This window comes from Lepidochelys kempii, chromosome 2 (genome assembly GCF_965140265.1).
Source record: "Lepidochelys kempii isolate rLepKem1 chromosome 2, rLepKem1.hap2, whole genome shotgun sequence".
Taxonomy (NCBI): domain Eukaryota; kingdom Metazoa; phylum Chordata; order Testudines; family Cheloniidae; genus Lepidochelys; species Lepidochelys kempii.
Genome location: NC_133257.1, coordinates 89,592,803 through 89,650,043, shown reverse-complemented (window position 1 = coordinate 89,650,043; position 57,241 = coordinate 89,592,803). Strand labels below are relative to the sequence as shown.

The window sequence follows — 57,241 nt, the reverse complement described above, 5'->3', positions numbered from 1 at the left end:
AGGCCCGACTGTGACCCCCTTACCTTCCCCAACATTCCTCCACGCTACACAGAGAAACACCAGAGCTCATTGTTATTCTCTTCGTATTAAGCAAACATTTATCCTTAAAAATAATTAAATAGGTGCTAAATATCTAGCTACAGATTTAAAGATGATCCATTAATTATGTGAAAAGTTTGCATATCCTTAATTTGGAGCCTTTGTGTGCGTGCATGATGATACAGTCTTTAATTATGCAATCATAGAATCAGGGTTGGTAGGGACCTCAGGAGGTCATCTAGTCCAACCCCCTGCTCCAAGCAGGACCAATCCCCATTTTTGCCCCAGGTCCCTAAATGACCCCCTCAAGGATTAAATTTACAACCCTGCGTTTAGCAGGCCAATGCTCAAATCACCGAGCTACCCCTCCCCGCTAAAGAAAGGAGTAACATGAAGCAGGACATGCCTTCTGAAGATCTTGGAGGATGCCACATGGGGACAAGTTCTGCATGCCTGACCAGGGACTTGAACCCTGGACCCTCAGATTAAAAGTCTGCTGTTCTACCAACTGAGCTAGCCAGGCTCATCACGTACTATTTTTTCGCCACAGGACCCCTGTATCATTCAGTGCACATGATGGCGCATGCTCTGGGAATGAATCAGGATTTTAGAGTGAAGACGACAGTCTCTAGGACCCCGATTCATTTCTTGCAGAAACTGAAAGATGTGTATGAGGCAGGGAACTTTAAGAAGGGAAAGGATGGTCTCATGGTTAAGGCAGTTGAATTCTACCCTGGAGAACTGAATTCTAACCCTGCCTCTACCACGGAGTTCCTATGTGAAGCTAGGCAAGTCACTTAAATTGAATGTATATAAAATACCTACAAGGAATCCCTTCTCCAACTCCCTCTCCAAAGTACTGAAAAACTTGGCTTGTCTGCATAGACTGTAAGCTTATCTGCCATTTCTATGGGGTTTTAAAAGCCGTGAAATGGATCACTTTGTTGTTACCTTGTCAAATGCTGCACATATACTATACATCAATATTTCATTAAAAAAGGTATATGTACATACACCACACACACGCCATGGCATAGTATAAAGGCTTTATCAGCATATATTAGGCATGATAACGTTACTCGTGAATGCTGAAGCCACAAGTTATGCGAGTGATCCCAAATGAGGACCAATTAATACCGTAATACACCAAGCCAATGCCAGTATTTTTACATCAGACCATCATATAGTCTGCATGCACCACAGGTTACAGGAAAACTATTTTACAATTACTTAAGAAAAAAATTATTAGGACCATTTTGTTGAATCATTCTGCCTATAAAACCAGGTGCCTTAATTGCCACGAATCCAAACATATGGCTCAGAGCGAGCTATGAATAACATCTGATTAGATTTTCTGTACCTAAACTACCTTGGCTTTAAGGTCTGATCTCTCAGGTAAAAGCAGATGCCGTGTCACACATTGGAATGCTATGGATGTTCTTTTTCTAGAGCCCTAAGGCTCCTATTCCTATCTCTGCAGGGTCAAGCTATTGGACCTGAAACCTTTCCACAACTGAATAGGCTCTTAGGGAAGTGACATTTCAGGAAAGGTAATTCCACTTTTGGTGAGAAAGAAGGAAACATTTCTCTGGCAGGTTGCTCCAGAAACATGAGTGACCCTGAATCAGCTCAGAAGTTTGAAATGTCAGCAGTTCTGGCAGAAGATGAACAGAGGAAAACTGAAGAAATCAGATGTGTGTGATAAAATTCAGAACAGTGAGATACTCACAGCTCCTCTATTTATCACATGGCTCCACAGTTATATAGATACGTAAAAATACATATATGCACAGACATACAAAGAGTACATAAGACATCTTTATAGCTATAAAATCATTTAAAGAAGAAAATGCCTTGACCATAGGATCAACCTGTCTGGGACCCAGACACACTGTTCTGTTCCTGGCTCTGCCACAAATTATTGTGGGACCTAGCAGAAGTCAGTCTCTCTGTGCCTTTGTTTCCCTATCTTTGTCATAAGGATAACAAGTATAAATTTGCTAATATTTGTGACGCACTGCAGTGGAGCAGTCAAGGGGGGAGGGGAGCAAGTAGGACTGTACCTAGGTTGATATTTCCTGGAGTTGCAACATTTCTTCCCTATGACTTAACTGGTTCCAGCTTAACTGCATGGAAACGGCTATGTTCCAAGTTGTGAAAAGGCATTTGAGAACAGGCCAGCCTTTCATTCTGGTGCCTTTGATATGAAACAATTAGGGATATTTTAACAAGTACATTGACACTCTTTTCCAATGTAATTCCAAATTAAATGAATCTGGTTTCCTTGGAGGGGAAAAATCATTTTAATCAGGAAAATAATCTTTAAGTGAAGCTGGAGCACCGGGAGAAGGGCATAAGGGCCATAGTTTATGGTCCAGCAGAAAGGGCTGAGAATTTGGAGGCAGTGCCAAGGGGTTGAATGTCAGACCAAAAGCCTGAGGTTAGGCTGCGATAGTCATGCGAGTTGGGTGACCGTACATCCTAGTTTTCTGGGATTCTTTTTGTTTACAGGCCTGTCCGTGACTGGATTTGCTAACCCCAGTTCTTCCCGCTTTTCGTTTAGTCCCCTCCCCCACAGGATGTACAGACTGTTGCTGAACTGAACCACAGGAGTACAGCAGATCAACACCTCAGCCAAGTATATAAGTCCGCTCTAATGGAGAGGGACAGGAGAGAAATATGGGGATTTCTGGCACCTATCCATATATTGAGGGATGAGGCAACCAAACTTTATTGGCTGCTTCAACCCTCAGTAAGTATATTGGCTGAACTTTCCCAAGGAGGTAAGTGGAGCAAAGGAGGAAAAGGCTACTTACTGGGACTGGTTCCATGACGAACTCGCAGCTGGCTATCCTCAACTGGAGGCCTCCTTCAGCATAGATTTTCCTGCCAAAGAGGTCCATGTGTTTGGCCTCCTTAGCCTTGGGGGCCAGTGCCTGTTGCCCCGGCACTCCTTTTCATTCACTGCTGAGACCACCAGGGAGCAACGGTGTGGGTGAGAGAATAACTACTTGGTTCCCTTAGACGGGACAAAGTACTTCCTCTCTATGTCCCTGGCAGTGGGCGGAATGGAGGCTGGAATCTGCCACAGGCTTTTATTATTATTTTGTATGGTCTTTATTAATGATACCACCACCCAGGACGGACCTTCTGGCGCAAGGATGTTTACCACTGGGTCCTCTGTTTCAGTCACTTCCTCTGCCTGCAGGCCCATGTTGAGGGCAATGCGGTGGAGCAGGTCTTGGTACGCCCTGTGGTCAATGGCCGGGGGTCCTGAAACTGATGCTCCTGCCACCATCTCATTGGGCAAGGTTGATTATGTGGCAAGTGGAGGTACAAGGTCCTCATGGCCCTTTACGTGCCTGGGTTGCTCCTGTGCTGAGCTAGGCTCCTCTACTGGCTCAGCAGGGGCGGATGTCTCCTGGGCGATCGGTAGGTCCCAGGCTGGTTCTGTCAATACCTCTGTAGTCTGGGGGGGCGGTCTGGAGAGAGCAGCTTCTGCTCCCCAAGGGGCAGATCTATCTTTAGGTGACTGGGAAAGGTGGCGTCCTGAGATCACAGACCTAGAAGCCCTAGAAGGGGTACCCTGGGCCAGATAGTAAGCTCGGGGGTTCCAAAAGGGCCATTGTGCAGGAGATGGCCACTGTGGCTGCCAGGCCGCCTTCACATCCCTTCAGCCCTACCAGGACTTATGCCAACTGTGCCTCGAATAGTATGAGTCTGCATCAGACTCTGAGGATCCTGAGGGTGATGACCACGGTGGTGCTGAAGACCCCTGTGCCGGTGCTCGGTGCCGTGTAGTGGAGGTAGGGGACCAGTGCCATGACGACCTCACCGAGAATCGGTGCCGGCTGTCTCGTGACAGAGACCGGTGCCATAGGTCCGGCGCTGGTGAATGGCTCCTGTGCTCTGGTCCCACATGCCGGTGCTGGTCCTGTGATGGCGTCATGGAATGGTGTTGACCCACAGTGCCGGGGAGATAGATCACCATGTCCCCGGCGCCATGCGTGTTCCCACTGAAGCCGGTGCCGGGGAATTGTGGTGCGGTGATGGGGACCTGGAGCAGTGCCAGGTGCGGTGCCGGTCCGTCAACTGGGAGCGCTGCATCATGGCAGACTTGCCTCTGGACGGTACCAGTCTCAACAGTGCCAGAGGCTTGTCTCTAATGGCTCAGGGCTGAGCTGCCATCATCTCAAATGTGCCCGCGGTGGAGGGTGGCTCCAACACCTCCACCTGGCAATACCCTTCCGGAGAGTCAGTGAGAGCCAGACTCGATGGTGCCTTCTGGGGCGCCGGAATTGACAGCACAGACACTTGCTGCCTAGGAGCCAGGTCCTTCCTCTGGTGTAGTGAAGCATCCCCTGGCAGTCCCACAGCGCTCTGAGGAGAGTGCCCTCCGTCAGCCTTTTTGCACTTGTGGGGCACCGGAGAAGTAGAGCAGTGCTGGGCCGCTGGGCCTTGTTGTGGTGCCGGGGATTGCCGGTGCTGAGGGTCTCTCATGCTAGAGTCCTTCCTCGGCACTGATTTGTGGACCAATGCAGGAGCGCTCCGCACTGAAGCGCTCGGACCCGAGCCTTGGCAGGTAGGTGCTGCTGGACAGAGTCCGGCCTCCATGAGCAGCTGTTTTAAATGGAAGTCACGCTCCTTTTTAGTCCTGGGCTTCAAAACCCTACAGATCTTGCAGCACTTGGACTGATGTGCCTCCCCCAGACACCTCAGGCAACAGTTGTGGGGGTGGCTATTTGGCATGGGCTTGTGGCATACACTGCACGACTTAAAGCCTTGGGCTCGCAGCATCCCCTGGAGCCCAAGAAGGGGTGAAGGGATAGGGACTATCCCGCTCACCAACCTCGATGCTAACTATACTAACAACAACTATTGTACAAGAAACAAGAGAGAGAACTAGATAACTAAGCTAAGGGAGCACTTGTGAGGCAAGCGAGACGCAGTTCCAACTGCCGCCATGGACAGTTAAGAAGGAACTGAAGGGGGGTTGGGTCAGCAGTGTCATAGATTGAGCGCCACGAAGGCGCCACTCCAGGAGACTCCCCAGCTGACCCAACAGGAGCTGCTAAGGGGGAAAGTTTCCCACAGCCGTCCACGCAGCGTGAGCACACCTGGTTAGAACTGACAAGAACAAGCATTCAAAGAAGAACTGGATTGCGTAGGCCAATCTGACAGTGTCTAGGACTCAGCTGTGGGAGGTAATAGTGTCCCATGCATTGTAAAAGCCAGCTAGCCTGTCCCCAAAGGGACAGGGGGATGGAATAATGACTGGACTAGTTCTCACATCAAAGGAGTCAAAATGGGCATTTGGCCTGAGCCAAGGGAGGGTGCGTGGACTGCCCGAAGCCCAAGCCCAACTATTTCCTCTTATGGGATTTATCCCTCTTTCTAAGCCAGTCCCATTGTGGGGGGGGTGGGGAAGGTTGCACAAAGGAATGCTGTAGGTGATATTGTTGCTTCTGTTGTGCCCCATAGCAGCGTCTTTGCATGGATAGCACCGGAATCCTTGAAAGAGTGCAAAATGTCATCAGTCTTGTCTGACAGAAAGACTCAGCCATCCAAAGGCAAGTCTTGGATGGCCTTCTGGATATCCAGAGAGATACCAGAGTTTTGCAACCAGGAAGACCTCCTCGTAGTTACTGCAGAGGCCATAATCCTAGCCAAGGTGTCCGCCAAGGATGGACTGCAGGGACATTTTGGTCACCAAGAAGCCTTCTGCAAACGAACACCCGGAATGCCTCACTTGAGGCCTTGGGGAATTGGTCCTCAAATTTAGCCAGGGTTGACCAATTGAGGAAATCTTACTTGGCCAGCAAAGCCTGTTGATTTGCAATCCTCATCTGTAAAGATGATGAGGTATAGATCCTCCTGCCCAGACAATCCAACCACTTGGAGTCTCCATCTCTTGGGGTACTTGAATCTACCCTGTCAGGCCCTGTCATTTACCACTGTTACAACCAGGGAATTCAGGGCCAGGTGGGAATAGAACCCGTCAAATCCCTGCATAGGAACAAAGTAGCACTTTTCCAATTGTTTTGCCACTGGAGATACCAAAGCCACAGGGCACTCACCAGCTCAAGGAGCGTATCACTGATTGGGAGGGCTGCTCTTCTTGGGACAATGGACTATAAATGTCCACCAGTTTGTACATTTTGTCTTGGAGGAACGACACCTGGATGCCCAGCTATGCAACTTATGTGGCATAAAAGGTCCTGGTATGCCCTAAAGTCTTCCAGAATAGAAGGGGAGAACAAACCAGGCCGCAGAGCATTGTTCAGCAATGAAGACAAAGTTCTCAGATGAGCCAAAACCAGCTCTTGCTCCCAGAAAGTCATACCCGGAAGGGAGGACTCCATTGGCTCCCCAGAGAGGAAAACCATCTATGCCTGGGCTCATGGTTGAGCCAAAACAACCACCAATCTGGCGGGTGACTTCGGCATCAAGCGGAATGAAGAGTAAGATCTCTGCAAACGAGGAGTGTCCCACTGACTCCAAGGCCATTGATAGGGGTTGGTCATTGGTGGCCCACATGAGGCCAGGCCAGGGTCCTCCATCCTGGCTACAGGGCACACACCAACCCTGGGAGCCATACTGGTCCATTGGCAGCCTCCAGAGTTCATCAGGTGATGTAGAGTTGGAGGATGACTATTACAACTCTGAATGAGAGCCCCGGGTTCTTGGTGACATGGGAAGAGCAATGTCCAATTCATCCATCACCCAGCATGAGGCAGGAATTGGCACCCCCAATGAAGGCGGTACTATCGGTACTGAGCATGCCAGTGCCACAGGCAGAATTGGTCCCAGTGGAAACTGCAGTACTGGAGCACCCAAATGCACTGATGTAAAAGGTGTGAGAGCCACAATCAAAACACTTGCGGCATCAAATGCGGTGGTGCTGAAGAGGGTCCCCCAGTGCAGAGGTCCCCATGCACTAATTCTGGTACCAGCTCCATCCCCACCATGGCAAGGGAGCTAGATGCAGTGCTGACAGACATGGAGATCCAGTGGCTCACTCCATTGACGGGGCCATAGGTGGCACAGCCCTAGGAAAGTCCTAGACCAAGCCTGAGATCAGGACCAAAAGGCAGAGGAGGTCTGTGGCTGCCTGATATGGCAATGACACAGATGCAGTCAGTACCAGCATCTCCCTTGGTGGTACCAGACTCATGTCTGGAGGCTAGAACCGGAGTCAATGGTACGGAGTTTCTGCCCTTCCTATTCAGTATTCAGAAGTGCTCACGCCTTCCCATATGCTGGTCCTGGATGAGGCAGACAAGTCGCCCTATTACCTGGAGTGGTCACGATCGATCCGATGACACCTCTTCCTCGGTGCCGACGGAGAACAGTTCCTCCATCTCTTCAGCAAGGCACCTGCCTCAGAACGAGAGGCAGCAGTGCCCTCCCAGCCAGAGGGTGATCTTCAGCCCAAGAAGGGCCTCAGTACCAAATCAGGCTATATTGCCTGTTCAAGCAGGTGCTGCTTGAGGTAAAGATCCTGTGCCACCTGAGTGCGCTTCTTAAATGGCTCACAAATAAAATAGAACTCTTTAAGGTGGGCCTCACTGAGACAAAGCAAGGACCGTGTGTTAAGGTTGCTGTTGGGGATTGACCCTCCACACAAAGGAGAGCGTTTCAACTCCAGTGAGGGCATCACTGGGGAATACTCACTGTCAACACTAACTATATCCAATAAATTAGGCTAAAACAAAATGCAAGGTTGTGAGACAACCGCACAGAGCTCCAACTCCAGCCACAGGCGCTGAGAAGGAACTGAGGGGGTTCTGGGTGGTGTCACCTCATATAGCCAGGGGAGGGGCCCCAACTATGAGTGCCTCCCCTCTACATGTACTGCTAGGCAAAAGTCTCTGTCTGGGCACGCACACACCTAATTGGAATTCACATCTGCATCTACTAGATGAAGCAGCAGCCAATCTGAACAGGTTTCTTCCATGGTGTCACTTACCCAGCCTCCCTTACTGCAACCTGCCCACACAGTCCTTCCCAAACCCCTAACCCCACATTTCTATTCCTATCAATCATCTGCCTTGCCCTCCCCCCACCTTTCCAAAACTCCTCTGAAATCTCAGGTTAGGTGTCACCTCCGCCTCCTACCCCCTCCCTGGGCCATGTGACAGATGCCTTGATTTTAAATAATGACTATCTGCTCACCTATACATTAGTTTTGTTCATCCTCAGCATTATGTGCTATTATCTGATCTGCTACTCCCGGCGAAGGCTCCCTTTCTCTTCATTAGCCCAGTCACCTTCTGGTAGGTATTTCAGGTTACGTGTTGGGCATATTTTGATGTTTGGCTGAGTTTTGATGTTTGATGACGGGTTTTGTTTTTTTAAAAAGGAGACTACCATTAGTCTCACACTTTGGCTCCCTAAACTCCCCCAGTAAATACAGTGCATTAAGGTACTGTAAAGGAATTATTCCAGCCAGTGCTCCCCAGACACTGAGCCCTAGCACACCCCCCATCTTATTGTACTCAATGTGGTAACAGATTCTTCCTCTGATATATATTAAACCAGTTGAAATGCCAGCCACTTCCAGCTCCCACCACCACTTGGGAACCATTGATAAAAGCAATGGGTTTATGAATTTTTAAAGTTGCCCATTTATTACAAATTAAAAAATGGGTTGTATTAACCTTCCTAAGAGCCTTATGTTCCTCAAGTACTTTAACTGCAGAATTCAACATCCTTTCAGTCATTGTCATGAACTGCCCTGGAAATCTATATATTCAATCTCTTCCAGACCTTACAGGAAGTGCTTGATGCAGGACTGCCCTCATGGCTTCAGAAAATATGTCTGTAATGCATACAGCTTTATTTTATATTAACTTTACTCGAACTACAAAAATGACAATTGAAAAAAATATTCCCCACTTCCCAATACTACTAGTACAGTAGCTATGCTGTTTGCCCACATGACTTTGAACAGAACCTACTTCTCTTTCCTGTCCTTACTTTGTAGAGCAGATAGATGCAACACACCATCAGCACCACCAAAAGCTTTCCCCCACACGGGATCAGCATTATGCCCCAATACTACCACCATCACCAGGGTACTGGGACCTTTAGCAACTACTTTTGGTGGTATCACCGCTGTACAGTATGCCTATCTACTGATGTGATGAGCCACTCTACAATAAAAGCAACTCCCCAGCCCCAGACTTCCTCAAATCTCCATTCCACCCACTCACCTCATGACTTCAGGAACAAGAAGGTATCAGCCCACTCCTCTTCAAGAAGGTTCGCATGGCGCCCACCAGATAGGTTTCCCCAATTACATACAGCAGCATCTTGGAGACCCAATAGAGCAGTGTCTTCAAGAACCCAAAGAGGTCTGAAGAGGAGGCCATGTGGCACAGTGGACTGAGCACTCAGGAGACCTGGGTTCATTTCTGGCTTTGCCCCTGGTCTGCTGGGTAACTTTAGGCAAACCACTTCACCTAGGTGTCTCAGTTTCCCCATCTGTAAAACGGGGATAATTACACTGAACGTATTTGTAGAGCACTTTTGAGATTTACCACTAAGATGTGCTATATGAGAGCTAGATGTTATCTACCCGGAAAGCAGACTGGGCTTGGAGATCAGCAGCAGCAACCAGCCTGAACATGTTTCACATACATAGATGACACTGGCTATAGTTTGGAGATATTTTAAAAATACATTGGAAGCACTGATCCCCATTTAAAGTTATGATGCCAGGAAAAGGAGATATGGGAGAGGAGCTAATCAGGTTGACAGTATCCCATTCACATGTTTGAACGACCTTGCTGCCTAATTTATATATAGACGTTTTTGTGGTAAGAATGCTCACCCTTGCTAACATCCGTGGAGCTGGGGTGTGAAAATGATCAGAAAACATGGTAACAACAGGGAGAGGGTGGGGGAGGGAGAACAGAACTCACTTTAACAATTGCCCAGACCTCTGTTCTATAATTCATTAGCGAGCATTGAATTGTACTGATGCAGCATTACCAACCCCCAGATTTCAAAAATCATGAGTCAGGCCCTAAAAATTCATGATTTAAAAAAAAAAACCCACTCAATTTGTATGTCAAAACATGTGGAGGGATGGTTATTTGCCATCTGTTTTTTGAGCCCTTGGGGGTAACATACATGTTTTTCTTGGCAACTACGAAGGCTAGAAACTTTTTTAAAATGCAAACGGAAATTCTCATACTCAAATGACTAGCATCTGAAGATTTTTCTTAAAACTCAAGACTTTCCAAAAAATCACAAGAGGGGGTAGTGCTGTTATTAGTCTAAGAATATGTAGCGATCACTGCAAAAATCAGAAGTAATTCGGTGTCTGAGGCAAACAAGAGAAAATCAGTATAGTGCTGAAAGTACGATTTGTGAGAACCACATTACTTCAGAACTCGTGCACCTCACTCAGACTCAAAACCTGAAATTTATGACCAGTGCAGGGATGCATCCTGTCATACAGCAAGTGGTCTCATTTCCTAGATTACCATGGAAGTACCTCTCATTCAGCAATGACCATTAACCACAAGTGTCATTCTATTCTGAAAAAGTGACTAAACATAGCTTTGGTGGCTCCCCAAGTTGGTCATTGATTTCCAAATTAATGTGCTAAGAATGGAAATAACTTTTTTTTCTTAATTTGTCATTTTCTGCAAATACAGCCTAGAATCGAAGATCCAAGAGTGATTCTTTCTCGTGCATGACCATCAGCTGAAACAAAAAAAGACCTATACTACTGAGGGGAAAAGTAGTACTTACGTGCAAATCAACTGTTTTTAGTAGGTTTGCAACAAGGATAGCTGATTGTAACAAAATTCTGTTAATGCACGCTAAGCAACAGAATCCAGCTCACATTTAGCTGTACAGAAGAAAAATAGGCTATGTGTAACACTACCCTGAAATTCAGACTATAGGAACATGAATAGCCATATGGACTACAATGCTGGGGTGTAATGCCTCCGTGTGGATCAACCCTTTAGTTGATGCCCGCAGTTTCCACACAGGGGAGTTAAAAGCTCAGCACTTTGGTGTGTTCTGCCATTCACAGCCCCATAGTCTGAACCACAGGGCAGCATAGACAAGCCCTATGTTGCCAAAGGTAGCACATAAGAATCAATAGACTAAGAACTGTACCTTGTGCAAGATGCCATTTTCACAGTCACTTTTCTGATGAAATCTACATTTGAGACATGTTTACAAAGACAACCCATCCACTATCTCTACCTATATACTTCTTATATAGACCTCAAAACATGAACAACTTTCAAGTATTTAAAAATAGAAAATTTTATTTCCTCACCTCATGTAAGAAATAGCTTGATTATAGTGTGGTTACATTAGTTGGTTGTGTGTATGTGCAAAGAACTCATTTGAAGGAAAACAGTAAAAAAAAAGAAAAGGAGTACTTGTGGCACCTTAGAGACTAACCAATTTATTTGAGCATGAGCTCAAAGAAAAGTACTCCTTTTCTTTTTGCGAATACAGACTAACACGGCTGTTACTCTGAAACCAGTGAAAAAAAAGTTTTGCATTTACTTGTGTGGTTAATTTTGTGGTCATACTTTCATGTCATACTTATTTCTTTCAGGACTCCAGAACTGTGGAAGTTTGGTCACCTGCACTCAGCCTTTCTGTATTGGTCAATAGCTTAATTATACCTATACTAGTAGAACATAGCTGTCATGGCAAGTCAGTCAAAGAGGGAGAGGTGGTTTCTCTCAAGAAGCTGGGACCAACCCCATGAAGAGAGATGAACACTGGAACAGACCTTGCACTCTGTTCAATGGGAACCAGTTCACAAAGCAAAGTATGGAGTGATTTGTTCAGTGTCCCTGCTAAATGGGCTGCTGTGTTCTGTACTAGGTGTAGTTGTAGCTATGAGAGCACGTGGCTTCCTTCCTAGATATGAATTGCAACAAATAAGCCAGGAGGACATGAATGCAGAACACAATGGCTAGGTCTGTCTCAGACAGAATGAGATAAAACCTTTTGCCATAGATAGAAGTGGCTATTTAGACATCCAGCAGCACCATGGACCACAGGTCTTCCAATATAAGGGCAAATGCCCTTGGTCATGGACAACATTATGAGAGAAATACCATTGGCAGCACCTCAGTCTTGCATGGGTTCACCTTTAGCCAGCTGCTTTTCATCCAGGTGATAAGAATTCAGCAAAGCATTTAAGAAGCTGAGAAATGGTGCTGTTTATGTTTAACTGAAAAGTGGTGTAGAGCAGGATGTCACCTGTGTACTATCGACATATCAGCCTGTGTTGTCTCACCATCTCTCCCAGTGCCTTCACACAGATGTTGAATAAGATGAGGAGAGAACTGCTTTGTAGGACTCAATAGGCAAGCACTTTGGAGATGGAGGACCAGTAGTTCACAATGATTCACTAGATTCCATTTGAAAGGAGGGACTCGAGCAATTTCAGGATGTTTCCATTCAACCATACAGCTTCTTGAAGACAGGACACTTATATTTGGTGACCTATGGAACCAAATGCCACAAAGGTCCAGCAGGTTAAGTATGGATGTTAATTCCATTGTCTATCGATAGGTCATCCAAAGTAACAAGTGCTGTCTCAGTACCATGCCCGAGCCTGAAGTGTAACTGAAGGATCTTAAAAAGAAAAGGAGGACTTGTGGCACCTTAGAGACTAACAAATTTATTTGAGCATAAGCTTTCGTGAGCTACAGCTCACTTTATAGGATGCATGCAGTGGAAAATACCCTTTTCTTTTTGCAGATACAGACTAACATGGCTGCTACTCTGAAGGATCTTAGAGACTGACAGCTGACCTGTGACAGCAGAGATTATTTGCTATCTTTTTGATCTGCTTGCTTAGAAAATGGAGGTTCTATTTTTTAATATCCAAGAAAGGCAGGGGTCAATTAGTAAAGATTATATGCCAACTGCCATCAATACTCCATGATTTCTGGGAATTTGTGGAAATTGATTGAATTCTTGAAAAGAGTGTTTTGTGTTTCTGTTCATGGATTCTGCTTGTTGGTCTTGGTTGTCTATATGGGGTTTTAGTCTGGCTGCAGATGATCTTTTCTGTGAAATAAGAGGATAATATCTCACAGTGAGAGGTGGTATATTCTGGAGTAAATCAGATGCAGTCTGGATTTATGAAGCAATTTAGACTCCTAGAAAGTGCAACAGGGGGACTTTGCTACTTACTAAAGCAGTACACTCCATCGGTCAGAAGGCTGTTGGATGAGTATAAAAGGAAACTGATAAGCCCAGAGGGCTCCAATATAAATACAAAAGAAGGTATGTTATATTATACTTTTACTACAACACTCAGAATATTTTTAGTTTGCTTACTGTATCTGGCTATCCAACATGTGAAAAATGATCACTAACAGTTTACTGCTAACTTTAAGCTTAAATTATTTATCAACACTAACTATAACAAACAAGGCAGTATGGTAAGCTGTACAGCAAACTAGGTACACCTATTTGGCATGGAAACACAGATCTACTGTATCAACTCGAATCAGTGAGTCTCAAAACAAAAAAAGACACTGTCACATTTTTAATAGTTTATTAACACTTTATGCTTTGTAATATCCTTAAAACCTTTATAAGAAGTTTTGCTTACTGATGTTATCCTTTCCCATTTGGCAAAGGCCATTTGCCCCCTGAGAGACACTAACAGAGCTCAAGCTAATGTTTTGTTAGTTTATTTCCTGTATGCACATCCGCTTCAATCATAGCAGGAACATGCAAGGCTCTGACGGACAGTGCTTGTCCACTACTTTTAGAGAAGCAGTAGGAAGCACAAAAAGATTGCACATTGGTGCAAGTTGCAGAGTATTTTTTAAAATGTGCTCGATAAGGTGGGAGGCTAATTTACTAGCGTAATTCTGAAGTAGCTTAAATTTGGGATCTAAATTACTACAGAAATGCATTAAAAGACAATGAAGTATTTTCTATTTAGCTGAATTTCTTAAGTGTTATACATTTTTTAAAGTGCTATATCCATAAAAAATTTAACATACTGTACTACGTATTTGGGATCAAGAGGTTTTTGTTAACATCTTGCCCGAGTGGGCAAGCAAAAATGCAATCTGTGTTCTCCAACAAACAAAAAAAGAAGTTGGGAAACTTGTACATTTAACTTCATACATGACTTTATGGCCTTTATCATTTAACCGTACTCTATTAGCAGTGGGGATTATATTTCCCCATGCTGACATACACAAGTAAGCAGGCACACAAAGTAAGAAGTTCTAACCATTTCAGGAACAGACAAACAATTTAATCCATATTACATAATTCACTGAATACAGTTGATCTCATCCAAAGTCACTCCTGAGAGCAAAATAGTTTTAGCATTACATTTTATATACAGCTATGAAGGATTACTGGAAACCAAAAAAGAGTCTCCTTATATCAGGAGCACCTCATGTTACGTATATTGTTACGATGCCTGTTTGCACTTTTAGTCTGCACATATTACTTCAACCATCACAATTTCCACCTGCTTTGTATTTATAAAAATTCGTATTAATTGGCTGATTTTATAATCATTTTTATCTCAATATAGGTGCCCTTTTCCATTCTAAAGTACTGATGCCAGACATCCAACATAAATGGGCTGCACTGAGAAATGACTCTCTCTGCTCTGTAGCCCTGAAAATGCTGGCCATTATTACAAATCTTTGCATACACTCGTTTATGACTGCTTTGTCCGAAGCAAACTACATCCTGCACACTATACCTTTTCGGTTACTTTACATGTTATCAGCTTTCCTTTAAGGAACAGGCTTATACAGTCAGATGTATCACCATTTTGACAGAGCATAAGTTGGAGAATTGTATTGGTTTCTGAACCAATGGAATCAAAATAATCAAGACTTTAGAATACTTTTCCAGTCATTAAGGTGAGAGGAGACTTGAATGCAGATACTGGAACATACAAATGGAAACATCTGTACTTGCATGCTTTTAAGTGAAAAGATAAGCACTATTTGTATTTTCTTTGTTGTCTTCCTTGTACATATGCAAGATGTTTTTTATAAAAGTTTACCACAGATAGCAATGACAGAACATGATGTAATTATATTTTTCATTAAAAAAGCACGAGAAATCAAAGGCAACCAAGATAATGAATGTTTCCCTAGAACATTTTTCTCAGCTACACAATGTGTGTATACACCAAGGTCTAACACACTTAGCTGCACCACATCAAGTCAAGCTGTCCAAGTACATACACAATTTTTCTTACAGGAGTATATCCCTTCCAGAATTTGTCAGTTTACAAGTAATTCCCTGTGTTGGATTATGCTTAGTCAGAAGTATGGATATATTTTTTTCCAATGCTACCACCTACTTGGTTTTATGACCTGTATATCAGAAATGAGGCAAGACATAAGATTAAGTGCAGGGAAGCATTTCAGACCCAAAAAATGCATTCTCTAAAACTTAGATATACATGGTTAACAACAGGCAGATTTACCAAGAGTTGCATGAAAGTTTTTGTTTGTTTGTTTTTCTGGGAAGTTAAATAATTGAGGCTTGCTCAGCAATCAACTCCTCTGCATCATGGAAATTCATTAGGGGCATTTGAATAGAAAAAAATTTATTTAAGAAAATCAGTTAAAATGGAGTTACAAAGAGAACTGATAGATTAGTAAACTTGAATGATGTACCCTTTATGAAACCAAAGGAGAATCAGCCCCTGGAAGACACTCAACAGACCCAAAGATGCAACAGAAGGTTGACTGTTATACACCCACACAATCCAAGTATAAATATTTAAATACCAGATACTGAAAACATTTGTCTCCCAATATTTATACCTGCTGGATACCCACATTATCTCCATGTCTCAAAATAAGTTAGATAATTATCTTTTCTATAGCTGAAAGCAGCCAAAAAACCATTCAGAACTTCATAAATAGAATGGGAACCCTTAATGTTTTTTTCGAGCTTCAAATACAACAGTCTTAGCCAAAGATTGAAAGTAAATTGAAAAATATCCATTTGTTACAAGTAGCAAATTACCATGAACAATGAATTTGTTAGGAATCCCTCTAAAAGTATGACACACAAACAGGCTACCCAGCAGAAAATTTGTTAATTTTATTTCTGTTTTAATGTTAAATATCATGGGACAGGATTGTAAGGATGAAAAACTGCCAATAACTGCCTCACAAGGGATAAGAAAGAAATTCTGCCATGATATTAGCAAAGTAAGGTAAAGGAGAAAATTTACACAGTAAGAGGCACCATTTCCCCCCAGAAAACCTCTCGTCATATTCCTGAACAAGTGGGATTAGCAATCTAATAAATCATTTTTCCAAGAGGTAACAGCAACAGATAAAATTTTAAAGGATTATTAAAATAACATTTACAAGACTCTGAACAATTTTTAAACTCTTATTAAAACCACAGAAAGAAAGAACAATTCTTTATTTATGAATTTTCATAAAGGACTGAATGTGCAACTGACACCTGCTATTGATGATTTAATGTACAATTTTGTCCAGCAGCCGAACAGTTTGTCTTTTTTTTTAAATTGTGTTTTCTAACCGTGCGAGATCGTTAAAGGCAAAGCCTGTATGACGCTGTACACAAAAATGGTCACCTGGGCCATACTACCAATGAAGTGGTAGGTAAACAAATCTTTTTCTGGCCAAGAAAAAAAAAAAGGAAGCTGCACTCTGCATGCTTCTCTCTCTCTCTCTCTCTCTCCCCCTCTACAAGATGAATTTCCCTAGAAAGAATCCAATGAAAATGGCTGCAATTACAACGAGAAGTGAAGGAAGAGGATTGGAGCCATTCTCTCTGAGGGCCAAGGCTGTGGGTGATCCAGATTTATCGGAGTGTGTTACCTTTCTGAGCCTCAAGCCTTCCTCCTGAAAAGGACACATGGAAGAAATTCATGAATATGCAATCATAGTAGTCTGAATGGTGAAAATTTAACCAGGAGACTGAATCTCTTCGGTAAGTATTTAAACAAGGTCATACAAAATTATTTTAGAAGATGAGCTGTACTATTACTTTTTAAATTGAAAAGAACCAAGATACTGCAAGATTCCAAATAAGTGTACATTTATCAAGTTACAAATTCTCTTTTCCAATACCTAATCCACATGTATTCCACCCTGTTTTTGTGTATAACTATTAGTAAAAGTAATAAAACTCTTACCTTGCACACTGAAAAATCCATCTTTAATTTATACAAAAATTTTTAGTAACGGAAACACCCCAATAGCTAATATTTATATTTTGTGGTTTCCCTGTGTGCTCGGATATCACAACTACTGTTTAGGAATTAGCTTTATTTCAGATTTCTTTATACATTAAAATATTATTGACAATATAGGAACTGTCATATACCCAACAGCTACAATGACAACATATAATTGTGTACTGATAAGTTATAATTCTGGAAGTAATACTACTACACAAAGCCAGCAGAAAGCAACACCACACTGAACACAACTAGTAAGTGAACAATCAAGTGATTCTGTAAGCTAAACTTCTGTGATCTGCAATGCTGTTGCATTGGTTCTCAGCTATATGCACTTGAGTATCTAATGAATAGACCCAAAATATTGTGAACACAGATAATAGTGAGTTTTTATGAAAAGCTGTAATGCAGTAGAAACTATAAAGACACTCAGGATGTTTGAGTGCCACCTCAGAAAATGGTACTTCTTATTCCACTACATTTTAAAATATATATATATATATAACTGGCATAGTTTCAAATTCTCATCAGTGGAAAGAAAAAGATACTGACCATAAACAACTGATGAGCATTTACATTTAACATTAACTTGTGCTGCACACATTCTTGCATCATGGAATAATAATTCCTAGATAATTTATAAACAGGTTTAAAAGTAAGCTCAGTTACTTCTGAAATTGACACAGAAGTGGAGTTTTTAGATGAGGAGAGAAGTGATAGCTTAGCTAACAGTGCTACTGAAGGAATAGCTACGTGTGATCAATCCCTATTTCTTAGAAGAACAAGAAAATTATATAGCAGATGATCCTTGTTACGCAGATAATTGTACCTACCTTCCAGAACAGACTTTGTTCATTCTAAGTAGTATTCCCCAAAGTATTTCCCCTTTTTACGTTTTATGCAGATAAAACTTCAAAAGTTAAGTTTTATCTGCATGCATTTATACAAATCTATGTCTTTTAATCACCTGTTTAAGAGAAACTAATTTTAATCTGAAACTCATTAGAACAGAACTTACTCTCAGGTGCCGATTTTCATCTGACAGTTTCATCACATCAGCCTGAAGTCTTTTGCACTCTTCCACTAGTTTCCTTGTTTCAGTATCATTAAGAGAGACACTATGTGGTTTTGGCATCGGTCCATCCTGTTTAGATGTATTCAGGACTGGGGCAGATTTGCTTGCTTCTACATCATTCTGCAAATATTAAGAAAAACCTGAGAATTTTAATTTTCTAGATCCAAAGAAATATTTACAGCTTAATATAAAAATTGAAAAAAATTAAACTACTGCTACAACGTATTTCAAATGAAGTTCATATCTGAGGTCATCCAAAACACAGCAAGGCTTGTGCTTTCAAGTTTTCAGTTCTCATTAGTAAGAGCATTAAAAAGCACAAGAACATAGCATTGTTTGCATTTAGCGCTAGTGCCTCTGAGAAAAAAGCCAATCCTTATACTTCTTGAGTTAACACTGACCCAACAGGCATCAAAACAACAACATAAGATGTGAACTTCCATTTTTATATCAAAGGAAAAGAAAAAAAATTAAGTAATAGGAAGCAATAAAAAAATGGCTAAAATTAGAAAGATGAAATTCAGGACACAGAAGTTCGGTTAAAGACTGAGGTATGATAAAGAAATAAAAATATTTTGCACTTTGAGTGCTTCTCATGCAAGAAGCTCAAAGCACTTTACAAATATTGATTAAATCTCTCAGCATCTCTGAGAGGAAGGATTCCACTCATTTTGAATACGGGTGAAGAGAAGCGAAGAGGTTAAGTGATTGCCCAAGGTCACACAACAAGACTGTGACAAAGCTGGAAATAGAATCCAGGAGTCTAATGTCTAGAGCAGGGATGTGGGAATCTAAACAATCTCCAGTGGACATTAAAAATCCTAATCCATACAGTGGTGACCTGGATTAACTATACAGTTAAATGGATTTATAAAACAAAGCAACCACATGCTAACACTACTGGAGATAATAGTAATTAATATCATAGTAAATTATGTTAACACTACTGTATTTTTTCCTGATTAACTATGCAGGCACTTTTACTTAGGTCACCACTCTATATTGCACCTCTTCAAATAGCAAGTAAGCAGTCTGAAAGTTAAATACCAAATCAAAGATTATAACTATTTAAACTTAATATGGCAATTATGTAAAAACAGAAGATATCTTGATTTCAATATGCAGAAAAAACAAAGTTCTTTATAATTAACTGAACTTCATTAGTAACAACTCAAAACTGCTACTGGTTATCTCATTACACCTGCTTACATTTTACAATATATTCTACTGAATGGTCATAAAGAGCCTAAGAGCCAAATCCTGCGGTCTTCCATAGGTTGTATCCATTGGATTCAACAGAATTACTTGTGTGAGGAGAGCATGATATGGCACTTAGTGTGTTTTAAAGTAATTCTAGTTAGCTCACAAACCAGCAATAAACAGACTCCTCTAGAACCCTATAGCTTTTAGCTCCTTGGAACAAACCTGCTTCTTCTGCTGTCTGACCTCACTGACTGGTTCCTTCATGTCAATCTTCTGGCTATAACTGATAGGTGTCTGAAGAAAGTTGCTGCTCACTGGAGTGAAATACTTGTATCTTGGTGTAGGTAAATCCTGAGGTGGCAGGTGAGCCATACCCTCAGTACTTGGCAGATTTCTCATTGCAAGATTTAAGGGAGTGACTAAACCAACGGCTAAAGGATTAGGTTCTGCAACCCCACGCTGCTACTCAGAAAAACATAAACATTATGTACAAGCAGTAATATAAAGGTACCAAGTTACAGAAAGTACAAAAAGTTTGCTTCTGCTGTTAGTTTTATACAATTAATTGCAACTTTAATTTGTGCGTATCCATTATAATACAGACTTTAATTATATGACCACATACTATTTTTTCCAATGAACTTTTGCCTCACTCCGTGGACAAGATGGATGACTCTTAGGGCTCTGAAGTGAATGAGGCTGTTGTCTGCAAAACCCCTGCCTAGGCTTATGAATGCAGAGACAGTTCCCAAATCAGATGTGACAATACACAGGCCTGGGAGTTCTACTCTTCAAAGTCCTTCTCCCTTGTAATTTCTGAGGAACTGACAGCAAATTAATGTTATTTTGAATGTCCGATAGCGCAAACAGGACATGGCCTCTTCAATTTAAAGAGCTTGAAATGACCATGTGCCACACAATTTGAGTGGATTTTGGTGCAGACGGGTAAAAGGTTGCATCTCTCCCCCTTCCTTACCACTAACCTGAAAGATGGGCACAGGGCCCAAGAGTAACTGTACTAAGCCCAAGCACAGCACCTTCTTTTTGAGGAAAAATGAATTCAAAATTACAGGTCTGAAATGACTGATTAAAGTTAATTTTTAAATGTACATCAATACTTTCATTAATATTCAAATATTAAAATTAAGTTTGAGTGTATGAAAAAAGTCTTACACAATACTGAAAAGTCTCATTTGTTTTATCCAATCTATTGAAACAGCCAAGAATGTTAAAGCATCAAAATCAGGGCTGAAAATTAATGCAATGTTTATCTATTAATATTCTGAAAACTCACAAGTTCTAAATGTTGTACCATCTGTTGTACCATCTGTAAGGGTCACACCACAATTTGTATTAACTGTATCCACAGAATGTTATTCCACCAAGGCAAAGGCTTATTTAGCACAGCTCACCAACTGTACACCAGTATGTTCACTTAATATGGTATAACAATTTCCATTCAGGTTTGCAGTGGTGTTGTTGTAGCCATGTTGGTCCCAGGAATACTGGACACACAAGGTAGGTGTTTTTTTATTGGACCAGCTTCTGCTAGTGAAATACAAGCTTTTGAGCTACACCAACCTCTACTTCAGGTCAAACTCAGTTTGTCCAACAGAAGATATTACCTCACCCACCTTGTCTCTCTAATTGTATACTAAGTCATTCAGTTCATCACCAGAATGGTAAAGTTAATTAAAGTAAAAGGGGAATATGTGGGAATACGAAATAAAAGCTATAGGATAAAAGAGGGACACTTGTCAAATAAATATTAAATTTCCATTCCTTCCCCTATTTCCAGGTCTATTCAAGTTAGATGACAAATACACTCCTGCATTAGACAACATAGCCTGTATTATACGGAGGTGTAAAAATACAAGGAACCCCAATGGAGAATAGTATGGGGGTAAGCTCAATTGCTTTTAAAAAATATGGCTCCAATATTGCAGAGCTAACCATTTATCTCAAGAGCATGTTCAGGTTTTGTAAAACCATATCACATAGTGAAAGACTGCAAAAAGCAAGCTAGCAATGTGTTTAGGGGTTAAGAAAACACTTTTTTTAAAATTAAGGTTACCTGTTTGCTAATTTTCTTACTTTTGGTATCTGGGACATTCAGCACAATATTTATTTACATAGCATCTTTAAAAACACTCAGATCCAAGATAAACTGAAATTGCTGCAAGAACTTAAAAGGCTAATATAACGTCACTTAGTTTCTGACTTACCAGTTTATCATTTTCGTTGGGCATTTCAAACACACATCTCAATTTGGAGTCCATTAGGTCATCCGGTTTTGCCTCTTTCCACTAAAATGACAATTTTTATGGTTATTTAATGTACAAGGTTCATGCACACCAAATGCAAGTATTTCTTAAGTGATTTGCTTTTATACCTTCTCAATACTCAAGCTGAATATTACTTTTATTTCAGCTACAATTTTCAGATTCTAGCTTTTAAACAATTCTCATCACCATTATTCTACAAATTATAATGAATAATGGAAGATAGAGATGTGCAAAAACTAAGGTCTAGAAATAAAGATGAAGAACAGAATGCAACATTATGAAATAACTTGATTTTAAAAGCAAAGAACTAAAAGATGTTTTGCTAAAATACAGAAAAAAGTCTGTACTGTATTTTATAATGGCAGTATTATCTCATTAACAAGACTCTATATTTTCAAAAACACCTTTCAGAGTAATTTTATTACTACAGGAGGTCAGACTAGATGGTCACAGTGGTCCCTTCTGGTCTTGGAATCTATGAATAAATTAGTTCTCCTTACCCTAAATTTCTGAACTAATTACCATTTTGCAGCTTTTAATACATTACTGTTTGGGCCTATAGAAATATTTCATAGCAGCTGATAAACATTTTTAATTTTAGTACACTGTCAAATATACCCAACTACAAGAAAGGCTGGAATATCTCCTACTTCCAGACAACTGACATTTAAAATACTGCCACCTAAAATATGTCTTAGACTTACTGAGTTCCAGATGTCAGCTGCAATTCTTGAAAGCATCCATAACTATTCCCAACCCTCTCCTGCTGCCAAACACCCTTTTTATGGCTAAGTAAGCCTTTAAAGTTTAAAAACACTCAAGACTTCCTCCTAAGAACTGTAAACAAAGATGGCCCCCTACAAGCTTTAAGATTCAGAACATCTTCAAAAATTGTACATGTCCACTAGGGGGCAGAGCTTAGTCAAATCACTCCCAAAGAGATATAAGTGTTACTATGACACACTAATGAACACAAAGAGGTATTACATACTGACTTACCTGTTAAATAGAATATAAAGAACATTTATAAAGGCATCTCAGGACACTAATAATATTAAGCATTACTGAGCACTGATCTGATATTCCTATCAGATGTCTGTTAACAATGTCTGTCTATATTAATGTCTGTTAACGGTGTAAATTTTATATAAATCAGTTGAGGAAAATAGTATGTAAGATAATTTTTTGGATGTCCACTTTAAATACACAGTGTGTCTTTCATAGGCATTTGATTTTTTTGAAACAGATTTAATATTTCAAAGTTGTTATAATTTGCTTGGTATAAACTCCTGCCCAGACAGAAAACCGGTTCAGACAACAATCTAGCTTTCTGGTGGCTACTTCATGTCCCTCCACCTTGAAACACTTAAAATTACTCACCTGTAATTGTACTACAAAGATATACACCTCAACAAATAACTGCCCTTGGGTCTCCTGCTGCTGTGTAGGAACACAGAGCAATTCCCTGTGATCAATTTTTGAGCTGCTGGTTCCAGCATGGGCGTATCTTGCGCCACTTTGCGGCGAATAATGGCCCAATACGCCAAGCCAATTCCCTCTGAATTGGAGATCAAATTATTCTTAAGGGAACAATATTCAAAACAGTAAAACATTAACCAGTTACAAATCACTCAATTCTGTTGAAATGAAATTGGTTGAAGAATCTGTTGAGGTGTTCATCTTCAAAAAATAGCCATTACAGGTAACTATGCTCAAGGGATGCCTAAAGAAAAAATGAAGACAACATACAATTTTTAATAATCAAAGTGAACACTTTGAAAATGGTAATTTAATGGTGATGTGGATAAGAGAGGTACTCTTTAAAATACATATATATTATTAAAAACTGTGCAAGTTTTAATCAATTTGTCAAAAAAAAAAGCTAAAGGGAAGACAAACAGGTATCTTGAAAAGCTCCTAAAGAGTGACAGAGTTCTGTAACATTAAATGTCTGTAAAACTCCATGCACCCCTAGGCTATTCCAAATACTGACTTCTGCTAGAGTCCAAACTGAGCAACAGTACTTGGTATGTGCATGTAATTAATTCCATGGAGGTGGAAACAGATCTGAGGTTTGTGATTTGCCTTGCACTAAGAGGGCTTCTGAAATGTTCTTAAGAGATGAAAGCATTACAGATAAACAGAATCAGTTTGAATAAGCCATATTCCATAAAATCCCTTCCCCCTCTTTTTTTCCCAGAGGCATTTAAACTTGGCTGTACAGCATTTTACAACCAAAATGATTAATTTTCTGCAGCTTTAGAGCAGAGGGACATTGAGAGTTACTATATTTTCAAGAGTGATAATTTAAAATAATGTTTCTGAAGTGGATTTTTATATCCTTCCTGGATAATGCCAATAATCCATGCAACCAGGATCCAACAGAGCATGGTGTTGGGACAAAAAACAGGCAGGAAGCTCCACTGAGGCAGATTCTGGCTAAACTCTCCAGAAGCTTTAACAAAATCTGGTGGATTATGACTACTTCTGATGAAAAGAGGCCATACTGAACTCTTCAGTTTCTGATGAAAAGGAGATACAGTACAAGCCTGCTGAGCCCTAGTGAATTTAATTTTTTATGAAACCTGGTTTCTGGCCTTTGCCCTTTTCTGTACTCTGAGTTACCCAGATGATCATCTTGGAGTGCACCAGGGCTGACCAAGAAAGTTCTTGAAACCAGCACCAGTGGCAAGAGCCTCAGACTCATCCTCTGAATCTGAAGGCACATGGTTACCAGATCACTGGGGCTTGGGGACTCTGTCTCCTGAAGGAGACATTGAGGCCTTGAGGTTAGAAGAGCCTCCAGAATTAACAGTAATGGAACAAATATCTCCAGAAATATGGACCATCCACCACTTCCTGGATCTGTCATGGTGGCTTTTCTTCCTAGAAGACAGTGCCTGGAGTCATGTAAGGGCACTGCTTTCCAGAAAATAGCTGTACTTCAAAGACTAAAGGGTACATATCCCACCAATCATGTATGTCAGCTCAACCTCAGGTATGTGTTTAGTTCTACAAGAATAGAAAGCGAGTTTGTAGTCTGTACATATTTTTGCCTTCATAGTCTTCCTATAGAAGAAGGCTTTATCTTCTCCACTAGACTATTTTGATTCCCATTAGACTGTCCCAGCTGAACTTCTTTTACATCCAGTAATGCCATTCTCATGTTAGAACTTGCCACCTCACACTTTCTTTGAAGTCCTTCACACTAACCCTGTTTACTGTCTGTTAACTGACTGCAAGGATCAGTAGGTCCATGCTGTAATACCCAAAACTAATTCATCTGCATGTCATTCACATTCAATTTGCCTGCTATTCACCAAGCCCCCATAAATAACTTTCAAACAAAACTCATTAAGCAAGTCACAAGCACTAATGACATGATTATGCATTTGTGATTCAAAACCTTGGATCATTTATTCACAGTAGTCAGAGAGTTCTTCAGAACATGTCTGAGTTTTGTTCCAGAGTAAGAATTACTTATATTTGAACATAACATGTTTATCTATTACAGCAGAAACTGAATTTTAAGCAGGCAGCATATTCATGTTAATATGTTTACTTACCACTGCCTCCATATCTGAAGTACTTGGTGGTGCAAAGATTGTCTGTACCATAAACTTGTGTTTACTTTTCTCATTTGGGTCATAGTCAAAAGGCTGTAACATTACTGTACAAAAACGAAATATAAGATTATTCATGGTTCTTCAACTGATGATTAATATGCTTGCATTAAATGATTTTAGCTTTAATTCAGTTCTCACTTGACTGGCCATTAACAAAGCCACAACGCAAATGAAGTGTTGGAAGTGCGGTAGGGAGGAATACACTGTAGCAACAGCTGTCAACTGGAAACAAGTCTTACAATTATATAAATCCTAGAATTTACAACACTTAAAGCCCATATTTATAATAAACTGTTTTGATCCAACACTAAAAACAGGCAGAATATTTTTTAATTTCTACCAGTACCAGAAAATATTTAAGATAAAGAACAAAAAAGTTTAATTTCCTTCAATCCATTTTTAATTCCTCTGCAATACAAACTAAGGGATCATAATTTGCTGTCTGTATAGTCAGAAACACATATTGTGATTTAAGTGAATGTAAAGACAACAGACCCCAAATATACATGATGGTAGTTACAATCACTATCTACTCCAAAGAGTTTTCTGAAGATGGGTGCTAGCTGGGCCAGCTTGCCTCTTCCTCTCTGGAGAGGACAGTACAATGGCAGACAAGCAGGTACTGGCCCATTCTCCTTTGATGCTGGTTACCCATAAGTTCAACCATATTCCATACCTAGAATCAAAATGCTGATTTAAAAATATATTATGTAAAAAGAGGATCCACACTATGCAGACACTCTCTGGCACTGGCTATGTCACCAATGTCTTGTAAGTGGGGGTAACTTTTTAAAATAGAAATCTTTGGCTCACAAAGTCTGAATGATTGTTTCCCACCTTCCTATCACCCAAAAAATGGTGATGACATTTCTTGTTTCTACATAAAGAAATATAAAGTTTTCACCACCCTGTTTTTCTATGGATGACTGAGAACCTAATAGGATTAGAATAATGATAAGCGACTGAAATTAGAGCAACCAAGAAGTAAAGAAATTTTTGTTCAGACGGTTTAAAATATTTGGGGGGTTTTTAATCCTATTTAAATAAAAATTTCTGACAGAGTTGGGTGCAAGGCTCTCTTTCAAGCTTTAACACATTTGGCAACATGGTGTGAGATCTGCCTTTTAATATAGCCAAATCCTAGACAATACATCTAGGGACAAAGAACACAAGCCATACTTACAGAATAGGGAACTAGAGTCTGGAAAGCAGCAACTCTGTAAAGGACTTGTGGGTCATTGTATATAACCAACTGTACACAACCATCCAGTGTGATTCTGTGGCAAAGAGGGCTATTAAAATACCTGACTGTATTAACTGGGGGAATCAAGCAGGAGTAAAGTGTGATATTACCTCTGTGTTTGGCATTTGGTGAAACAACTGCTGGAATACTATGTCCAGTACTGGTGTTTACACTTCAAAAAGGATGTTGAAAAACTGGAGAGGTTCAGAGGAGAATTAGAAGGATGATTTGTGCCTGGAAAAGACACCTTACTATGAGACTCTAAAGGAGCTCAACCTAATTTACTAAAGAAAAGGTCAAGTGGAATCTTGATGACAAATCTATAAACTGACTGCCCAAGGAAAAGATATCTGATACTAGAGGACAACAGCATAATGAGATAAAATGGCTGAAAGGTGAAGTTAGCACAGTCTTGGAAATAAGACAAGTTCTCCATTACTCTTAGCGGATACGTCTAAACTGCAAAACCACAGCAGTGAGTTTCAGAGCCTGAGTCAACTGACTTGGGTTAGCGTTATGGAACTAAAAATAGCAGGGTAGATGTTCCCACTCAGGCTGGAACTACTTTTTAGTCCTGTAGTATGACCCCAGTCAATTGACCCGTGCTCTCAGACTCCTGACCCGGGGTCTTGGGTTTTTGTCTTTTTTTGGGCAAAGCAGATGTACCTAGGGAGTCTTTTACTCAAGGTGTGTCTCAGTGAAATGCTCTAGCTCAACCATAAATTGTTGGTCTAGACGTAGGAATCACTGAAGAAACTCTATGGGCTGTGAGCTACCTCTTGCATAACAGCAGCCCAACTTCTTCTCTTCAAGGACAACTGTTAAGAAGAAAATTTGTATTTGACTATAAATTAAAAATTTGCCCCATGAACTGTACTCAGCAACTTTTAAACAGCACTGTTTGAATCAGCCTCCCCATTCTCCTTCAGCCACTTCTCAAGCAGCACCAACATAATTAGCAACGTGAATCAGGAGTGCTTTGAGCATCTGCTCCCCACATCCCTGTTGCTGTTTCTCAGAAGCTCCGCCACTGGCTCCTGCCACACCACAAGGAGGAAGAAAAATAGCTGCTCTAGTTGTTCCATTGGCAGCTTCCCTGCTACACTGTGGACAGGGCCAGCCCACAACATTTTGGCACCGGAGGCGGGGAGCTAAAATGACGCCCCCATGCCCCCTCGCTTGGGCCAAAACTTTGGAAGGTCTCAATTCTGCCTTCCTTCCTTTTCTACTCCTCTCATGGTACTGCTCTGCTACCTACCCCAGTAAAGGAGAACTAACAACTTAAAATGCCTTGTTCAAAAATTTTAAGTAACACTTAACTTTCAAATGCCTGAACAGTAAATGTAACTTTTCTTCTCTGCGTAGTAAACACTGGCATTTTTATCTGTTTGAATAATCAAAGTGGTGCTTTCCATGCCTTCTTGGTTGCAAAGATTTGAACTGCTTCCTGCTGAAGGTCCACAGTCTGGGCCAGCTCATGCTCTATGAGATAGTGTCATTGTGGAGCATAGATGTGTTTTTATTAACTTCAGTTGGAGAAGCTGCATTGTCCACTGGCAACTGTTACAACAAGTGTTAGAAGTATGCGCAGAGCAACAAAAGCATTTGGAAAGAGGGTGGTCACCTTATTTGTGCACATATATTCCAGAACAGCCTTTGGAGTTGATCCTGCTGAAATGTATCTTGAAAGGGCTTTCAGTTCATCCACCTAAATCACTCGCATCAATATCGCCCATGTCATCATGTGTCAACACTGTCTCTAGTGCCCTGGTGTAGGTCTTCTTCAGGTATAGTGAGGCGTTTTGGAATATCATACAACATCCCAAATATACTCGTGTGTTCCTTGAGCTGCACGAAACGTTCTTCAACTGACTGTATTGCACAATCTAGCACCTGATTAAAGAATTCAACATTGAACTGTTGTTTGGGATCTCTTATGGGATTATCCCGTGCCTCGTAATCAAAAGGTCTTCTTCTTCGGTGACTCTTGTATTCTTGAATGGGTGGGAAAATAGCTTCAGTGTGAAGTTCCTCTGCCAGCTTCTGTGAACTCTTCAGAACGTTTTGAAATCCCTGATCTGACCGGTAAGACTGTAGGTATGACTTTGCTTTGTCCAGTTGTTCCATTGCTCCAGATATTTCAAGGTTAACACCTTGGAGTCTCTTGCTTACAACATTTATTTCAAACAGTATATCATGCCACAACACTAAGCCACATAGAAATTTGAAGTTATGTATGTTTCTGGTGATTCCATTTCCCTCTGCCACTGTTCTCCCACAAACAGTTCCTGTCATAGCATTACCCTCCATAATGGCAACTATGGCATCATCTATCTTCCCAATCTGGTGTTTGATAGGCTTTATCGCCTCCACTCGACTTTCCCATCATGTGGCATTCAGTGGTTTCAGTGTCAGAGAGGATGTTCCCAGATGTTGCTTCAAAATTTGCCATTGATGAGTTGACAGAGAAAAATACACAGATGCTTTGAATTACATTAAAAAATTCAGCAGCCTCACTAGAAGCTGATGCTGCATCACTGACCACCAAGTTCAATGAATGAGAACTGCATGGGACAAAAAAAAAACTTGAGGGTTTAACTCTCGGATCCGTGTCTGCACTCCTCTGTTCTTTCCTCTCATGTTGGCACCATTATCGTAACCCTGACCCTCTCAGTTCAGCTATCGCAATTCCCGTATCTTCCAGCTTTTTAAGAAGCACATTTGTCATACCAGCTCCTGTTGTATCATCAATGTCAATAATTCTAAAAAATGCTCTCTGACAGTCACTACTGCAGGAACATTTTCACTAGATTCTGTTGTTGTAACAAAAGGCACCATTAAAGTCATTTGCTCCATATGGCTGGTGTCAGGTGTGCAGTAAGAACAGAGTAACATCTTGCTGACTTCAGACCTGCCACAATCTTCTGTTTGACTTTTGTTGCCAGTAATTGTATGATCTCACTTTGAATTGTTTTTCCAAGGTAGGGGTGCGTGTACATTTCTTGGGTGGTGACTCTTCTTAGATGCTCCTGGAGTACAGCATCAAACTCAACCATCAGCTCCACAATTTTAAGGAAGTTTCCATTGTTTGGCACATACAGCTGATCTGAACTGCCATGCAGTGCTAGGTTTTGAGTTGTAAACATTCTCACCATGGCAATGAGCCTTTTCAGAACGTTTTGCCAGTAAAGAGACTCTGATGCAATCTTCTCTTGAAGCTGATCATCTATGGTGGCCTTTAACCTTAGTCTCATCTCAAGCTGTTTCCACCTATGGAATGCTTTCTGGTGATTTGCTGCCTTCTCATGGCATGCCAGATTTCTAGCCAGAGTTTTCCAGTCCTTTGTTCCTGTAGAACCCAATGTGGCTGGAAGGTTAGACTGGAACAGTTTGCAACAAAAACAGTATGCAGCATTCTGGGTTTTTGAGTAATAAGCCATGGCCTCTCCACTGTGTCACCATAGGGGATTTCACACCAGTAATGTGTTGGATGGAAACTTCTATTTTCATTGTCTTTGGGGAACATGGAGTTTTTCACTTGCTGTGACCCATGCAGTACAAGGAAGTCCCTCAGGCTACCGCTCAAGTGGGTCCACAGTCCTGGATCACCTAGACTTATCTCGGCAGCAGCTGTTTCTTGCACCTCCACCACACTCTTCTCTGATCTACACTTTTCTTCAGGAATGTGCACGGTTACATCAATTTGAGATGGAGATATGGATGCTGCAGTAGCTGCCAGGTCACCTGCACTCTAACTGGAAGATCAGGCATCTCCTCACCACTCACATCCTCACTGGGGCCGGAAGGCTCACCGTGAATATGTGTGTCTGTATCTCAGGAGAGCTCCTTCCTGCTTAGATAGAAAAGTTTCCTTTGCTTTCTTTCTTTTTCTGAATGCTGCCCCAGAGGGGCGTTTTCTTCTTTCACTCATGACTGCTGTTCTGTGCCAGCTATAGTGGCTCTCAACACTCAGCTGAAGGGGACAAATAAGCAGGCTGGTAGCAGGGCCAGAGTGAGGGAAGATATCAGCGTCTTAAGGGACTAACTGGCTCCTACTACTTCAGCTGTCTGCCTGTTCTCCTCATGTGGGTTCAGGGAAGCAGCAGGAAACAGGAAGCTCCCTGAGAAGCTCGTGTTAATCAGTCCAGGCTCCTGGGAGTGCTAGAGAGGTACATAAGAGGCTCCTCCTCCTCTCTCTCCCTGCAGCTCCTGCTGCTTTCTGTTATTCCCTCTCACCTTTTCTCCTGCCTGCCTGTTATAGCTCTTGTGCCCTCCTTCCTCCAGCACAGCACTCCACCATCTCTGTGCATCTAGAGCAGAGAATACATATACACCAGCAGCAGACAATTTTACATTACAAATCTACACTCTGGGTCCTAGCGGCACCGCCCCCCCCCAGTCTGGCACTGAGGCAGTTGCCTCAGTTTGCCTCATGGTAAGGCCAGCCCAGATTCTGGAAGCCCCAAGGAGGACAAGACAGGAGCCTGAATGGCTCTGCCCAAGCCTAGAACACCACCTAGCAAGGGATTACTTCCCTACCCCTTCCAAATAACCAAGTCAGTCTAGGAGAGGGGGAAAAGAATGATAAGCTGGACCCATATGGTGGGTCCATGGAAGTGGTCAGGAGCCAACCTGGCTCTTCCTCCCTTCCCTCATGGGAGATGAGGAAGTTCCTTCCCCATGCGGTCCCTCCCACAGGGCAGTGGGATGAGCTACCAGAGCCATTTGCTCACTCGTGGGAGAGTCCACCCCTTTCCCCAGATCCTGGAGAGGCAGCCTGCTCCCAGTATTCTCAGTACAGCGTGCTGCTACTATGGCGGTAACATGGACCCAGTCTTAGATCAAAATACACACGTCCAGTTATTTTGGGAGGCTGCCAAAATTTTGCTGACAACACAAGTAGCAGAAAGGCAATGGTAATTTTTCAAACAACAAGAAAAAAAAACTGTCCGAGCCAAACCAAACCAATTTTCATGGGAGAAAGAAAAGGCACTGTCTGGCCCCAGGGCTCTCCCTCTGCTGGATTTCAAAGGCCTGCTGAAAACTATGGACATGTCAGAGCTTGTTTGAAAAGACTACGAACCTTTTATAAATGGAAAGCATTAGGCTACCTAAATAACTTGGAAAAGATAGTTATTGCACAGTGGATTTGTGATGCTGTGATTGAGCTGATTATACGGTCCACTTAATCATTTTAAATATGGAATATGATCCAATCAACTAAGTTTTCACCTAATTTTTAAAGCGCCATTAACTATATCAGATATCAAATACAGTGTAATTACTTCACAGCCATAAAGTGATGTCCCACTACAAGCCGAGGGCACATAATAAACAAAAATATGCCTCTCTTGGGCAAGGGCATCATTAATTTTTCTCTGACCCTTTCCACCTTCCCCTCTTGCTTCCGTACACTCATCATGGGTGATTATAACAGATTGTAAATCAGTCTCCCCCATCATCTCTTTCCCACACTATCCCACCTTTCCATTTCCTTTCTTACTGCATAATCTGATCTTGATCCACATTTTTTTTTTTCATGTCACACCCACCTATACAGAAAGGGTCATTTGAATGTGTTAACTTGTCCAAAATAAGTCAGAAACATAGTACCATATATACTCGATCATAAGCTGGTTCGTTTAGAAGCCGACCCCCTCAAGATGAATAAGTAAAAATAGCAAATGTTTATGACCCATTCATAGGCCAACCCTATAATTCAGGGGTTGGCAAACTTTGGATCCCAGCCCATCAGGATAAGCTGCTGGCGGGCCAAGACCATTTGTTTACCTCAAGCGTCCACAGGCACGGAGGTAAACCTAAGTAAACAAAATGTCCCAGCCCTCCAGCGGCTTACCCTGAGGGGCCAGGACAGCAACTGGTGGGGAAATTTGGGGGGGGGGGAGAGGGAAACTAGGGTTCAGGGGAGTAACCCCTGTGACCACCCCCCATATGACCCCATTCCTAATCTGGGACCTCCCCACATGACCCCTCTACGTGTGACCCCTCCCCGCCCCACACCTAGCCCAGGACTCCCACACCCTCCCCATCTCATCCCTTCCCACCTTACCTGGGGAGGGCCAGGAGGATGTCTCTGACCCAGACGGAGATGCTCTGGCAGGCCAGGTGGCACGGTCGCAGCCTGCCAGCCCCGGAGCTGCAGCTGCTTCAGAGGTTGGGGAGAGAGCAGCATGGCCAGAAGAGGAGAGACTCTGGCCCCACCTCTTCCCTTCTGGCTCTGCTGCCTCTCCTTGCTCCCTCTGTGTGTGTGGGGGGGGGGGGGGAAAGGGGGCTGTGTCCCGCCTCTCCCACTCTCTGTACCCGTTCGTAAGCCAACCCCCTTCTCTGATGCTTCCCTTTTTTACTAAAAAATTCAGCTTATGAATGAGTATTTACGGTAGTTTGTAACAGACAGCTAAATATTTCAGTATCCAGGATTTTCATATATTAACTTCTGGTGTACGAGTTATTGTGGTGGCACCTGCAAGCTTAACGATACTGAAGAGACTGTACTAACAATTCATTATCAACAACCCTTTAAAAAAAACATAGTTAATGATGTTATGCAATAGTTTCTGTAAGGGATAGGTGGCAAAGTGTTTCATGTAGTAGCTTGGAACAAGAGAATCAGAACTATAAAGCTGCACAACAAACTTCTTTTTACCTGAAACAGTTACAGATGATCCTGGGTCAATAATTCCACTGTTTGGCCGCACACAGTATCGACGAGGTGCTGTGGTCTTCACTTTGAAACATACTTTTCTATCTGATGGGTTTCGTAGCTTAAGATTTGTAGTGACTACATCTGTAAAGGGACCTGTTTTGTTTTTGTTTTTTTAAAAAAAAGGTATGTTTTTAAGAAAAACACTTGCTTATGCTGCCCTGAATACTCTTAAATATAATTTCTGATAGCAAAAACTATCTTCTAAGAACATTAACAATTACAAAGCACGCAACAAGGTACATACTCTTTCTGTTAAATGGCCAGACCCCACATGTACTCTGTTACATGAAGACAATATACACCTATACACACACACACACTCGTCAGTGCACATCTCTGTAATTCAAACTAGTCATAGTTTGGATTCAAATTATTTAAAAATAGTACAGCTAATACAGAAAAGAAAACATTTTCAGCAAACTTACTATTTTCCCACAATTTCCTTGAAATACCATATGATAGTCAAAGTGTTAAAGTAACTATGGCAGTATTTTTCCTTAGGAACAGAAGCAATGTGTATTTACGTTTAAGAAACCTCTCTATAGCTTTGTTACACTTGAGTAGTAAAATGTTTAAGTCATAATAGGTAAAATTCTGTGATACTGTGATGCATTAATTGCTCGCTGGTTGACAGTCGATAGAGTTGCCAAGGACAAAATGGGCAGAGACACTAATCCTTTAACTCTCAAGTGGTCTTTCCAGATGCAGGCAGAAAAAAAAACTGGCAGAGAAGATAGAAATGTTTAAATTGCTGTTGCCCACACTGTACCTATCATGTGGACAAGAGAATTCAATTTCCATGCTTATCCACACAGCTCTAGATTAACACTATGTTTGCCAAAAAAACAAAACCCTACAGTTCTAGATGAGGGAAGTGACCAGACTAGGTGGCCAAGCAAAGAGGTAGTTTCAGTGTTAGCAATATAAGCTCCTTCTCTTCAAGCAAAGACCATCCTCAAATGGCACCTAGTAGTAATGGCATGAAGAGAGGAGAGGAGAGGAAGCTGTAATTTTCCAAGCACAAGTGAGGTTAACTGGCCCCAAGCTGTGGGAAAGCAAGATAGCAAAAGCACTGAATGGGAGGATACCTGCTTATAGTTTTATTGAAAAGGTTTTATGTATATGAAATTTGCTCTTTACCAAATTTCACATGCAGAGTTTTTAGCTATCAAAACTACTCTGGGGCTCTTTAATGGTATTTTAAAAATCCTACTGCAATTTACTGTGAAAATGCTGAAATTAAAGCAACTTCCATTTTAGTTTTTGTAACTGACCATAGTTAAAACAAACAGTCACACACAAAAAGAACAACATTTTTATTACATAAGACGAAAAGTAAAAGGCTATAACCCCTCAAATTTCAGGATATAACCCAGCCCTGAGATCAGGGATGAAACTTTCCCCAATGGGTAGGTTATTCTGTAACAGGAATCTCCCAGCACCTCTAGATGAAGCAACTGGTATTAGCCACGACTGGACAGGATACTGGGCTAGATGGCCCACTAAACTATCAGTATGGCACGTCCTTCATTGCTATGATCCTGTGAACCCTCAATCTGAATCCTTGGTTCAGAGGGAATAATCAGCACCACCCTACACAGGAGTGACTGGAGAGGAGTTGATAACCGGCTGACGACAAGGGTCAGGAGAGGGAGGAATGGATAGAGGCTTCCAATTCAACCATGTCTACATTTCATCTTATTGGATGCGGGGCTTGCAAAGCCAATTTGCAGCAGCCTCATCAGCGAAGGGCAGAACCCTCAGGCCACCACCAAACTGGTAAGACGGCAGTCAGTCATGTGAGACATTCTCTGTCTTTGTCCACAGCTGCATCTGGGATCCTCCTGCTGGCCAGCCCCAAGCATGAAGGCTGGCAGCACATTGTCCCTGGCTCGTTCAAAATTGATTCAGAAGGGCCCATGAGTAGCTTGGCAAACCAAAGCCAGGTAAACATGTGGTCGGGTCAGTTATATGAGACTGGTTTCTGTCATCAGCTGAAGATCATTCTTCATACCACATTGACATCACAGAGAAATCTGGGCAGGGAAAGTGGGCCCACAACAGGTGCATCGATGATGACAAGTGCACTCTTGGGTGGTTAAAGAGGTCTGTGCGTAGTGGTAGGACCAGGACTGCCCTGATCTTCCCATTCTGGCTGTAGCATACTTATCACAGGTGTGCGGAGAAGTTTTGGTCAGACTTAGTTCCAAATATCTCTACTAGAAAAGGTATACGGATACAGTTATAAGAGCATATCATCCTAGCACAGATGCAGGTTATAGCAGAAACAGGGTGAATAAAAATTGATGATTTTTTTAAAAATATAAATACATTTTATTTTTTTTAAACTAAATACAAGTTTATTTTTTAAAAACAGACCCACTTAAAAATAAATTTGAAATTGACAAGCTACATAAGTCCTAAAATTATAATCTATTTAAATCATTTAAAATTAATTACAAACTTTACTATTAAGCAATAAATGTTTCCTGCCAAGTTTTAAAGCAAATCAAACCACTGAACTGTTGGAAGCCATTTACTAAGCAACGGGAATCAAAGTTTGCTGAAGTCCTAAACCGGCTTTTGACACCAGTAGCCTCTTCTGCAGGGTCAAAGAGAGTATTTTCTTCATTTCAATTTATTCAACTAGTTCAGTTTAATCACCAGTTCATTCAAAGTTAAGAAACCAACTGGGAGTTGAAAAAGCAGGAAAGTTTGTTTTTCTCTTCCAGCGTGAAGACTAGTAAAAACTAGATGTGAGAATGTGAGATCTTCTAGTTCTAAAACCTTGCAAGACGCTATGACCAGAAACAATCAGTTCAATTCACTAACTATAGATAATACATCGTTTAATAAGCCAATATTAAATGTAAAACATTTTCATAACTTTTTTCTTGTGTATCCAGCACTTTTAAAGTCATTTTATTTAATAAAAAATTGTGAATTTTAATTGAATTTGAATTTCCATCCAGAGCTTGACACAAAACAAGTAAAAATCTAATAAATACGAAATGTATCATTCACCATTTTCTAAACATAATAAAAAAGTAAAAGTTAAGAATCTGAATGAATATAAGTTGTTATATTCTGATGAAGTAAATGTGCATACAGTGTATCATCCTGACTAGCAAAAAGGAGCACCAAATTTAGTGTAAAGGCTATATTTAGTTTCAAATCAATACGTTCTAATGGTTATCAACTAATGAGAATCAATTTTTCTTTAGGAAAATAATAAAAATTACAAATGCAAAACACGATTAAAATTGATTATTCAAATCAAGGTTTCCTGCTAGGTGATTAAAACCACTTTGATTTAAGTCAATCTAACCTGCAAACAAAAAAGCGCTTATCCTGGTTTGGCGCGTAAAATAAGCTACATAGGCATAAAGTACATTTGCCAGCACAAACTGCAGCTACACTAGGGGTTTTGCCAGTGTTGAAATAAAACCCCACAATAAAATGTACACCCCTAAACCACAAAACTACATCAGCAAAAGTTTCTAGTGCAGACCTGGTTCCACTCTATTCTGGTGAAAAGAGGAACAGGACAGGAGGAAAATCTTTTTGGCAGCAAAAGTCTGCAGAACCATTAAAATTGATCTCTCCTAGGGTGACCAAATAGAAAGTGTGAAAAATCGGGATGGGGGTGGAGGGTAATAGGCACCTATATAAGAAAAAAACCCAAATATCGGGACTGCCCCTACAAAATTGAGACATCTGGTCACCCTAGTCTCTCTAATGCTTAGAACTCTTAGGAGGCAGAAACCAGAGTGATCAATCAAGGCAGGCTGGGAGAGGCAACACCCCGAAGACTAATGTTCCCTCTTATTTTTTATATCCATGTGCAGAATGAATTTTGTTATGTGCACCAATATGGAGGTCATGTGTGGCAAGAGTGGGGCCGAGAGGTTCGGAGTGTGGGAGGGGACTCGGCTGGGGCAGACAGTTGGGGTGAGGGCTCTGGGGTGGGGCCAGGGATGAGGGACTTGGGGTGCAGGAGAGGGCTCAGGTCTAGAGCAGAGGATTGGGCTTGGACTGCAGGGGGGTGCAGGCTCTGGAGTGGGACTGGGGATGAGGGGTTTGGCGTGTAGGCTGTCCTGGAGCTGGGGCCAGAAGACTCCCCCCAGCCCTCTCCCTGCTGGCAGCAGCCCCGGGGCTGGGGCCAGAAAACTCCCCCCAGGCCCTCTCCCCATCAGCAGTAGCTCTGGAGGAGAGGCACCTCTACCCGCCAGCAGCAGAGCCAGGGCCAACTTGCTCCCCTCCCCACAAACCCCCTACTTTTGTCCTCTCCAGGCCCTTGTGGTTGCGTGCCTGCGCAGCCCTTTACAGCCTGCCACACGGCCATGCAGCTTAGAGGCAACTTAGCTGAAGACCCAGCCAGCTAAAGATACTTCCAAAGAGTTATGTTCATTAAAGTTTAATTCAGAAGTTATTAAAAGGAGAAATCAATAGCACTTGCTATTTCAGAACAACTTCAAATTCCACCCAAACTTCTGGAACATATATGTATTTGTGAACACACAGAAAATGGTGATGAGCACAACAGTTTAATTCTCCCTCAAAACAATCCTAGTCCTGAGTAAATTATATCTGTAGACTTTCCTACTAGACTAAAAGAAATTTTCAGGTAAGAGATTTTCCTATTGTTCACAGGGAAAGTTTGCAGACCCATTAAAATGTGATGTCCAATAGCAGTGTCAACAGGAGGAAAAACAAAAGATGAATTAGAAGATGTCTCACTTATAAAAAAAACGCATTAACAATTACACCTCAGGAAACTATGCACCTGCGTAATTTTCCCCATAATATGTTTCACTATGCCTAGGCAGGTAATATTGCATAAAATGGCCATTAACCATAAAGGACATAGTATACTCCTGGGGGAATTCTGCACCAAAAAATTAAAAATTTTGCAAAATTCTGCACATTTTATTTCTCAACGTAACACAATATAATCATACCAGTTTCAATTATTTTGGTAATTTATTTCAAAATACCTGTCAGCAAATATGTCTAACAATACAGACAACAAAAAAGATTCAGGAAATGTTTTTGACAAATAGATTCCTTACTAGGCACATTGTTACAGAACTGAGTAATAATTCATTTAACCTACAGTACAGAACCATATTTCCCGCACCCCTCAGAAGCAATGCAAAGGCTTGAGGGAGTCAGGGGTAACGGAAGAGCTGATGGGGAGGTAAATACTTGCTGGGAAGTGGGTGTGAACGTGGAGGGCTGCTGGGTATAGGTGGGAAACAGGTGGGTTTTTTTTGGGAGGGCAGGTAGGGATTGTTAGGGAGTGTCCCCCATGCAGACCCTAGCTGACCCCTAGTCTCTCCCATTCAGTCAGGCATGTCTGCTCCTGTCCCCATGTGTCCCTGCACCCCCACTCGGACACCCACTCCCCCCATCCCATGTGTCCGTGAACCCTCCTCCCTTGTCCCCATGTGTCTCTGTGCCCCCACTCAGCCAACCACGTCCCCATGTGGCCCTACACCCCCTCACCCATCCCCATATGTCCCTGCACCACCCAATCCCCAAGTGTCCCTCAGCTATCCCCTTCCCCTCATCTCCATGTGTCCCTGCACCCCGTCCCCATGTGGCCCTGAACCTCCCTCGACCAATCCCCTCTGCCCATGGCCCTACACCTCCACTCCCATTCAACCCATGCCCCAGTCTCTGTCCTCCCCCACTAGCCCTTATGAGCCCGTCTGACCCCGCCCCAGCAGCGCCATGCTGTCTGTCTCCCCATATCGCCTGTCTCCTGACCTGGCCCAATAGGCACTGTGAAGAAGGCAGGCTCTCTCTCTTCCCTACTTTACCTGGGACTGACTAGAAGCAGCTGCTGTGTTCTAGCATCACAGCACCTCAGGCAAAATGCGGAACTGCAGCAACTTTTCAGCAGAAGCTATTTTCTGCACACAAAAAATTAAAAATATATGCAGCACATGAAATATGCACACACACACGCACATACAGTGCCACAGAATTCCCCCAGGAGTGAAAGTAAAATAACAGATCACATTGAGAATAGAGATAGCATTAAACAATTTTGTGGTAATAAAGTCCATAATTACTTTTCCATGATTTTTTCCTGTTGGCCACCTGGGGATGTGAGTGGGGGCCCAGGGCTGAGAGCAGGGACTACTGCTCTCCGCCACAGGGTGGCCAGGGTTCCTACTGTCACCTGCATGAATGGCGGGACTCCCACTGTCAAAACTGCAGTGAAAACCTAATATTGGGGAATCCACAATTTCTGCAATATCACAAGTTAAGTAGGGCCTTACATGACACAGCAAAGCACAGCTTGATGACACAGCAAAGAATGTGATACCTACTATTTGCTGCTTAGACTTGCACTTTCAAGAACCTGGAACTCAGATTCTTCTGTAAACAATTTAAAGAGATGTGCCCTTCATGGACGATCTCCAGAGATTTGTCTTCCTCCTGAAAGACTACGGATGGCCAAAAGTAGAAAATTTTCTGGATCTAACAAGGAAATCAAGCAACTTGACAGTATTTCACAGCTTGCTCTAGGAGGCATGGTGTTTCAGTTTCCACCAGGCAAGCTTCATACACTGCAGGTTTGGGTAGGTCAAAGGCGTGTGGTAGATGAGATCTCAAGAGATTAGTACTAACTCATGGAGGACACACTATCTGGGAAGGCAAGGGCATGCGGGCCAGAAGAGGAAATCAGGATTACCAACCAAAACTCAAGCCAAGATGACCCTCTGACCATCTGGATGCAAAGGGTAACAGTAAAAAGGGATCACTGCAGATCAGATAAGGGAAGTGGTAGTGCATCCACTGTAGTCTCTAAGCGAAAATATTTGCAGAATTTGGTTATCTTCCCTATGAACTGGATTGCGACATGAGTCTCTTGCGGAAGGAACCAACTCTATATAATCTGACTGAAGACTTGCTGGTTTAACTCTGATTCTCCCACTTCCAGCTCATTATGACTGAGCCATTCAGCCTATCGATATCTCTGAGTCACAAATCCAGGTATTTCAAGATCTGCAATATAATCTTTTGTTGTTTGTTCTTTTTGGACATGAGCTAAACTATGGTAGTAGTTATATCATTCTCCTCATAAATGTGTGACTCAGAGCACCTTTGAAAACAAGCTGACACTTGCATGCTCACAATTCCGGAAGATTGATTCTAGACTAGGACTTCAGAAGAGTACACCACTTGCCATGTGTTATATAAGATTCCATCTAGCTCTCCATCCTGACAGGCTGTCAGTCATCATGCAGATTGCTAGTGGATCTGCCAAAGATTTTCCCTTAGGAGTGGGAAGAGCTCTATTTTTAACCTGTAGAGAGATTCTGTCTACCTCTGACAGAGGTAGAACACTGAGAAGCAAAATCAGTGTAGTTTGCCAGGCATGCCTGAAGGCGGTACTGACAGACCTCAGTGTGGGGAAAAAAATCTTTAAAGAGATACTTTTTGCCAGCTTCTTAGCCGGGAAGAAGCCTAGCAGTTTCAAACCAGACAGAGCAATAAACTCCCACTCAAAGAATCCTAGTTTATAACCTCATGTTGGTCCAAAACCTGACATTCAGTTGATGGTGTCAGTGGCATGATGAATCCAATGAGTACAACATTAACCACTTAATACACAAAAGATCATACGTACTCAAACAACGCTGTATAGCTGATGGTAATTTGAAACATCATGGGGCAGAACTACTTTATCCCAGCTGATATGAAATATTTATATTATTATAACTATGCATGCTTACACTTCAGCACAACTCTAATGAAGTGCTTCGGTACTCACAATCAAGAGTTACACTTTATTGTGTAAATACAATATTATGGTGCGTTGAAATTGAAATTAAAATTAAAATTTGTAATTTGGGAGGGTGATTATAAGCCAAACAAACCAATACCTGATGAGAAAATAAGTAACTTTTTGCCAGAACTACTTAAGTCTTAATTTAAGTTAGCTTTAGAATTTAAAAGCACAAGACAGTAAGCCTGATTTATATTCAATTGCTGTACCTTCCTGGTTCTTTTTTATTGAAAGATATTCCTCACACATCCATTTAGCAGAGTGACAAGTTTTCTTTGAGGCTCATTTTCAATTATTTATATTAAAGGTCCACATCTCTCTTTGTTAATTCCAAACTCACATCCTACTTTCACTTAATGGCAATGTTATTCCTACTGAATATTATGACTTCATATCAATTAGAAAATTTTAAAATTTTGAACAACTCTTATTCTCCCCGGGGATACAGTGGGACAGAGAAAATAAGTCTTTCAAAACTTTACACTGATAAAATATTCTCCTCTTCCAAGAGCTAAATGTGAATGTTTAATAAAACAAGCGATGTCCAAGGCCATGTGTCAGGGACTGCTAAGTATAGGTGATCAACCATTATATTTCAGTAGCGTACTGGCTATGGCATGATCCTTTACTGCAGGAACTGCAACATGTTGCCTAATCTAAATAAACCAAATAACGGATGAACTAAGTAGAGATACTCACAAGAACTCTCTTTCTAGAAACCACACAAAGAATGCCAGACTAGTACAGCAAAACTGGATAAACCACCGAGAATGAAAGATAGGTTTTCACCTGATATATTACCAAAACAGCCAGCATTGGTGGGGCTGAAGCACAGTGAAGGTTTCAAGTTTATTCAACATGTCCAATAAGCAGTACCATAAGGCATAGGTGCCTTCACAAAAAAATGAAGCTTCCAGGCTAGTTTTCATACATCTTTTTAGCCTCTGCTGCAACAGGAAAGCAATTCTTAAAATGATATATAAGGAATCAAAAATTCATTTTAATCATCTCAGACTACCAACTATTATGGCCCTGGTGCCAAACTACTGTATATACTCGTTCATTAGCTCGTTCGTTTATAAGCCGACCCCCCAAGATGGATAGGTAAAAATAGCAAAAAAACTGTATGACCTTTCATAAGCCGACCCTATATTTCAGGGGTTGGCAAACTGGCTCCTGGCCCATTAGGGTAAGTTTTGTTAACTTGGAGCGTTCACAGGCACGGAGCCCCTCAGCTCCCAGTGGCTGCAGTTTGTCATTCCCAGCCAATGGGAGCTGCGGGAAGTGGTGGCACTTCCCATAGCTCCCGTTGGCTGGGAACGGCAAACCACAGCCACTGGGAGCTGAGGGGCTCCGTGCCTGCAGATGCTCCAAGTAAACAAAACTTACCAAACTGCCAGCGGCTTACCCTGACAGGCTGGGAGCCAAGGTTTTCCAACTGCTATATTTTAAAAGCTGGCATCACAACAAACACTCAAAAGTTTTGCTAGAATTATTTTAATGTAATCTAATGAAAAACCTGTTATAACAACAATTGAACAAATATGTATTTGCCTTCAAAATTACAGTCAATATTTAAAATCAGTAAATGGATATTTAAAACAAGTAACTTAGAACAATATGAGACTTTAAAAAGTCTTAAAATCCTTCAAAGTCTGAATCAGTCTCTGATTCACCAAACAGTTCATTAAACTCTGCTTCAGTCACAGCTGCACCTGCATGGTCATTGTAGATGTCGGCAGTGCCATCTTCAGACTCAGATTCCTTCTCATCATCAGTCTCTGTTGTGTCATCATCTTCTGACCCGTCGAGTGCATTGCTGAGACAGCATTTCCTAAATGATTTTTCTATCATTTCCAAGGGAATGGACACCCACGCATCCTTGATCCACTGGGTGACCAGACTGATTTCGGGCTTCACAAGATTCCTGCCTTTTTTCAACTTCACCATGCCTGAGCACATCCATTCAGACCACATTTTGCGTAGCCTGCCTTTAAAGGGTTTGTTCAGGCAGTCATCAAGCGGTTGTAGAACTGAAAAGTTAAGCCTCCAGGTATTACAGACAAAGTAGTTTTCATATTTTTGGCCTCATTTTTCACCTCATCCATCTTGTGTGCCCTGAACACGTCCCAAACGAGCATAGCAGGTTTCTTGAAACGTGCTCCTGGTCTCTTATTCCACACTTTTCCCCAGACATTCAGTAGTCCCACTTTCATCCATCCATCCCTTTTTGTATACATGTATGATGACACCAGTAGGAAATGTCATGTTTTTAGGCAAAGTTTTTCTTTTAAAAATAACAGGAGGGAGCTTTGATCCATTTGCCAAACATGATAAAACCACCATAAAATGGATTTTTTCATGGTCAGTGGTTTTAAGTACAACTCACCAACAGCGATTACCGTTCTGTTGCTCAGGAGATCGAATGTCATCGGTGTTTCATCCATATTTCCTATTTGTGACAGTTCAAATGCATATTCCTTTTGATATTTTATAATAAACTTCGGAAACATTCAAATTTTTCTTCCAGATCTCTCAGCAGCTTTTGCACTATCTTTGTTCCCTAATGATGACAGAGACTATGACGGTTCACGAAGTGAGTACACCAACTCGCTGATGCGACAAACACTGATGGCTTTACTGACTTGCATTTGTCTTCTTTTGACATTTGCAGAGTAGGCAGACGAATTCCAGTTCTAGTGACAATGTACCCATTTTGTCGACATTCAACAACCCAGTTATTGAGATCTTTCTCCAGCTCAGAAAATGAAGCGCACCCCGTTGGACATTTTTTCTTGCTTCTTGGTATGTCTTTTAGTGTTTTATTTTTTTGCCATTCTCTTACTTGTTTCTCATTGATACAGAATTCATGAGCAGCGGCGCAATTATTGTTGTTTCTGCATATTCAACAACTTTAAGTTTGAATGCTGCGTGATAAGCACACCTTTTTCTTTTTATTTCGCCATTGTTCATTTTAAATACCAGTATGAAAATTTATTATTATTGTAGTTATAGATTTTGTAGGACTTTATATAGGAATGTCACCTGCTTTATCACCGTCAAATTATTATTGTTCTTTGTTTATTTCAAAGCAGCCCTGTAGATTGGCATGTCTGTGGGGATAACATGCTATTTCAATTTTAATAGATATTCCATCAATTCTGCACATTATATTTTCATATTGGCTCAAGACTTATGAGGTCCATAGGTAGAAATGCATGAAGAGATCAAATTACACAGTAGTGGACTGACACCAGCGCTATAGTACTATCATTCATTCTATTTTTCTGACTGGCTTATAAGGTATAGCATTTTGTGAAATGCATGGGTCAAACTGTGTCATGCAGATCTGCACTGCTCTTTTAAGTATTCCTTTCAAGCCAATCTAGCCCACTAAACAAAGCCTTTGCAACTTTAAAAGGCTGCAATATTGACATCAATAAATGCATCGGCAAACTCTGACTCCCAGTCTGTCAGGATAAGCCGCTGGAGGGTCGGGATGTTTTGTTTACCTGGAGAGTCTGCAGGCATGGACCCCTCAGCTCCCTGTGACCGCGGTGCGCCATTCCCAGCCAATGGGAGCTGCAAACCGCAGTCACAGGGTGCTGAGGAGCTCCATGCTTGCAGACGCTCCATGTAAACAAAATAACAATGTATTAGATATTCAATTCAATAATTCCAAATTTTGGTGTAGACCCTTTTATAAGCCACTCTTTGAGTCACTTTTTTACCAAAAATATTCGGTTTATGAACGAGTATATACGGTACTCAGTCTCTCTGCAAAAAGCCTAATCAAAATCAGCTTCCTCAAGACACTTATTCCAGGGACCAGCATGCTACAAAAACTTGTTATCAAAGAGACCACTCTCAAAACAAGGGACATTCAAAGTACTGAACCTAATGCAAGAACTCAAAAATCACTTTCCTGGTCACTACTGCTTCCCTTGTGCGTAAAGTTCCAGCAACAGAGGGAAAGCAACTTTTTTCAAGTCTCATAATTCTGCTCCTGCTGTGAACAAAGACAAGTGTATGCATTTATGTTATTGGGTACTTTGGAAGGGAGGTATTTTTTGCTCTTCTCATCCCGTAATAGCAAGCAGCCCATGAAAGTTTGCTGTTTTTTTTTTTTAAATCAAATTAGTTTCATTTTTTGTTGCTGCTCTCCAACCTCCTCTGCCTAATACAAAGCACAAAGTCCAACCTCAACAGGTTTCAGTGTCATATTTTAAATTTTCTAAATGCAGGTCTAAATAATAATACCTAGCCCTTACACAGCATGTTGAATCAGTAGATATCAAAGAAGGTCAGTATAATTGTCCCCATTTTACAGTGGGGAAACAGGAAGGTGAAGTGATGTGCCCATGGTCACCAGGCAGGAGAGTGAAAGAGCTGGGAATAAAACCCAGGTCTCCTGACTCCCAGTTGAGTGCTCTATCCAATAGGCCATTGACATACAAGCTCTCTAAATGTACAAATATCTCACTGCAGGTTCATGGGCAAAAAAACCAAAACACATTGTGAGTTTTCACCCAGAGGTGCAAAGATTAATTAGAAGTGTACAGAAACAGACTGATACTCATGTCTTCATCAGTTAGTTTTAAGGGCACTGATGGGACCTGCCTTTAAGTTACTCAGGAAATTACTAGATCATCTGCTTAAAAAAAAAAATAGTATGCTTGTTGGTAACCTACTCCATCTCATTTAGAACTATAAAATATTTATCTCAGTAACCTCAAATCACGTTCCATCAAGTAAAATTAATACAGCATACTCCCAATTATCCAACTACCAGGAGGGACTCAGGATTTTATTCAGATAATAGGAAGTTTGGATAATCAATAAGGAGCAGCAGCATAGGAAGCCCTCTACAGTTCCACCGTCACGGCTCTGCTCACTCACTCTCCATTATTGCAGGCACAAGCTGAAGGAGGGAGACTGAGGTCCTGACAGGGCAGAGCAGAGACCCTCAGCCCAGACTCTGCTCTGCCCCATCAGGACCGCAGCCTTCCCGGCACCTCCACAGTAAGATAGGCTCCCCTGCAGCAGACATGCCAAACCCGCAAAAAAAAAAAAAAAAAAGGCAGAAATTGGGCTTGTTTTTGGCTTAATTGGCTTGAGTTGCTTGTTGGCTAGTTTTTAGCTTGTAGCTTCTTTTTTTTTTTTTTTTAATCGGCTCCCAGCGAGCAGGGGCAAAGGGGGGGGGGGGGCGGGGGAGGAGGAGTCAGGGCTGCACAGCAGGCCCACCACAGTCCCAGACTGCAGGCCGTGGGATCTAGTCACATAGACTATTGGAGTTCTTAGGGATTGGCTTGTTTTGGCCTTATTTTGAAATGGGATTAGCTTGATTTTTGGCTTATTGTGAAAGTAGGGGTGCTTATTTACTGCATGAAAGTTGGTAACTGTACCCTGCAGCCGGGGGTCTCTGCTCTGTTATGCAAATCCCTTCCCAGCATGAGGGAGTAGGAAGGGATTCGAATAATGCAGAGGTTCAGATAACAGGATTTTGAAAAAATCAGGACTATACTGCACAATAGTACCACAGTTTATTTCAAAATTGGGTATCTTAATTTTTATGTATTACACACATCTCCACACCCAAAAACCCTAACCAAAGTTACTACAAGGAAGTGAAATGGCATATGCTAGATATCATGAAAACTGCAAAGACAAAAGAACCTCCATTTTCAATAAAAATTATCACCCCTATGTTAGCATGAACAACATCAAAAATCATTAATAATTATCTAATTCTTTTCTAAACTTAGCTCCGGTATTTGACTGTAACCTCTTGTAGCAATGAATTCAACTCCATAGGCTATGTGCGTTGTATTTCTGTTTTGTTCCAAGTTTACTGAGAGCCCCCCACATACACTTTGTATTACAAGACAATGTAGAAATACAATCTAGAATTTTAAATATTGCAGACAATCTTTTCTAACTTCTTTCAAAGTTAAAACCCTAGTTTATTATGATCTCTAGGCATATTTAACCATCACCATACTTCAGGTCACCTTCTCCAGACCTTTTTGGTCTCTTAAGTGTCAAACTAGACGTTACTCTAAGCAAGTATTATACTCAGTTATGCCAACATATATTTTCTGGGTTATTCTTTATCTTTTTAAAAATTCACTCAAGTACCTAATATGCTTTTTTTGCCACGACAGCTGCATAAACAGAAGATTTCTTCAAACCTCACTGCCAACTGTATTCAACTTGAATATCATATGCTGGTAGTTTCATTTCTAAATTAAATGATTTAAAGCTTAATAAAGTCAAAAGTGAAGGACTCCCTCCCCCAAAGCCCACATCCCATTATTCAAAACTACTAAACATTGCCAAAACAAATTTTACAAAACAAAATTTTATCAAAACTTTCACTTTTGAGCTAAAAAGCACAAGAAAGCTTCACTGAAAGCTCTTCTCCCCTCAGAAATCAATGCTCAAGTACATTATAATCAAATATGTTATAATCAAGATTGTTATAAATACGCGCACCCCAAGAATAAATTGCATCTTTGTTATATCAGAAATTAAGTTTTATGACTTAAAGGAAAAAACAAAAAAACAATAAAGTGGAATTTCTTAACTACAATATACCATACTTGTGATTCTACTTTCCTATTTTTAGTAAGAATTGTGCAGAATGCTACAACTCGTATTACTGGTCAAACTTGCGGTTGATTTTGTCTATCAAATTAATATGTCTGTGCTTGGTTTACATTAAGATCACATTTGTCTCATTTGAGAACTTCCAGTATGGGTGGAGAAAGTTAATACCAATCTATAATTAGTCCCTTAACGGTTCATATATTTCTTAATTTTCCTTACTAGTTTCGTATGAACTAAGCTCTCCTCAGTCTTTTCTTTCTACTTGATTTTGCAACTGGCAAGATAAGTATATTGCAATCCTTTAAATGGCTAGTGATTGCGTAGTTTACAAGACAGCTATCAATCAAATGACTAAACTGGCCAGAAGTTTATAAGGATATGAACCACCTCATTCAGCAATGAACCATTAGAGGACAGTGCTGTATTGAAACATCCAATGCACTATATACAACCCCTTTGGCTGAGGAACTAGGATTCCCACCACAGTGCTATCTTTGAACTACGCTTCAAGGTTCTGTTTTTCATAGTGGCCTTAAACAATAAAAAAGATCTGTCAGTTTCATTCTCAAACTACAATTAGCTGCACTTGAGAGAGATCTAGGATCATGTATAGCTGGTATTTCTCCAGCGCCTGGAAGTGGGATAAACTGAGCAACAAAACTCCTGTTAACTCCAATTAAAGAAGAAGGTAGCCCTTTGACAACAAATACTCTAAGTATTTATTGATAAAATTTTCTATCTGAATAAATAGCAAGACATGCCACTATTACCAACATAACTTGTCACACTATTTTCAGCTTTAATAAATCTAACAGCAGTCAGTATCAAATACACCTACAGTACTCCTAACTTGGCAAAGCAAAATAACCCGTCTATTACTCAGTTTTGAGTTCTGTCCTAACTGTGAGATGATGAGATGACAATGGTCACAACACTTGCCTGTAAATACTGATTGGTCAAAGTTTTTTAAATGTTGCATTTTATTTTTTCTTAACACATCTATACATATCATTGTTACTTTATCTTACATTCCATTGCCACTACAAAAAATTATATGATTTTATTAAACGAATGTTAAAATTATATAATGAACAGGTTAAGGAAAGGGTGTCTGTCCATCTTACTAAAAGTTATTTTTGGCCAATAATCACTTGGTGAAATTCTATAGCCTGTGCTGTGAATGAGGTCACACACTTTTGGCCTTAAAAATCAATGACTATTCACTGAATCTTAGATATTCAACTTAAGACAGAATGATATATCTCAGTACACACTACTAACACTTAGCATACAGACACATTAAGTATAAAAGAGTTCGTCATTTTATAAATAGTAAAATCACAATTGTGCACATAACCATTTTCATCAAATTTTCCCTGTGCAATGTAATATTTCAATTTTTTTAAATGTAACTAGTATGACTTTATTTTCTGTTATTTTTATTCAGGAACATTTACTTCACAGTGAAGTCTGAGACAACACAACTCAATACTAATCTACCACAATCCTGTTGGCACTTTGGGCAGTACCAAAAGACCACCCAATGCAGGCACACTCAAATAAAGCAGGCAGATTACATTTAAGGAGTTCAAATCCTCCCTACACAAAAAGGCATAGCCTGGGCCAATTTTGGCAACAGATCTTGAAAGCAGGGGGATGGATTTAACAGTGAGCTATTTTTACTCTTAAATTCAACCTTCTCGATTTGCAGTAATGCATATCCCGTAGCTTTCAACATTACCAATAGCAAGGCAGTGATTACAAAGCATACTACTGAACTCCAATACTTATTTGATATGCTTTTTATAATCATGAGAAATCCCAGAAGGACATCTATACTTGACATATAACTAGAAAGTGTTTCCCTGCAATATTTTATGTAGCCTGAACACGTTAATCTGCATGAATACTGTTTCTAACAGGAGGCAATTTTACACTCTTCTAATGAGTTTAGATTACAAATCAGATTGATAATGAGAAATGAAATCTGATCTGCTATAGTGATCATTATTGGTAACTGAGTGATTTCAGACTATTTATTTATGTTTTTATTCTAGCCCAAAACATGACAAAATCAGGTACAAAATGGAAAAACACCACCACTGTACTCTTGCTCATATCTGTAATGATACTTTGTTTACACTTTCAAGAAGTGACCTTTTCAATAGAAACACAACTGGATTTCACATTCCTGTAACAAGATCTTCAATGAAGAACCTCAATCAAGAATAAGCCCTACTCAAAAGAAAGCATTTTTTTAAATCTTAAAATATTCCTGTGTGATGCCAATAAGTTATTTGAAATATGCACCCTAAATAAGATACTGGCTGATAATCCTTTAAAGGATTAAGTCAATTACTCCCAAAATTCAGGCTTAGTAAATAGAAATGTTCATACCTTTTTTTTAAATTCCACTGAAGAGACTACATTTAAATACTCCTCTGCTATGTTTGTAACGAATAGAGAAGTATTATGCTAGTGTAAGAGAGCCAGAAAATGAAGGTGACTAATCTATTTTCATTGTCCAAATTGAGGAAAAAGCAAAAAATCTTCATTATAAAATCTGAATTTTAGTTTTTTTTCATTTTTAATAATTTGAGATGTTAGTAACAAAAGGATTTTTTTAAACTTTAAAGGGAGTGAGAAAATATTTGGTGATATAAATACTTACAAACTACTCCAAATTAAATGTGTCTAATATTCCATAGTTACTAGAAAGACTTGGAACAAGAAGCAACATTTTACCAGGATGGCCAGGAGCATGGTTATTAAATACTAGCAAAATGAGTGACTTGTTAATGTAGTGTTGTAGCCAAGTTACTCCCAGGATATTAAGAGAGACAAAGTGGGTTAGGTAATATCTTTTACTGGACCAACTTCTATTGTGAGACAGACAAGAGCTTACACTGAGCTCTTCTTCAAGTCTGGGAAATGTACTTGTTAATGATGAACTCTGACACAATATTTTGAAGAAATTTAGGTAGTGTATGCAAAACACATACCTTGTTTATTATTGACTTAATTATATTTTTAAAGGCTGGAGCAGCTCTTAGATAAGAAAAAAAAAGGACTGACACGCAGAAAGTAACCCCAATTAAACTCTCACAATCATACATACCTTTTAAAGGGTAAAAAAAGAGCCTTTATCAATTTAATGAAGACCATGCTGAGATCCCATGACAATCAGACCTTTAACTGAAAAGCTTCAAGTGTCAATAACAAACTACCGTATATACTCTATCATAAGCCGGTTCGTTTATAAGCCGACCCCCACTTCCCCCAAGACGGATACGTAAAAATGGAAAAATTTTATGACCCATTCATAAGCCAACCCTATAATACAGGGGTCAGCAAACTTTGGCTCCCGGGCCATCAGGATAAGCTGCTGATGGGTCGAGATGGTTTGTTTACCTCATGCATCCACAGGCAGGGAGGTAAACCTAAGTAAACAAGTGTCCCTGCGCACCAGTTGCTTACCCTGGTGGGCTGGGACAGCAACTGGTGGAGAAATTGTTTTTTTTGGGGTGTGGGGGGGGGAGCTGGGAATCAGGGAAGTAACCCCTGTGACCACCCCCCACATGACCCCACCCCTAGCCCGGGACCCCCACACTCTCTGCATCCCATCCCTTCCCACCTTATCTGGGGAGGGCCAGGAGAGGATGTCTCTGACCTGGCTGGAGCTGCTCCAACATAGCATGCTCTGTGGGGCAGGGCTGAGTGGCACAGCTACAGCCTGCCAGCCCCGGAGCTGCCCTTCCTTCGGAGGCTGGGGGGAGAGCAGTGTGGCCAGAATAGGAGAGACTCTGGTCCCGCCTCCTCCCTTCTGGCTCTGCTGACTGTGCTGCCTCTCCTTGCCCCCTCTGTTGGGAGGGAGGGGCTGTGTCCCATCTCTCCCTCTCTATACCCGTTCATAAACCAACCCCCTTCTCTGGTGCTTCCCTTTTTTACTAAAAAATTTGGCTTATGAACAAGTATATACGGTACCTGACTTTTAAACAGGACAGAAATCTGTTTAGAGTCAAGAGATTGATGATAGATTAAAACTGCAGCTTCAACTTGTGGAGAACATCAGAACACCCAATGATTACTAAATGTATCAGTATCTGCATGGTTGATTTGAAAGAGCCTTATACTATACAGTGAAGTTGTTCCATTTTCCAAACTAGTCAATTTTAAGCAAATAATATATTTTCAAATCATTCAATCAAATCAAGCCACTATAGCTATAACTTTAGATCTCAAGTTATAAACAAAATGTTTTAGGCTGAGAGATGGAAGAATACTCTGATTTAGGAAGGTAGTATGGTTCAGTGGATAAAGCATCTAAGAGGCAAGAGATCTGGGTTCCATTCTCAGCATTGCCAGTGGCTCATTCAGGAAATCACTTCAACTCTGTGCCTCAGTTTCTCCATTTGTTAAAAAAAAGTTATAATTATACTTACTTTCATCACGTGTTTTAAGAGCTACTTATGAGAACAACCATGTAATGAGTAAATCTGATGACTGCCACAATATCATAGGATCAACTATTGCCCATTACATCAGAACAGAAAACTGGTTTTGCCTCAGCAAGCAAGAGGCTATTAAGACTGAAAGATCTAGGGGCTACAAATACTGGATACTAGTCTTTCATTCATTGTGAGGGCGGGAGTGGAAATATTTCATATTTCATCAGCCACCATCAGATATTTTCTTAAACCTATATGAACTCCAAATGGTAACACCTTCTCATTCAGACCTTATGCAGCAATTGTTGATTAAGGTTCTGAGTAATTAAGTCAGTTAGCAAAGATGCTGACCATCTTTCTCATCTGTAAAGAAAGCAAAAACCAGGAACATTTTACTGGAGGCTGCTCAGAGCTTCCTGACAAGACTAGTACTTGCTTATTTTTGAATGCAACATGCTGCTTACACCAAAGCATGTTAACACATATCATACCCTCATTCGACTATCACAAATGTCAGAAAGTAAATCCTTTGGGAGCAAAAAAATAGCCTGTTTTTGTTCTGGACTCTAAAAATCCCTATCTGGATGTCTAGTGTGCACATCAAATGTTTGATTATAGGAATGCTATATGAGTCAACCACTTTCTTTTCTGCCCCATCAAAAGAACTTCAGCAAATCAGTGACAATCACAGTAAAACACTATTCTTTTTACCAACGCAAGACAATTTGCCATATTGGATTTGAAACAGAACCTTTTTTAAGGTACACTACCTATTATCAGCTTGTCTAAGTGGAATAAAAGGAGAATATATTACTTACAATCTCTTTCGCACACACCTCCCCCTCCCCCACAACTTTCTAAGTTATTTCATTGGAGAAACAGTGTTTTATTGTACCTTGCTGTTAAGCATGGTGGTTAACTGAACATTGTTCTGATGTATTTTAACATAAAAGGGTACATACTGGGATGGCATGTATAGTAAGTGAACTGACCTGCTGTGTCTGACCAATAGGTCTGGTCCTTCTATATAGTCATCAAAGGCCCCATTTTGCTTCATGTTCTACTTAAAAATTCCCTTCCACAAAAGCCTTCCCAACACCTGTACTTGTCTAAATAAAGTTTAAGTTTACACTTAAAACAATTTGTATGTCTCCCATTCTGAAGGTACACACTGTGACTATTTGTTTGCTTATTCATATCCTTCCTATAGACTTTGCAAATCAATGATGATTCAAGGACAGCATCTCTTACATCTCAACAGTTCTGTTTATACCCAGTAAACATTGCTTATTTTTGGCTAAGAGAGACATTCTAGGTTGATATGCCCGCAATTATACATACTAGCTTTGGTTTAGTATGCATGTGTGTACCCTCTTTCTACTCTTCTTGGGAGACAACAGGGTATTGAAATGTATAATACAGTGCAGCCATTCTCAAAGAGCATGTAGAATTCTGGGGCCTGCTAACCCTGTGAGAGACTTCATAAAACCTGGAAGCATTTTAACAATGTACAACAGAAAAAAAACCCCTCTAATTTTGGGTGTTATAGGAGAATATGCAATTTTAAAAGTTCTACCAAAAAAATTAGTGAGCGTATTCCTGTAGGTTTAATTTTAATTGACTAAATGGGTAGATAATAATTCAAATCTGATATGAAAATTATAGTTTGTTGTAAATCTGTCTTCTGTAATAAGCAAGCTTTATGCCCTGTTGATAAAACATGGGCTACCTAAAGCTATTTTTCAGGAACATAGTTGTCCTCTGTAAGACAAGATCACATCAGTTTATTCTACTTGCCCATTTAAAGGGTTCTACAAATAAGCCACCAAAATGATTCTAAAATTTCCCAAAGAATGCAAGAAAAGACTGCTCTGCTCCCCAAAATACTATAAATAGAAAAAGAACTTGAAGAATTAACACTGTTAAATGTAAAAAGTTAAATACAAAGAAAGATTAAAGGATTAGCTAAGAAGTACAAGAACTGCTGATACTATTTGAAGAATTAAGGAATTTATGTTTATGCAAATAGATTTATTTATATTTTCTCAAAATTAACAGTAATAGTTTTGTTTCAGAATAAAAGCTTTAATAAATTGTTCACTTAATGCCCATTGTCAATCTGTGGGCACTAAAAATTACCACATAATTATGATCACCATTGCACAACTTTCTTTTGGTCCTCACCTTCCAAGGGGCCTGTCTTCCTAGCAACTGAATGTGTGTCTCTGTTCAGAACCCCCCTCACTGTTCAAGCTGGGGTTTATCAGAGAACAGTGTAATCAATCAGAGCCTATTGTAAGGGAACGGTTTTAAGCCAGTCTTAGTAAGACTACATAGCTAGCTCCCCACAAATAAATATCTGACACACAGAAGCACTTGCAATTCTCACATTCCTTTTCTTCATTACCAAAAGTTAATGAACTGCCTACTGAGACACTCCAAAGGATTAACCTAAAACTGCTCCGAAATACGCCGGCATCGTGTCATCTGCCCTCCCAAAGGGGACAAACTCCACCTGGGAAAGGAGCATGCCGTTGCAGATCCCCTAGTTATACCAGCAGATAATGGTGCAAAATAGCACCACTCCCTCCCCGCTACAAACCCTTGATAACAGCTGGACTTAACCCAGCCGCAAGCAGACCGAGACTAGGAGACAAGGAACAAACAGAGCTGAGGACACCCCGGGAAAGGGGGAGCGTCTCTCCTCACACATGCACCATCCGCCCCGGGGCCTCTCCTACCCGCTCCCCGGGGAAGACGCGCCACACAGGTTTTGGGGAGGGAGCAATCCCCGCTCTGAGCCCCCCCAGTCACTCCCGCCGATCCCCAGAGACCCGCCCCGAAAGCGGGCAGGGCAGAGATGCGGCACGTCCCTGGCCAGCTCCCAGGCGATGGAGGCCGGGCTGCCCCGTCCCCTCGGCTGGGCAGTCTGGGGAGGTTTAAGGGCCTGGCTGCGGCGCAGACGCTCCCAGGCTGCGGGCGGAGAGGCCCCGCTCCAGGCACGGGGGGGCGAGGCATACAACGCGGGGCGGCTGCTGCGGCACCTGCCCGCCTCTGCCCGGGAGCGGCCTGGGTCGGAGCCGGGCCCGAGACACACGATTCCCTGCGGGATCTCAAGATGGCGGCGGCGGCGCCGCCGTGTCCCGGTCACCGGCTCTGGCTCCCCGCTCCGCAGGGAGACCGGGACGGGGCCTTGCCGCCGCGACCCCGGAGAAGTCGCTCCCCGGGGAAGGGGCGGACCGGGCCCGGCTCCCCCACCACCACGCCACCCCGTAGCCTGTCGGCCCCGGGCGACTCGGCCCCCACCCCTCGTACCTTTGAATTTGAGGTCGGTGGGCGGATCGAGCACCAGGATCTGCTCGTGCTTAGCCAGAGTCCCAGCGGCCGCCATCTCGCTCGCTCGCTCGCTCGCGGGCTGCCGCGGGGGGAGGGGAGGAGGAGCCGGGCAGAGGCGCCGCTCGCTCACGCCGGGGAGGGGGAGCAGGACTCGCCGAAGTCGGCTGGGGTCCGGACCGAGCGGCCGCCGCCTCGTTCCCCCTGCGTGGGCACGCCCGCGCGTGCTCCTCTCCCCCCTTTTCCTCTAAGAATTGACTCAACCACCCCCCCCCGCCCCGCGGCGGCCGCGCGCAATGCGATCCAACGCCAACCTCGCCGCGGGCACGAGGGCGGCGACGGCAGTGGCAGAACCCAACAGGCGCATGCGCGCTTCCTCCCCTCTCTCTTCTCCTTCCGCCCCCCCTCAGTTGACAGCTCGCTGGACTTGGCTTCGCGGCCCAGCAGTCACGCGCTGCCCCTGCTGAAGCAGCAGGGGGCGCGTGAGCTAGAAGAGGCAGACGGGAAGTGGGTCGAGGGGAAGGAAAAAGAGCGCATGCGCAATGTATAGCGGCGGAGGAAGTGGTGGTCCACGTGGCCAAAGTTCAGCCTGAAGACTACAGATCCCAGCATGCAATACTCTGCAAGCGGTGGGAGCATTGCATGCTAGGAATAGTAGTCTTCAAGGGCCACAGCAGTGCACAAGGGGAGGGTAGAGGCCTGTGGCACCTCATACACTAACAGATGTACTGGAGCATAAGCTTTCAGGGGTGAATATCCACTTCGTGGGATGCATCTAGTGGAAATTTCTAGAGGCAGGTATAAATATGCAAGCAAGAATCAGACTAGGGATAAGGAGCTTAGTTCCATCCGGGAGGGGGAAGCCCTCTTCTAGCAGCTGAGGTGTGAACACCAAGGGAGGAGAAACTGCTTTGTAGTTGGCTAGCCATTCACAGTCTTTGTTTAGTCCTGAGCTGATGGTATCAAATTTTCAAATGGACTGAAGCTCAGCTAAAAGAACAGGAGTACTTGTGGCACCTTAGAGACGAACACATGCTCAAAAAAATTTGTTAGTCTCTAAAGTGCCACAAGTTCTTTTTGCAGATACAAAGTAACACAGCTGCTACTCTGAAGCTCAGCAGGTTCTCTCTGAAGTCTGGTCCTGAAGTTTTTTTGCTGCAGGATGGCTACCTTTAAATCTGCTATTGTGTGTCCAGGGAGGTTGAAGTGTTCTCCTACAGCGGAGGGTAGTGGAAATTGGCTTCTCCTTTATGCGAACGATGCCTGGGAAGAGGGGGAGATCCGTCCTCTGCTGAAAGTAGCACTGGATGGAGCAGGTGGAGTGTCTGCCTTAGGAAAAGGTCAGTGCAAAGGCAAATAAGCTCACATTGCTACAGACACATGCAAACTGGAGCTCTGGCTTTTTAATGGTCCAGTGTAGGCTAGTCAGTCCTCAGCTGGGCAAAAACTGGACTGTCCCAGTGTTAGAGTGTAAGAATAACATGGCCTCATCCAAAGAGTGTCCAATATCCATAGCTGATACAAGCAACAATTTAATTGTTGGTAGAAAGCAGGGCAATTCACCCCACTTCTCCTGACTTTAAACATAATAATTCCAAGACAAAAAAGGATTTTTCCCTTTCACTATCACTAATCCA

General features: G+C 41.7%; 1 protein-coding gene and 1 non-coding gene across 2 annotated transcripts; both read right to left on the bottom strand.

The window, feature by feature from the left end:
- Positions 1-489: 489 nt before the first annotated feature.
- On the bottom strand, positions 490-562 carry TRNAK-UUU (transfer RNA lysine (anticodon UUU)). Its single transcript has one exon. It is a non-coding gene; the product is annotated as a tRNA-Lys (tRNA).
- A 13,013-nt stretch (positions 563-13,575) lies between these two features.
- VAPA (VAMP associated protein A) lies at positions 13,576-55,909 on the bottom strand. The gene is made up of 6 exons (XM_073331611.1): positions 55,587-55,909; positions 33,351-33,503; positions 25,384-25,487; positions 21,758-21,838; positions 18,273-18,449; positions 13,576-16,916 (listed from the first exon to the last, which is right to left on the bottom strand). The coding sequence occupies exons 1-6, from the start codon at positions 55,660-55,662 to the stop codon at positions 16,758-16,760; spliced, it is 750 nt and encodes a 249-aa protein (XP_073187712.1). The 5' UTR covers positions 55,663-55,909; the 3' UTR covers positions 13,576-16,757.
- Positions 55,910-57,241: the final 1,332 nt, after the last annotated feature.

Coding starts and splice junctions, on each gene's coding strand:
- VAPA (XM_073331611.1), bottom strand. CDS start 55,662: ATGGCGGCCGCTGGGACTCTGGCTAAGCACGAGCAGATCCTGGTGCTC. Junction 33,504..55,586: donor CACCGACCTCAAATTCAAAG/GTACGAGGGGTG, acceptor AAAACAAAACAG/GTCCCTTTACAGATGTAGTC. Junction 18,450..21,757: donor CCAACGAAAATGATAAACTG/GTAAGTCAGAAA, acceptor TAATATTTGCAG/AATGATGTAGAAGCAAGCAA.